Source organism: Antechinus flavipes, chromosome X, assembly GCF_016432865.1.
Source record: "Antechinus flavipes isolate AdamAnt ecotype Samford, QLD, Australia chromosome X, AdamAnt_v2, whole genome shotgun sequence".
Taxonomy (NCBI): domain Eukaryota; kingdom Metazoa; phylum Chordata; class Mammalia; order Dasyuromorphia; family Dasyuridae; genus Antechinus; species Antechinus flavipes.
In genome coordinates this window covers 53,791,677-53,852,987 of record NC_067404.1, presented here as the reverse complement: position 1 = coordinate 53,852,987, position 61,311 = coordinate 53,791,677, and the positions used below count along the sequence as shown (strand labels likewise).

The window sequence follows — 61,311 nt, the reverse complement described above, 5'->3', positions numbered from 1 at the left end:
CATGGAGCCCACCCCCTTTTTTACACAGGAGGAAACTGAGGCCCAGGGAGGGAAAGGAACTTGCCCAGGACCACACAGCTAGTATTCGAGAAGACTTGAGTCCAGGTTCCCCGGACTTCTATGTGCCACACGGACCCCGTCTTGGCTTTGCAAAGGTGAGACATGATAAACTGGTTTTGCCCAAGTCCTCTCCCCCTACTCTATTGTTCTTTCTTTGTTACAAGAGGGGACACGATAAGGAGGGGTGATGCTATGTCGCCCAAGTGAGTTGGGTTTAAGTGAGGAAGGGTTGAGCCAAGTCATCTGCCTCACTTTCCCCTCCAGGGCCATCTGAGTCCCAGGACCAGACATAGAGCAGGACAACTGGAGATGGCCCTCGTATCTTCTCTCTTTATCTCTAGAAAAATAGTTATTATTTCATCGGAGAAACTGAGGAATAGGGAGGAAAATCCTCCATAATTATACAAAACATGCACATATTCCTATTTATAAGTAGGATCTAGCCGGGAGACAACATAGCGTCCTGATGAAAGCTGGCTCTGGATTCTGACACGGGCTGCCTGATGACCCTGAATAAAACAAACAAAACTTTCAATCTTCTAGCAGACTCTCCAAGTCTATTGATTAAAGAGAAAGTCTTGATTTGCATAATTAAAGAGATTTCCCCTCCATTTGCAACTTTCTAGAACATTTAAATCAGAGATCCAGATGCCATCTTGTTATTTTTGCTGTTATTGAATTGTACCCCCATAGATGGCATCCATTTTGCAAGGATTGAGAAACTGAGGCATTAAACGGGGGTAGAGCACTTGCTCAAAAGCAGAAGATTAAGAAGTGAAGGGAACAGGAGCTGTACTCAGATCTTCTTGAACCAAATCCAGGAGGGAGGATAATGATGGTAATGCTGACAATATCAAGATTCCCCCCCCTTCATTCCCCCCTCCCCATAATTCCCGATCCTATTGGTTTAAGGGATCAAAATGCTTTCCTTAGAACCCTCTTGGGAGGTAAGCAATTGTTGCAAATATCGTACTTCCCATTACGCAGACGAGAAAACCGATGTTCATTTTATATGAATGTGAGTTATTGTTACTAATGCAATTAATTGCCTCCAGCAATTCTATCACTTGGACCAGAATCCAAAATGAAAGCAAAGCTAGAGCCTTCTTTGTCTCTATTTCAGTCTCTCTGTATCTCTCTCTGTGTGTCTCTGTTTCTCTCTGTCTCTCCAATGAAACCAAAGCTAGAGCCTTCTCTATCTGTCTCTGTCTCTCTCTGTGTGTATCTCTGTGTGTGTCTCTGTTTCTCTTTGTCTCTCCCTCCTCCTGTTTTTCTCATTCACTCCCTCCCTCTCTCTCCTTCCCTTTCCTTCCCTCCCTCCCTCCTTCTGTTTTTCTCCCTCCCTCCCTTTTTCTCTCTCCCTCCCTCCCTTCCTCCCTTCCTCCCTTCCTCCCTGTCTCTCTTTCTGTCTCCCTGTCTGTGTCTCTTTCTCTCTGCAGCTGAGATTTAGTGACATGCTTAATATCACATCCGTAGCTAAGTACCTCAGGCCTGATCTGAATTTGGATCCTCCTAATTTCAGGGGTAGGGTTCCATCCACTATACCCTGTACTTACCCCTGGCCTCTTCTTCTAAACTTACCTTCCATTTACTTTGCGTGTACCTTGTAAGTCTCTACATGTTTCATATGTCTCCTCCATCACACTGTGAGCTCCTAGAACAGAAAGCCTTTATTTTAATCTTCAACACTGCCTAGTACACAGTAGGTGCATAACAAATGCTTATTACTTAACCGATAAAATACTATGTCACTTCTCCAAGAAGGTCTTCATTCTAAATTTATCACAACGCCCAGCACTTAAATACTCCTTGGCCACCATGATAAATTGGCATGGATGTACAGCCCTCCTCTTAGCCTTATATTTAGGGAGCCTCAGAGTCAAGGCTCTTCCTAATCTGGACAATGAGGGTGAGCCTCAGAGACAGGTACTTCATTATCTGTCTAATGGGGATAAACGGCAGAGCTGCGTTCCTCCATATTTGACCAAAGGGGTGAGTAAAGCAAGGCTTTACTAATCTGGCCAATGAGAATGAGCCTCAGAGTTAGGGCCTTCCTTAACCTGCCAAAGGAAATGAGTGACAGAGTCAAGCTTTTCCTTATGTGACCTGTAGGGATGAGCAAAAAAGCCAAGTCCTTCCTTTTTTGAACAATAAGAAAGAGCATTTGAGGCAGGCCCTTCCTAATTTGGCCAATGGGAATAAATGTAAATCAGGTCCTTCCTAATCTGGCCAACCGGGATGAATGTTAAAGCCAGGTCCTTTCTAATGAGGTCAATATAAATGATTGACAGAGCTATTTTATCTGGTCAATAGAAGCATGTTGGGTTGAGGAACAGAATAAGGTATTTCCTTATATGACCGATGGGGGTCCTCATTAGAACCAGGTCCTTTCTTATCCATAAAATGGGGATGAGTGTCAGAGTCAGGACCTTCATTATATGGCCAATCAGGATGAGTTTTAGACCTAGGGATGTCCCCTAATCTGGCTAATGGGAATGAACGTCAAAACTAGGCCTTCACTAATTTGGCCAATGGGGATGAACATCAGAGCCAGGTCTTTGCTAATTGGCCCAATCAAGATGAAGGTCAGAGTCAGATCCTTATAAAGTGGCCAATGGAAATGAAGATCAGAACCAGGGTTGTTGGTTTTTTTTTTAACCTGGCCAGTGTGGATGAGCGATGGAGCTAGGTTTTTCCTAATCTGGCCAGTGGGAATGAACGTCAGTCAGGTCCTTCCTAATCTGGCCAATTGGGTTAAGCATCAAAATCAGGTGCTTCCTTATCTAGCCAATGGGCTTCTTCATTAGAACAGGTGTGTTCGGGAGGAAGCCGCCTACCCAAAATGACTACTCAGAGATCACTCATAAAAAGCAGAATTATTTATTAGAATCTCTAGAGGACCATACTGTTCTGTGAGCCGAAGTTCACAGCAGGAGAACCACTCCTTTGAGAGTGGTCATAGCTTTTAGACATTTAGACAAAGAACCCCCCAAATCCCACCCTCTATATGTTGCGATTGGTTACATAAGTCTCTATTGCCCTATTTGGTCAGTGGAATGCAGTGGATGAGGACGTATAGCTTCTTACTTGTAATACCTTCTTTCGACAATGGAATGTAGTCCAGGCCTTATCTAAAATCACATGACTCTGGCGAAGCCAAAAATGAGGCCTTATGGCTTCAACTAATTTAGCTAACGGTCTCTGATCAATATGTGCTTAATTTGTAAATTCTTCACTTTTTCCACGGCAGGTGGGTCCTTTATTATTTATCCAATAGGGATGAGTGTCAGAGTCTGATGCTTCCTTTTATGGCCAATACAGATGAGCTTTAGAGCTAGGACCTCCCTAATCTGACCAATGGGGATGAACGTCAAAACTAGGCCTTTACTAATTTGGCCAATGTGGATGAGCAATGGAACTAGTCTTTCCTAATATGACCAATGGGGATGAACTTCAGAGTCAGGTCCTTCCTAATCGGACCAAAGGAGTTGTGTGATAGAGTTTATATGGTCAAAAAAGTTCCTTGTTAAGAGCCAGATCCTTCATAATCTGATCAATGGGGAATGAACTTCATAGTCAGGTCTTTCCTAATCTGGCCAAAGGTGAGGTGCAATAGTTTATACAGATATACAATGTGCCGGGCACTTTGCTAAGGGCTGAGGATACAGAGAAAAAGAAAAAGAAAGAAATACTTCCTGTCCTAAGGAGCTTACGATACAGTGGCAGATATGGGATAGTTCCAGGCCAAAAAGCCGGAGAGGGGAAGAAGATAGCCAGCGTTAGGGCGTGATGGAGAAGTCCAGCAAAATCCAGTTAAGGGCCCCTGCTGGGAAATGAGAGCAATCTATCTCATTGTCATGGGGACTAAATTAAACTTTACAGCAATATGTAATTGTCAGCTTTTAACAAAATCAAAATCCACGTGGATTTTGCATTTAATTGGCTCCTGATGAAGTCCGGCAGCCCGATAGAAGCAGGTCCCTCCATCTCACTTTCCTCCTCTGTCTAATGAGGGGTCCCCCCTCCTCCTCCAGCTCCATCCTTCTCTGTTGACAATCAGCAGCTCCCTTGATGAATGATCCTTCAGGCCCATGGAGGCTGCTGTCAAAAAAATGAAAATGCCTTATAAATCACAGGCTCAGACATCTCCAGCTACTAGGAACCTTGGAAAGGATTTAGCTCAGCCCCTTCATTTTTCAGCTGAGCTAACTGAGGGCCAGGGAGATGAAGTTAGGCCCAAGGTCACCTAGAAGATAGGGTGGGTCAGAAAATCAGAGGCCTAGATTGAGTCCATATTGTTCATTTTGCAAAGGGGGAAACTGAGGTCGACAGAGGTAGCCCGGGGTTAAATTTGAATGCATGTTTTCCTGCCTCCAATTCCTGTGCTCTTCCCTATCTGTTATTGGAGAAGTAGAAGGGGCTGGCTTAAGACTGAAGACTTGTAAAAAGGGCATCATACCCTAAAGGCTCAACACCTAGCACTCAATCTTTCTGTTCTTGAGTGACCTCCAGAGAGCAAACACAGTCTGTTTCTAGGACTCTCCTAAGCTCTTGCACCCCTGACATAAAGAGGTAAGAGTCTGGTATTACAAGGGTGGCTAGATGGTGCAATGGGTTGCTCAAGAGGCAGGAGGATCTGATTTCAAATCCCTCTTAGCTATGTGATCCTGGGTAAGTCACTTACACCAAAAAAAAAAAACCTGGAAAGGTACCAGTGACATATTGAGACTTAAGAGGAGGCCTTTTTTGGTAGATATCCAACTGCTACTCTGCACCAAAAACTGCAGTGAAAGGCACTAGTTTACTAAACCACAAACTGACAACTTTTCAGACTCAGTGAAATCATTCAGATCATAATCAAACCCCCAGATTTTTTTTCATTATATAAAAAAAGGCAAGTTAGTGGAAGAAGACATTGCCTGAGTTTTTGTTCCCCAACATCAGATTGACTATTTTCAAAGAGCTGCGATTCCTTTATTATTCCTATTATTTTATAATAATAAAGGGATATACATTCCTTTATTACTATTCCTAATCCTTTATTATTATTAAATAAATACATTTTATTTATTTAAGGACACTTATTCCCGATCCTTCCCATACAAGAGTTTTCCAAACTCTGGGGTTCACTTGGGGGGGGGGAAGCAATAAAAAAAATTACTGGGCCTTCCTGAATACTCTTCGTGCATAAATGTATCACTTTTAAATATGAAAACAAAGTCCAAATCAAATAAAGTAAAGAAAGGCTGAGGTGCTGAATTTACTGCAAGGGTGTGGGATGAGCATAAAGTACAAGTAAAGGCTCTGGGCAGCCTGCAGGGCCCTGAAGGTGGCAGGGAGTCTGTCCCAGAGTTCCTCCCACTTCTTTTTGGGTCTCTCCCCATGATTCCCTCCCTAGACCCTTATAAGTCCTTCTCCAGGTCTCAGTCACAGAGGGAAAGTCCCTCTCCTCTGACACCTTTCTGGGGGGGCCCCTATGGTGGCCCTAGATTGTTACGTGGATCTGCTGCCCCCACAAATGCTTCAGAGTCCCAGTCTGGGCCACTTCAGTGCACTCGGGCACCTGCGGAGGCTCCCTCGGAGTTAAACCCATGGACTGCTGGTCTCTCTGCTACCAGACCCGCTCCAGGACTTCCTTCTCCACGTACAAATGACGTCTGAAAGATGCTCTGGCTGGGTCAGAGCGCAACATGGCCTGTGATGCCAGATGGTGACATATTTACTTAAGCCGGATACTTGAGGACCGGAGCAACAGTCCCACTCCTTTCCCCCACCTCTGGCTGTGGGTACCTGGCAAGTCCCTGAACAGAGGATTAGAGATTGGGGATGATGCCTACTGTGGGCCATCTTTCCCCCTCCTCTTGTGGAAGATAGAATGGTGGTTTGGAGTCAGAGGATCTGGGTTCAAATTCCGACCCATGTGACCTTAGGCCTAACCTCCTCCCCCTGGGCCTCAGTTAGCTCAGCTGAAAAATGAAGGGGCTGAGCTAAATCCTTTCCAAGGTTCCTAGTAGCTGGAGATGTCTGAGCCTGTGATTTATAAGGCATTTTCATTTTTTTGACAGCAGCCTCCATGGGCCTGAAGGATCATTCATCAAGGGAGCTGCTGATTGTCAACAGAGAAGGATGGAGCTGGAGGAGGAGGGGAAACCTCTCATTAGACAGAGGAGGAAAGTGAGATGGAGAGACCTGCTTCTATCGGGCTGCCGGACTTCATCAGGAGCCAATTAAATGCAAAATCCACGTGGATTTTCCTTCAAAAGCAAAGCTGACATTTTTATGTTGCCGTAAGGTTTACCGATGAATTTGTTTGGTCCCCAAACAATCCTGTGAGATAGGCTGTAGAGCGGACATTATTATACTGGTTTTCCCAGCCTCTTCCAGCTCTGGATCTCTTGATTTATGATCCTCTGTGTGATCTTGGACAAGTCCCTTTTACTTTCTATATATCCGTTTTTTTCCCATAAAAAATAAGAAGCTCAGATTAGATAGCTCTAAAATTCCTTCTGGTTCTAGAGCGTGGAGGCTACGTTCCTACGAAAGTGCTGAAAATGACCTCATTTTTATGCCCTCTAGGACTAAGTCGTTCAGAGGGATGCTACTTGGCAAACTAAATCACATCCATGTAGTTGAAGGGTTCCCAGCCCAATGTGGGGGGAGGGGGAAATCAGTGGGCAGATTTCAGGGAGTCTGAGAAATGAGATATATTTTGTTTTTCACCAACCCCTTACTGAAATGTAGCATTTTCTCCAATTACTGAACAATATTTAATGCTGAGATGACTTTCAACTGAAAGCAAAAATGGGGTCCCTGACACCTGAAAGCCCAAGCCCCAACCCCACGGCCTAGACAACCTCTCCACAAGTGAAACCCCAAAACCTAAAGGAAGCAGCAGCAAAATGGAAGATTGGCTTCCAGCTTCTCCTTGGAGAATCGGATGAAGGACTTAGAATCAATCGATTAATTGTCCTGCACTTATTATGCACTGACTGTCTGTCATAAGCCAGGTTGAGCTCTAAGAATACAAACATGAGACGATAAAGAGGAGGCAACATGAACAGGAACAGGCAACACAGATACAAAAATATATATATATATATATATGTGTGTGTGTGTGTGTGTGTGTGTGTATTTGCACATTTGCACACACACACAAATGCATGTTTGCATTTGCAAGAAAACAAAATAAATCCAAGGCAGGCAGGCAGACAAAACACTAAGCAGTTCAGGGGTAAGGAAAGATTTCTTTGTTTGTTTGTTGTTGTCCATCTTTCCCTCTTGTAGAGGACCAATGACATCAGAAGGTGATATCTTGACTTGCAAATGACTTGGATTTAAGTGAAGCAGGGCTGTGCAAAATCATCAGTCTCACTCTCTTCTCCAGTCATCTGAGTCCAATGGTAATGACACTGGCGATGGCCCAGACTGCAGTGGGAGACTTTGGCCTTTTTTAAGCCAAGATTTTTCCCTGGCTTCAGTTTGTCTGAGGCAACACCCACTCAGTGATTAAGGCCAGGTAAGAACTGAGGTAAAAGATGGCTTACTTTGCTTTCACAAAAGAATCATTTGGGAAGAGGAAGACCCTCAGGTTCTAGCCAGGCTAGCGCTTGAGCTGCATCTTGAAGGAAGAGAAGGATTATATATGGTAGAAATGAGGAGAGAGGGCATTCCAGGGATGAGGAACAGCCAGAACAAAAGCATGGAGATGGGAAATGGAAGAATAGGATGTGGGGTAGGGGGAAGGGAGGAGGAAATTTGGAGCACGAGACTTTCCAAGGATCAGTGTTGAAAAAGTATCCATGCGTATGTTTTGAAACTAAAAAGCTTTAATAAAGAAATAAATATTCTAAGGGTTGTATGAACAACAACAACAAAAAGAATAGTATGTGAGGAACAGAAAGAAAACCAGTTTGGCTAGAACAACTATAGGATCTGAGACCAACTAGTCTAACACCCTTATTTCACAGAAGAGGAAACTCAGGTCCCACGAGGGGAAGGGACTGGCCCAAGATCACACAGGTGGAAAGTAACAGAGCTGGGGACTGGAATCCATGTTCTCAGAATGGCAAGCCACTTTTTCCCCACAGGCTGCCAACTCCCAACTCGAGTGGTTTCCAGCTGTATTCAAACTAACAAGAAAACCCAGAGTCCCACAAAACAATTGCTGTTTTACTTTGCGGTACGCACAATGAACTTATCTTCAAGGCCACTAGGATGAAAAGAATGGCAACTCAAGAGCATTCATCATCGCCCAGAAAGAAGAAAGAGAGACACTGTATGGTGAAAGTGCAGAGGGGAACAAGACTAGAGGTAACAGTTTCAACGAACACATAGATTTCCTAAAAATAGTTTGAAAAAAATCAAGTTGTATGTAAATGAATTGCGTAGTTTCACATTGAATCCTTTTTTCCTATTTGGAAAGATTCTTGGGATGGTCATTAAATTCAAAATGGAAAAAAAAACAATTTTGAAAAATTCTATTAAGAACTTGACAGTTTTCTAACAAAGGGCTGTCACACACACATATGTCCCACAACACGCTTGAAAGAGTTTAACAAAATAATAAAAATAGAACAAAACAGATAATGTAAATATGTTTTGCTAAGTCAATACACGTCTTATGGGCATCCTTACATGTGGTTTAGTGGACCCTGTTTCTATGTGATTTTTGACACTGCTGGACTAAAGTCAACTCTCAATGAATGAATGAATAAACATTTCTTAAGTACATACTTAGTGGACCCTGTTTCTATATGATTTAGACTCTGCTGGAGTAAAGTCAAATCTCAATGAATGAATGAATGGATGGATAAACATTTCTTAAGTACATACTTAGTGGACCCTGTTTCTATGTGATTTTGACACTGTTGGACTAAAGTCAAACATCAATGAATGAATGAATGAATGAATAAACATTTCTTAAGTACATACTCCAGGCCAAGCAAGCACCATACACAGAGGTATATGTGACTTGATCTTTGGGGATTCCAGTGCCAAAATGATGGTGGGAGAAAAGTGAAAAAGACACCGGAAAAATCTTATATTGGAGTTAAGAAACAAAATTGACCAAAGGCTTGAAGATTACTCGGAGGGCTGATTCCTACATGACATAAATACGTATATTTTTCAGGAAGGGAGTAAAAGGTGCTGTGTTTGACTGAGTCTTAACCAACAGGAAATGAATGGTCAGTGACATCAGCATCATTTCAGAGAGGGCCAGCCCTGTGCAGTAAGATCGGGACATAGAAGCAAAGGTCAAAATGAAATCAGAATAAAGGCTGAAGATGAGACAAGGCTGGGTGTACTTAAGTTGATGCCCACCTGGCCTCTTCAAACGGCTTGTCGGCTTATCTCAGGGGAGATGAAATCTCTCTGAGAACGACTGACACGGGTATGGAAGGGACGGGGTTAGACAGTGGTTCATCCGAAAAAAGATCTGAGTGTTTGCGTGGATTAGATTTCATTAGCTTACTAGAAGTCAATAGCATAACATGGCAACCAAGAAAGCTAATGAGAATCGTAGGCTCCGTTAAGGGACACCTAGCTGCCAAGAATAAGAAGCTGATATTCCCACTGTACTCTGCTCTGGTTAGATCTCATTTGAAGTATTTTGTTCAGTTCTGAGTATCACATTTCACGAAGGACATCGATAAGTTGGGGAGAATCCAAAAGATGGCAACGGGTGGAGAAGGGTCTCGAATTCATGTCATCCGGGGATCAGTTAATGGACCCGAGGGGGATCTAGTCTGGAGGAAAGCGATGATGATTATCGTCATCAACTATCTGATAGGTTGTTACATGGAAGAGGGAGTAGATTTATTCTCTTTGGCCCCTAAAGGCCAAAGTAGGAGCAAGGAGCAAAAGGAACAAAAAGGCAAGTTGAGGCATGATAGCAGAGAAAACTTCCTAATGATTAGAGCTGTCCCAAAGTGGAAAGGGCTGCTCCAGGAGCTAGTGGTTGCCACCTCCCTGGAGGTTTTTAAGCAAAGGTTGGATGACTCTTTGTTAGGTACGTTATAAATAGAATTATTTTCCAAATATGGCTTAGACCGTTTCCAATAGACTTAGGATGGAGAGAGCCTTCTGCATCCAGAGAAAGGATTGTGGGGACTGTAGATCACAATATAGCATTTTCACCGTTTTTGGTTGTTTGCTTTTTTTTCCTCATTTTTTTTTCCTTTTTGATCTGATTTTTCTTGTGATAAATGTGAAAACATGTATAGAAGAATTGCATGTGTTTAATATCTACTGGATTACTTGCTGTCTAAGGGAGGGGGTGGGGGAGAATAGAGGGAGAAGAGAAAAACTTGAAACACAAAGTTTTGCGATGTTGAAAACTATCTTTGTATATAATTTGAAAATAAAAATCTATTTAAAAAAAACAAATATGGCTTAGACTGGATGGTCACTGAGATCTTTTGCAATTCTAAAATTCAGGCAATTCATGAAAATAAAAGAGGGGAATGGACATATTTATTTATATTTCTTTTTTGCTGAGGCAATTGGGGTTAAGTGACTTGCTCAGGGTCACACAGCCAGGAAGTGTTAAGGGTCTGAGGCCAGATGTGAACTGAGGTCCTCCTGACTTCAGGGCCGGTGCTCTATCCACTACACCAACCAGCTGCCCCTCGAGTGGACATATTTTTGAAGCTATTTCTCTGTAGCCAACCACATCTTGTTGGTTAAGCACAGAGAATTCCATTGTTTTTATTTGTTGACTGCAAAAAGTTATTTGGTTTAGCAACTAGAGCAAAATGCTATCTGAAAGACTCTCCTCCAACCAGCGGTCTCCCATATATTACCATCCTACGAGATTCCTTGATAAATACAACCACTGAGATAATTCTATTCTTTAGTGTAAATATCAAGGGAACCATCAAACAAGAAGTTGGAGGCTGGCCAAAACTGTTTACAATTGTCATGGAGGACATCCTGTGTAGAGTCCAAACAGAAGACGGATTTCCTACAGATGGCGAGACCCTCCAGATGTTCCCATTTGCAGATGGCAGTGTGGTGATTACATCAAGCCTCCTCAAGGGGGGTCCATGACAACTAGAAAGAGATCGACCTAAAATTTTACCCAAATCAAGACATCCGGTTGAACGTAGTTCACTGAGCGACTCCATCAGTATGCATAATCTGGGACCGGTACTGCAGATAGATGAGGAACCGGGACCAGAATGAACAGCAGGCCAGTGGACTAGATTCCACGTGAACCCTGCAGTGTCACCAGTGCTTCTCCTCACCACCAAGATCCATTTCTTTAATGCCAATATCCTCCCAATGGCCAATATCCTCCCTATGGCCAATATCCTCCCAATGGTCAATATCCTCCCAATGGCCAATGTCCTCCCAGTGGCCAATATCCTCCCAATGGTCAATATTCTCCCAGTGGCTGATATTCTCCCAACTCTTTTATATAGCTAGGAATTGTAATTGTGGAACAACATGACTTCAAAAGGATTAAAAGATCAAAATAGCCATTGCGATCCCCTCCATCTCTAGGACTACGATTTTCTGGAAAAAAAAAACGCAAGCAATTTTAGGTGGTGATATATTCATTTCATGACAATAGCTCATGTCTTTCTTGGGCTCTGTATAGTTACAAAGCTCTTGTCTCACAACAACCCTGTTAGTCAGGTGGTGGGAGTCTTATTGTCTCCTTTTACAGAAGAGCAATTGAAGCAATTGGGATTTGCCCAGGGTCACACAAAGTTAGTATCTGAGGCAAGATTTGAACTCAGGCTTTCCTGATTCCAAGAGGATTAAAGTGGTTAGAGATCCATTATACCACATTGTCTCCCTTGGGGAAAGGATAAAGAGAACCTAAGGGTTATAGTGTTCATCCCTGGAGGGATGGATACTAGGGCCATTTTTTCCTCCTTTGCTGTAGCCACAAAGGCTTCTGGGAGGAGACACGCTTTGGAGAGGTGACCCCTCAGCTTGAGCCAGTATGGCTTTCTTAGTAAGGCAGGACACATGGACATCTGGACCTACAGGTCTAGTAGATAATCTTCCTGGCAGGGAACCAAGAATTCTGCTCTTTACACCATTAACCTCATGCGAGACTGTCCGTAGAGAGCTCAGTTGTTTTCTGGGCTCTGCGGGGATCATTGCAGAAGCTGCCAAGTGGGCCCTCCACTCCCAGATTCCTGTGATTAGTAACTTAATCTGGACACTGTCCCTCCCCCGAGTGCCCTCATGGAGTCCGGGGCCCTGGGAGAATCCTGGATGGGGATGGACAGACCTCTCGGACCCTCCACAAAGCCAGCGCCGAGGGTCCCCGCCTTGTCTTTCTTTCCCTAACTTGTGGCCAAAGGCCTGGGTTTGTATAGATGGTTAAATGCCCTCCTTGAGGGCAGATGCGTTTTTATCTTTGCAGCCCCAGTGCCTGGCACAGGCTAGCGCATTTAATAAATGCCTTTTGATTGATTGATTGTGGGCTTTTTACAAATCGCTCCCTTTGAGTCATACTCCCACCCAGGGCTTCGGAACTTGGCTCGTTTTATCCATGACCAGGGTTTTCCCAGGGAGCCTTAGAACCCAACTCACATCTAGGTCTCTTCAGAAATGGTAGAATCAGCACACAGGATTGAAAGGGGCTTCGGAAGGCCATCTGGGCCATCCCCCTCACTTTATAAAGAAGGAAACTGAGACCTAGAGAGCTTAACTGACTTGTCCAAAATAAATACGTTTATAAAGGGCCCTCTACTCTCATGCAAGCATTCAAGCTAATGATGAGTCAGATACAGAGTGGGCTTTATTTTGCCTGACTACCCCTCCCCAAGAAAAAGATACTACAAAATGTTAATAATTGATATTTATGTAGTGCCTTACATACATGATCTTACTTGCTTCTCACAACCCCGTGAGGTATTACTTCAGGTATTATCGTGATTGATCAGCTAGAGGGCCCAAGGCCCAAGTTAGGGACTTGTCCACAGTTACACAGTTATTAAACATCAAAGGCAGGATTGAAACCCAGGTTTCCTGATCCAAGTCCATCACTCTATTTACTAGGCTACCTCTCAGAACAGCAAGAACCTGAACAAGCAAAACAATTCTCTCTCTCTCTAATGGGTGTACAGCTTCCTCAGAGACTGTGTGTGAGAGAGAAGAGACAGGGGGGGGCAAAGATAGACAAAAATAAAGAAAGAAAAAGACAGAAACAGAGAGACAGACAGAGAGAAATAGACAGAAAGATAGAGAGACAAAGACAGAGACAGGCAGAGACACAGAGAGAGACATATAAGACAGACAGAGACAGAGACAGAGACAGAGACAGAGAGGCAAAGATAGACAAAAATAGAGACAGGTAAAGACAGAAACAGACAGAAATAGAGAGACAAAGACAGTCAGAGACACAGAGAGAGACATATAAGACAGACAGAGAGACAGACAGAGAGACAGAGAGAGAGAGAGAGAGAGAGAGAGAGAGAGAGAGAGAGAGAGAGACTAAGAGAGCTGAGAGTGCGCTTGCAGGAAGGGCTGGGTAAGGGGAGCTGCCAGGTGGCTGCTGCTGCTGTTGCGGCCTCCCTTCCAAGTCACTGCCCCTTGTACAGGGCCCCCTGAATTAGGCTTCACTCCCAGCCCAGCAACCGAACCCCCGTTGGAGGTTCCCAGCCCCCACCCCAGCAGCTGTCCGTAGCTGTCATCCCCCCAGATTCAGTTTCCTCCTGGAAACCATGGATGTGCCCTGAATGGGTTAGCCAGCCCAGTCCAGTCCCAATGTGCTCTAGGGCTGCGTGGCCATGATCTTCCCGTGTGCAGACCAGGGCACCAGACAGGTGCTAGAGATTGTGGACCTAAAGAAGGCGGGCCTCTCATGGAGCCCAAGAATCTCGGAAATAAATCAGCAGCTCCCCTAAGCAGGCTGGCCAGGGATGGGCCAAAGCTAAAGCAATGGCTGCAACTTTGGGATGATTCCAACGATCATCTGTCCAGTTCATGAAGGTTACCTTCAAGGCAATTTTGCTTGGGAACCGGATAAAGGCAGGGCCAGCCAGACCTATCTGAGCCCACCCCCTTCCCCCAAACACTTGGTGCTGTGATCTGAAGGCCTCTGGACACTTGAAGGCCACTTTGTTTGTTTCCTCCTTTTAGGACCCTAGAATTATGGGTAGTACAGTGTAGTCATAGGTAGAGTACTAGCCTTGGAACCAGGGTGACTTATATTTGAATCCTGCTTCTGACACTATGTGATCCTCCCCTACATGAGCCTCATTTGCCTCCTCTGTAGAATGAGACAATGAATTCAATGACCTCTGAGGTTCCCCCTAGCCCTGGGTCTAAGATTCTATGAGTTACAGCTGGAAGATCTCTTAGATATCAAGGACAAGAAGAGGACATTGAAGTCAGAGAAAAGGAAAGTGACATGCCCGGAACAAGGGCGTTGCTGACCTAGGGTGAGGGTTTAGAGTTCTTTTCAGAATCCCATGACTAGGTGAGGAGGATCCAGGACTAGAAGTGGGTGTTTTTCCTTCCCACCCGCCAGGGTTTGTTCCATTACATCACACAAATATGGGACCTGGGAGGGAGTAACACATTAATTGTGTGGACTCGAGTCCCTGCCATGTGCCAGGGACCACATTAAGTGTTGGGGGGTTAACCAAGACAAAAGGGAGACAGTCCCTTCCTTCAAGGAGACGATGGGCTACGTGAACCCGTTAACACAATACAATACACAATACAAAGGATTCCCTGATCCCCCCATTGCCCATTATATATATACATATATATGTGTGTGTGTGTGTGTGTGTGTGTGTGTATGGCCATATATACATATATATGTATGTATACCTATATAAGTTTATATACATATATGTATAAATATGTGTATGTAGACATCTCTAAATTTATTCACACAGATCTATATGTATAAATTGGTATACATTCAAATATGTATATGTGTGTATGTGTATATGTACACACACACTTACACACACACCTATAAAACCGACAGACATCCGAATCTGAGGGAATGGGACTTTCTCGGACAAGCGTGTTGCGATGGAAGGAAAATGGGCAGACCGAGAGCAAGGAGCCCTGGCCGAGAGCATGAGGAGGCCCAACTGGCAAACTTGGGCAGCCAAAGGCCGGGACGGAGATGTTGAGCGTGCTGAGGGCGACGACGATCCTCGCTTCCTTCACTCAGTCAATAACCATTTCTGGTCAGGAGCAAGGTGCAATGCTAAGTAGCAAAGATACAAAAAAGGTGCCCTCAACAAGTTCCGAGGGCCCCTGTGCCTCTTTCAAGTTCACAATTAGAAATGCTCCTTTCCATTAAGCCATCATTGCCGTGAAGTTCCCGTTGAAAGAAGAATAACAGTAATACTAATTCAGGGCTGACTGGGTGATGTTATAATGCATAGAGTGCCGGGCGCAAAGTCTAGAAGATTCATCTTCCTAAGTTCAAAATTGACTTCGGACACTTCCTAGCCGTGTGACCTTGGGCAAGTTACTTAACCTTGTTTGCCTCAATTTCCTCATCTGTAAAATGCGACGGAGAAGGAAACGGACAAACCCTCTAAGATCTCTGCCAGGAGGACCCCAAATGGGGTCACGAAGAGTCGGTCACGACTGAAGATGACCGAACAAAAGCAATAATTCCTATTTTCATGGTCCTTCCCATGCATCGTGTCACTTGGCCCTCCCAACAGCTCTGGGAGGTAGGCAGGCTGGGCCGCGTGACCTCCATTTCACAGATGAGAAAATGGAGTCCGGATAATTGTTTTCTCTCCGGCTGTCCCCGTCCCCCAGAGTTAGTACGGAGATGGATGGCTCCGGCCCCGGCTGGAAGAGAGCGGCATCCAGATTGCGTTCTTGCGGTCTGCGGCCTCCCGGCTGGCCTCGGCTGCTCTGAGACAGCGAGTCCCAGGCCTTGCCCAGGATTACACCGGCACGGCGTACCGCCATAAATAATGTAAGATGATGCCCTCTCCTCCGAGCCTAATGCAATTGAGAATGCTGTGTATAGTGGACTACCACTTAATTGGAAAGATGTACTGGGCCATTGGGGATGCTACGGTACATTTAGTACATTCATCCTAAGTCCCTTCCAGAGTCCAGGAAACGCACTGCGAACACTGAGGCGAAGGCCGATTGAAGAGAAGCCTTTCCCCTGGGCTCCGAAGGAGGAGACGTCGGGTTTGTCATCCGGCCCCTGGCAAAGGGGTGAGGGGCTTGCACTGACTTATTAGAGCTGCACTGGAAGGGTTTGATGTAATCAGGGTGGGGGCTCCCTCTGCCAATACAGATCCATGTTTTATAGAGAAGGAAACTGAGGCTCAGAGAGATGAAACAGAAGCTTTAGAGCTGGAAGGGACCTCAGAGACCACTGAGTCCAACTTTCCCTCATTTTACAGATGAGGAAACTGAGGTGAAACAGAAGATTCTAAGAACCTAGCTCTAAAACTGGAAGGGGCCTAAAAGGTCACTGGGTCCAACTTCCCCTCATTTTACAGCGGAGGAAACTGAGGCTCAGAGAGGTGAAACAGAAGATCCTAAGATCCTAGCTCTAGAGATAGAAGGGATCTGAGAGGTCACTGAGTCCAACTTTTCCTCATTTTGCAGATGTGGAAACTGAGGCTCAGAGGGGAAAGTGACTTGGCCAAAGCCACCCAGCTGGCAAATAATAGAGCTGAGTCAGCTGGAGTCAGGGGGACCTAGTTCAAATCTGATCTCAGAAACTTGACACTTATAGCCGAGTGAGAGCAAGAGGAGACCCAGGTGGAAAGGCTCGGCCAAGTCACTTAACCCCAATCGCCTCATCAGAAAAAAATACTAGAGCTGGGAGTTGAACTCTGGTCTCAGCTTCCGATCCAGTTATCAGAACCATTGTCAGGGGGAATAGTAGAGGTAGGAATGGGTCAGTACCCTGGCTATGGGAGAACACAGAGTCAATATCAACCAATCAAACAACGAGCATTTATTAAATGCCTACTGTGTGCCAGCAGAGTTGACACAGCTGCCATAGCGGGGCAATATGTGGAGAGGGAAGGCCAGTGGGAGGAGTGATTAATGAGGAGGAAGAGGAGAAATTGCTGGCTTGCTAGGCTGGTAAGTATCAGATAATCTTGGGTGAGAATCAACTGTATACAGAGGGAACCTCTTCGATAGAAATGAATCTCCCAGTGCCCAAGGGCTAGGATGCCCCCCCAAGATGCTAAATCCTGGAAAGCTGGGACCCAGGAACCTTCATGCGTCTGGGGGCCCCAGTTCTACTTAGCATCCAGTGGGATTGGCTTTCGGTGATAGGTCTATAATGAATGATCAGCCCTTCTGGAGATCAGCCCCCTAAGCTGCAACCCAGAGACTCCTAGTGTGTAATCCTGCCCCATCACCCTGGGATCGATCGAGTGGGCAGGTAGAACACCACACCATCCAGAGCAAAAACATCCCAAACTGTGGGTTGTGACCCCCATGGGGTCATGTAACTGAATGTAGGGGTCACAAAACATTTAGCAACAGTAAAAGGTTTCTGAATGCTCTGCATCCTACAGTATCAAATATTCCACCGAGATTTAATTTCTTTCTTTCTTTTTTTGCTGAGGCAATTGGGGTTAAGTGACTTGCCCAGGGTCACACAACTAGGATATGTTAAGTGTCTGAGGATCAGATTTGAACTCAGGGCCTCCTGATTTCAGGGCCAGCGCTCTATCCACTGTGCCATCTAGCTGCTCCTTGATTCCAATGATCTTATTCATTCATTCATTCATTTGTTTGTTTATTTTTTGCTGAGGCAATTGGGGTTAAGTGACTTGCCCAGGGTCACACAGCCAGGAAGTGTTAAGGGTCTGAGACCACCCAGCTACCCCTCAAGATTTAATTCTTTCTGTAGAAATAAACAAGCACATCTACCTAATCAGTATGTCTATACTTACTCTGTCTTTAATAGATGATAAAGTTATATGTATTCCAAAGAGTTGTAAAATAGATTTCTTTACGATTTATTATCAGCAAATATTTGATTTGTACAGCCATTTTATAATATACCTATATGCTCAGAGTCACATAAAAATTGGTTGGATCGATTCACAGCTCCACTGACAATGTACCTGTCTTCCTACAACCCCTCCGACATTGATTATTCCCATCCTTTGTCGTTTTTGTCAATTTACTGAATGTGAAGTGAAATCTTAGTGTTTTGATTTCTGGTTCTTATAATTCCTCATGATGAATGATTTGCGATTCTTTTCAGAGCTCTTTGTTCATCTCCTTTGACTACTTATCTATTAGGGAAATAAATGTCTTGGTTTCTTATCTTTATGTTATTTCCCTGTTCCTAATTCCCTTTCATCAGAGCTATTTGATGTCTCCCCAGATTTCCCACTTCTTTCTCTTCTTACGCTCGCTTCATTGCTTTTGTTCATGCAAAAACTCAATCTAATTGAAATCATATTGCATTTTTAATGATCATCTCTGTACTGTTTGGGTGGAAATTCTCCCTGGAGCCGTCGTTATGAAAAGTATTTCCATTTTCCTCTTTTTATATTCAGCTCGTATCTCCATTTGGAACTTATTGTGGTATATGGGATTTTATCCTAGACTAAACCTATTCTTTGCCAAAAATATAGACACCACCTTGTGAATTGGTCCAGTCATTCTGGAAAGGAATCTGGAACCAGGCCCCAAAAGTTACTAATCTGTGTTTTTGACACAAAGATACCACTACTAGGCCCATATCCCAAAGATCCAATATGGAGGAAAAGGACCCATAAGTAGAAACATACTTAGAGCATCTTTTTTTGTGTGTGGTGGCAAAGAACTGGAAACTAAGGAAGTGCTCATCAATTAAAAAACGGCTGAACAAACTGTGGTTTCTAACTATCACCGAATGCTACAGCGTTGTTAGAAATGATAGTAGTTACAGTGAAACTTGCCCGAACTGATGTGGGATCAAGTTAGCAGAACCAGGAGAACAATTTACACGATAACAAAAACATTGTAAAAATAAGCAACTTGGAAAGTAAGACCTTGGATCGTTGAAATGAGTGACAAGGATTCCAGAGGGCGCATTTCCCGGCTAGACTCAGAGTGAAGAATGAGGTACACATTTTGGGGGACCCGGGGAATTAGCTTTGTTTGACTAAGAAAAACAAAAAATGGCTGACACTTGGCACTTAAAAATGTAAAAAGGGCCGTGTGCACTTTCTCTGACGAATCGTCCTCTGAGATGGAGGAAATGTATGTGTCCCCATTTCGCAGATGAAGAAACTGAGACCCATGTAACACGATCCGTATCAGCCACCAACCTGGCATCTGAGGGTTCGTGCAAGTCTTCTCGAATTTCTCTGTTATCGTCTCTAATAGCACCATTTTGTTCTCTTACATTTATAAGCCATAATTTGTTCAGCCACTCTTTAATTGATGGTAGGACATAGAGGTCTTCTGACCTCCAATCTCCAGCTTTTCCCTTTTTAGTCTACGTTGCTTCTCTACCAAGCCATCGTACTAATGCTTCCCTCCTGGGGACTGACCGGGCCCAGTTAGCCCACGAATGAACCAGTTTCTTGCCTGTGACTGCCCCTGGGCTGCTCACAGTTAAGGGAGGCCGGGGAGAATGCTTTTATCTTTTTCAAACTCAGTTTTACTTGTATCTGTCATTTTCCTATCACAGCCATTTCTGGAGGTATTCTTCCCCTAGTGAGCCTTCCCTCGTAACAACGACAACACGGCGTTAAGTAAAACCAGTCTACATCATAATTCCATCTGATTTTGAGTGTTATAGTCTACAGCCACGGTCCCCAGAGTCTCTTAAGAAATGAGGGATACACTACCTGCATCTGGGGGAGAGAATGGGGGAAAGGAGGGGAAAACTTGGAACAGAAGGTTTTGCAAGGGTCAATGCTGAAAAATTCCCCGTGCATATGTCTTGTAAATAAAAAGCTATAAAAAGAAAAGAAAAGAAAGGATGGACACACATTTCAGGAGGAGAGAATTCTGAGGGGGCGGTCAGAGGCAGAACTGAACCCCCTCTCTATACTATAGTGCCTCCGGAAAAGACTCAGCTAATAAAGCACCTAATGAAACAATTTTGAATTTCTAATGGGTTTAAATATACACGGCACAAATATAGGGCCCCTAGGTGGCGCTGCAGTGGATAGAGCTTCTGGCCTGGAATCAGGAAGGCTCTAGAGTTCAAATCTGGTCTCTGTGACCCTGAGCAAATCCCTTCACCCCATTTGCCTCCGTTTCCTCATCTGTGAAATGAACCGGAAAGGGAAACTTGAGCATCTTTGTCAAGAAAACCCCAAAAGGTGTCACCAAGAGTCGGACATGACTGAAAAATGGGGGAACAATAAAGTGGAAAGTCCCTCAGCTCTCTTGCTCCCCTCTAGCAAAAGTATCAGAGCCTCCTCACCCAGTTTTTGTTGGCCCCAAGCAAGGGGTTCACTCCCCTTCTTCTTTCCCTGGCTCTCTCGCCTCGGTGCCCCAAACAGGAGTGGAATCGTCCACATTTCTTCAGGGCGGGACACAGAAATAGCTCTAGGCTCCATTCTGGTTAGGACTAGATTAGAGAAGGCAGAAAGAAATTGTTTTAAAAGGCTGCAAGGCTTGGGGCTGCAAGTGGGAAATGGGGGGAGGCAGCGATTGAACAGGATGGAAATTGGCCCGGGAGGAATTCCAAGCACAGGAAATTTTTTTAAAAAGGATAATAGAGTTGAAGTTGGCAGGGAGTTCAGGGGTCATTGAGTCCAGCCCCCTGAATTTACAGATGAGGAAACTGAGGCTTGGCGAAGGGAAGCCACACATCTGGAAAATGTCACAGACAGCATCCAAACTGAAGCCTCCTGATGGCCAGCCCAGGCCTTGAGCCACTGTGCACTGCAGAAGGGGACCGTGGAGAATTGGGATCGACCAAAGGCACTGATGCCAGGCGCCTACTGGACAGGGAGAGGGCCACAGTCAACCTACCCGGCCCCTTCTCCGGAAAGAGTGAGGGCCTTCCCTGGGTGGGAATGAACTGGAGTTCATCTCAGGAAGGGCTTCCCTCTGCAAGGACACGGCAGTCTGGATGCCGGCCCACTGGCGAGAGGATCGAGCTTGCCACGGTTGCCGGGTAGAAGCACAGTGAGGTGCTCTGCTGCAGACCTCCTCTGATGCCCTTGGAGCCAAAGCCCTGCCAAGTCCGGCCAAGTTGGAAAGGCTTCAGGAGTGGGCTCAATCGTGGGCCTTCATGTGGGGCTCAGTCTGGCTCAGGTGCCTAATGATCCCATCCCAAGGTGGGCCGTGGGCCGCCGAGGAGCAAAGGGGCTGCCCGCTTTGTCAGCAAAGGGGGTACCCAGACTGCCCAACACCATCAAGTGGCGTTCATTGTCTACCGTGGGCCTGGGACTTGGGGGAGTGTCAGACCATCATAGTTCTGGAGGCTGGAGGACATAGCAAAGGCCATCAGGTCCAATGCCAGCATTTTACAGAGGAGGAAACTGAGGCCCAGGGAAGGGCGGTGATGTGTCCGAGATTACCCAGAGGATCCTGGATCTTGATCTGGAAGGAGCTTCAGAGGCCATTAGAGGGAAACAGAAGGGACTTGCATAGCTGGGGGGAGGGGCTGCTGAAAAGATGGCTGGGGGGGCAAAAGGAAGGCAGGTGGGGCCCCTGGAAATGGGGGCCAGCTGAAGCATTCACTAGATAGAACAGGAGAGTTTCATGGAAGCGGCTACCTGGGTAGGGGATAGTTCCTTGGTCTGAGGCCCTTGGGCCTCTCTCCATGTCAGCTTCTTCTTCTAGGATCAGAGATCAAAAGTAGTTTGTGTCTTATCCTAGCTTGGAGAGGTAGAAGGAACCTCGGAGGCCTTCGGAAACAAGCTTCTCATTTTTTACAGAAGAGGAAACTGAAACCTGGAGTAAAGTGACTGTTCAAGGTCACACATTTAAATAATCATTTTAGAAAGTCTGATTCATTTTTTTTGTTTTTTGGCTGAGGCAGTTGGGGTTAAATGACTTGCCCAGGGTCCCACAGTAAAGTCTGATTCAGGGAATAAGTCCATGGTCTTCCTCAGGTTACCAAGGGGGTCCAGGATATGCCCCCAAGCTTGAGAATCCCAGGCCCCACAGTGTCATCTTCCCAGTAAGCCAAGTTTGCAAACAGTGTCATTTTCACCCTCCCCACTCAACCAGTGTGTCACAATGTCCCATCGTTTCTAGCTTCACATCTTCCCCAATATGTCCCCTTCTTCTGCTGACACAGATGCCACGTGGGTGTGGGCCCTCATCCCTTCCCAACTGGACTACGGCCGCAGCCTCCACCTCATTCCCATTCCAATCCATATTCAACTCAGCTGTCAAGGTACTTTCCATATATTAAAGGTCTGACCATGTTACTCTCCTCCTAATAACCTTCACTGGCTTCCTATTACTTCCAGGTCCAAATTTAAAATCCTCTCTTTGGCTTTGAAAGCCCTCTATAACAGCAATCTGGAATTATGCCCAAAGGACCATCAAACTGTGCATACCCTTTGACCCAGCAGTGCTACTACTGGGCTTATACCCCAAAGAGATACTAAAGAAGGGAAAGGGATCGGTATGTGCCAAAATGTTTGTGGCAGCCCTGTTTGTAGTGGCCAGAAACTGGAAAATGAATGGATGCCCATCCATTGGAGAATGGCTGGGTAAATTGTGGTATATGAATGTTATGGAATATTATTGTTCTGTAAGAAATGACCAGCAGGATGAATACAGAGAGGACTGGCGAGACTGACAGGAACTGATGCTGAGGGAAATGAGCAGAACCAGGAGATCATTGTACACGGCAACAAGATCATACGATGATAAATTCTGACAGATGTGGCTCTCTTCAACAATGAGAGGATTCAAACCAGTTCCAACTATTCAGTGATGAAGAGAGCCATCTACACCTAGAGAGGACTGTGGGAACTGAGTGTGGACCATGACATGGCATTTCCACTCTGTTATTGTTTGCTTGCATTTTTGTTTTCCTTCTCAGGTTTTTTTCTTTGTTTCTAGATCCGACTTTTCTTGTACAACAAAACAACTGTATAAATATGTATCCATTTATTGCATTTAACATATACTTTAACATATTTACCATGTATGGGACTACCAGCCATCTGGGCGAGGGGTTGGAGGGAAGGAGGGGGGAAATTGGAACAGAAGTGTTTGCAAGGGTCAATGCTGAAAAATGACCCGTGCAGATATTCTGTCAATAAAAAGCTATAATAAAAAAGGAGAAAAAAAAGAATATGAACTTTTGGAGAACAGGGACTAGGTTTCCACCTTCCTTTGTGTACCCAGGGCTTAGCACAGCGCCCGGCACACCGCAAGGATTCAATAAATACTTGCTGACTGGCTTGGCTGGCGAGCCGCCTTTCTACCTTTCTCCTAACATTTCAAGAATCCCAACGGAGCACTCACACGCTCTCCTTGCCGCCCACCCCCTGGCTCTCTCCACACGAGAAGTCCATCTTTTTCAATCCCATATTCCTCCCATAACTTCCTTTTCTCCAGTTCTTCTTTGAAGTTCCTTATTTATCACGTGAAGCAGCCTGCTCTCGGGCACCCTGGGTCCTTCTGTCGTCCTCTGAGGAAGGCTAATTTTCAGTTCTTTGGAGATTGTCGTGTTCTATGTCTTAGAACTATATAACAACACTGGGAGCGTACTGATGTTCACGAGCTGGGTCTTCATTTCTAGAGGAAGTCCGGGGTCATTGAAGAAATATCGCTGGCCTGCTCTGCACTCCCGCAGCTCTAGGCCCAACTCTGGGGCCATTGGTGTGGGGCCCACTCTTTTAATCAGTGACTGATTATATAAGTCCATTATAGATACCCATATCTCTGTGTGTATATAGTGAATGTATGTGGATATCTATCTAGATATAGACATAAATATCTGTGCATGTATATGGTGAAGTGTGTTATGTATATATATAAATATATTCACAAACATATATCTCTGTATATAGTGAAAGTATATATAGACATATATACATGTCTCTGCGTATATAGTGAATGTGTGTGTATATCTATATATAGAGATAATAGAAATAAATATCTGCGTGTATAGTGAACATATATACATATCTGTATGTATATATAGTGAATGTGTGTATATATACATACATACATACATACATATATACACATTGATAGACAATATACAGACACAGATATAAATATGTACATATGTGTGTGTGTATATATATGTGTGTGTGTGTGTGTGTGTGTGTGTGTGTGTGTGTGTGTGTGTATATATATATATATATTTTTTTTTTTTTCACACATTCACCATAACAGCATCTGGCTGCTCAACATTACTATCCACCATCCTCTCACCAGCCACCTCACCAAGGCTCTGAGCTCTCCTTCTGGCTGGAGAAGCTGTCCTGCCCCTACTCCAATTCCTCCTCCATCCAGCCATCAAAGCCATTTTCCTAAAGTCCCCATCCCACTTACTTGCCAAACACCAGTGGCTCCCTACAGCCTGCAGGATCAGATCCAAAATTCCCACTGCTCATTCAAAGCCCTCCGTAAGTTGTGAAGTGATACAACCATCCTGTGGAACGATGGGAAACTATGCCCAAAGGATTTTAGAACTTCATATCCATTGACCCAGTGGTCTCACTACTAGGTCCGCACCCCAAAGACAATATAAAAGAGGGGGGAGAAGGAGTCACACGTGCAAAACTGCAGCAGCCCTGTCTGTGTGGTGCTTGGAACTGGAAACTGAGTGAATTGGTTGGGGAATGGCTGAATAAATTATATAAATGTAACGGAATATTATATAAATAATATAATATATTATATAAAATATATGAATATGATATAGATATAATGGAATATTACATAAATAATACAATATATTACATAAAATATATGAATATTATATAGATATAATGGAATATTATATAAATAACACAATATCTTATATAAAATAGATGAATATTATATAGATATAATGGAATATTACATAAATAACACAATATATTATATAAATATATGAATATTATATAGATATAATGGAATATTACATAAATAACACAATATATAAAATATATGAATATTACATAGATATAATGGAATATTATATAAATAATATATTACATAAAATATATAGTATAATATATGTAATATAAAATATATCAATATAATGGAATATTATCGTTCTACTAGAAATGAGGAGCAGGCTGATTTACGAAAAGGCTGAAAAACTTTACATGAACTGATGCTGAGGGAAGTGAGCAGAACCAGGAAAGCAGCAACACTGTGTGATGATCAACGACGACAGAGTGAGTCCTCAGCAATTCAGTGATCTGAGGCAGACCCAAGCCATTTTGAATGGAAAATGCCCTCCTCCCCGCTCCCCCCCCACCCCCCATCCAGAGACCTGTGGAGACTGAACGTGGATCCCCTGACACTATTTTCTTTCACCTTTTAAAAACCATTTCTCATGGTTTCCCCCTTTGGTTCAGCTTTTTCTCCCCCAACTTGACTCAGGGAAATATGTAAAAAATGAATGTACATGAATAAGCTAAAAATAATCATTATAATAAGATAATAAAATAAAAACAAAGCCCTCCATAACCTCACCCAGCCCCCTTCTACGTTTGCAATATTCTTCTATCTCACTCCCAGCCGTTGCGTCCAGCTCTGTGCTCTGGGCATTTTCTCTAGCTGTCTCCCAGGCCAGGAACCCTCTCCCTCCTCCACTTTTGCTGACTCTCCTGCTTTCCTTTAAGTCTCAATTAAAATGCCCTCCCTCTCTTAATCAGTTTCTATTCATCTGTGTATAACTCGTTTTGTCTATATGAATATATTTGCATATTGTCTCTCCCTTTAGACTGTAAGCTCCTCCAGGGCAGAGATTGTCTTTTGCCTCTTTTTGTATCTCTGACCGCACACGGAGCTCAGCACATAGTAGGTGCTTATTCACTGTTGAATGACTGGATTGCCCAGAACGGGAGATTCAGAGGGAAGAATGGGTTCAAAGGGAAGTTTCTGCCTCAGCGAACACAATCTCAGGACTCCAGCTGAATCTTTTCTGTTTAAGTGTCTTGGAGGAACCCGGTGTAGACAGGCAGGGGCAAAGAACAATGCATTCACAATGGGAAGACCTTTGTTGGAGTCTCAGCACAGTGAGACTTGGCCGTTCAGTGCCCCCTGTGAACAGGTAGTTTTCTTCTCTCTCAGATGGGGCTAAATATCCCCCAGCCACCTGCGTGGCGAACTGCCTGCTGGGTTATTTTGGGGAAAGTGCTTTGGAGCTTTGAAATCTATATGGAAATGAAGCTTTTATTATTCTCCTCGGCGACCACAGCCTGGGGCTGGAAAGGGAGCTGGAGACAAAGGGAGACAAGCCTTCGCCCAAGCTGGGCCTGGGGCTTGATTTCCTTGGGGACTGAGTCACTGAAGTGAGTAGGAGAATGGGATTTAGTTCACTTTCTCTGGACAGGCAAAGTCACTGAAACCTGAGACATTTTTAGCTAAGAGAGGACTGGAATCGGCAGGATTCTAGCTGACCGGGAGATAACATGGGGTTCCCGAGCTGCAATTCCTAGATTCCAAATGCTGGCTCTGACATGATGGTGGGCAGGGCCTCAGTTTCCCTCTGCTGTAAAAGGAGGGGGCTGGGCTAGCTAGCCTCTGATCTTGCTGAGCCTATGTAAGCTGAGGGAAATGAGGGGGTGGGGTCTCCGAGTTGCCTTCCAGCTCTAGAACCCCGATCCGGTGCCGTTCTCCTCGGGCAACCCGGACCGGGCCCGGAGCGGCCAAATCACGCCAAGCAGCCGGTCTGTTCCTCTCCCGCCCTGACGTGACCGGACTCCCAGTCTCCAAGGCCCTCGCGGCCACCTGGCAACAGGGTCACGTGCTGTGCTCACCACAGCCCTCCGGGTAAATGGGTCCCCAGCGGGCCCGCAGCAGCGGCCGATGTTCTTGGCCGTTTCCCCCGGTTTTTCTCTCGCCGGATCCCACACGGGCTTTGGGAGATATATATGTCTGGGAAACCGACACTGCAGAAGTCCCAGCTTGTTCCCTGCCTCGATGCTGAGGCGATAAATATAGACTCTGCAGCCGCTGCGGAGATTTGGCCAGGATTGGGGGGGAGGGGAGGAAGGGGTGACTGATGGGGACAGGCTGACCGGGAGGGAGCTGCCACCCCGGGGTCCCTTCTTAGTCTTTCAACACCTTGTGGTGGGACGGACGGGGAGGGGGCCCCCAAATCCCCGTTGGCAACGTTCCGCGGTTGGCGCAGGGGTGGGCGGGACATCAGGCCGGGGGCAGCGCTTGTTTGGGGGCCAGAGAGAATCTAGCCTGATAGATGATATCAGCCTTATGAGCAAAACAGGTTATTCCTGGCCACCCCCACCCCCCACCTCTCCCCCAGCTCTTCCCCTCCCCCTCTCACTCTCCAATTCTTCCTCAAGATATGCAAAATCTAAAGATCCCCATTGGATCCAGTGGATTCCAGGAGGCAGGGATTGGGGGGGGGGGTCCTCTCATTCCTGCGGCCTGGAATTGCCCTGCCTCTAAGTGATGAGCCAGCTTTTCCCCTGAGGGTTTTCCCCCAGCAGAGTCAGGGGGGCCAATCAGGTAGCAAGGGAAATGTCAGCTTATTTCTGGGGAGAGCTCTTGCCAAGAGGGCTCAGTGCCACGGGGTGTCCAGGATCCACAGCGGCCAGTGCCGCCAGTCACCTCCTAGCCTTCCGACGGCTCAGCCTCCTGGCCGCAACCCCTTTGTCCCACCAAGCCATGGAGAGGAACTCCAAGCCTGCAGGGGCTGAGGACACTTCTCTGAATCTGCCCACCAAGCCAGTGAGTCCCAGGGGGACGTGGGATCCATGTCACAGTTGAACCTGGGGGAAGTGGGATCTCGAGGGTTGGGGTGATGGAGATTCCATTTCATGATCAACAGTGATCAAGCTAATGTCTCTGGCCCTCTCCCAGCCCCCACTGATCACCTAGGGGCCTTGCTGCCAATCTTGGGGTTGGGCTGGGGGGGGGGGTAGGGCTGGTAATTAGTTCTTTCTTAGATGGGGAGAAGTTAGTCAGATCACCTGAATCCGGGGCTAAAGAAGAAAACAATGAGCAAACTCTACATTTGGCAGGAACTCACCCAAGGGGGGGGGGGCTTTCCCCACCTGCTGCTCTCTTTATTCCCAAACTAACAATTTATAAAGTGGGGGAGGGGGCCAACACGTATGTTCAGCTCCATGGGGAGTGCTCCCTCGTGACAATGGTCTATACTCATAATTTCACCCATTGCATTGGAGGGACTCAATTGATCCTGGCTCCCTTAATCAATATCCCTACCATACTCTCTCCTCCACCCCGGTTAAAATCCCAGAAAATGAAACTGGAGTGGGTTGGACACATTTATCCACATTCCCAGTTCTGGATAGTTCTCCAGAGATCTGGAGAGGTTCAAATGGCACTTCTGATATTTTGGCTTTGGATGCTTCTCCAGCTGAATCCCCGTTCAGATTGCAGGGGGGGGGGAAAGAGAAGGCAACAAAGGGGCCTCTTGGGTCAGCTTTGCTATTCTAGGAGCCCATGAGTCAACTGGCCTCGGCATGGTTAAATGCTACCAATCCTAGGTTGATGAATATTTTTTTTGGTCAGTTATTCAAATTGATTATCATATTTTCAAATGACAAAGTTAGGAAAGACAACGACTGTACCGGACGACAGCGTCGGCCATCCACCGAAATCTCGTCTGGCTAGAGTGTGGAGATGGGTCTGATAAAATGAAATCACTGGAGATAAATGTAAAGTTTTAAAATTTGGACTAAAAAAAAAATCAACTTCCCAAACATAAAATAGGGGAGGGGTGGCTGAAAAGCAGTTCATCTGAAAACAATCTGGGGGACCTTAGTGGATCGCAAACTCCATATGAACCAAAAGTACGATGTGACAGCCGGGGAAAACTAATCTTAGATTGATTGCATTAAGAGGCATAGTATCTGATACAGGGGAGGAGCTGGTCCTGTTGGACTTTGCCCCGGTCAGACTGGATCTGAAGAGTTGGATTTAGTTCTGGACATTGGAGCTTAAGAAGGACATCGATGAACTAGAGAAAAAATCACTTGGGCAACTTTTCTTTGATAAATCGGTTAAGGAATATTTAAGGGCCTACCCTCTGTCAGGTACTATGCTGCTAAGGACTCGGGAGACAAAAAGGCAAAAGACCGCCCAGTTCCTGCTCTTAAGAGAATTACTGTCTAATAGGATGAAAATAACTACGTACCAAGGTATATACGGGCTAAGCAGGAGATAATTGACAGAGAAGGCAGTGGAATTAAAAGGAGATGGGAAAGGCTTCCTCTAGAAGGGGGGACTTCAGCTGGAACTTGAAGGAAGCCAGGAGGGGGAGATGGGGTGGAAGAATGTTCTGGGCAAGAAGGACAGCCAGTAAAAATTCCCGGACCCAGGAAATGGAGCATCCTTTTCAATGTACTCGGGCCTGGGGATTAAAGGGAAATTGTGCACCAACATCTAAGCAGGGCAGTCCCTGGAACAGGGCAGAGAGACCCTAACTCCCTAATCTCCGTGTATAATCTGTGAAAGGCTTCCCTTCCAATGAGTTCATTCTTCCCACACCAACCCCTCCCCTCACCTCATGGTCACAAATTCTAGAGCACAGAACCGTGCAAAACATGGCAGTGAGCTCAGTTTACACGTCCAGCATGCTCAGAAAAGTCACGCTAAGAAATGAATCGTCTTTCACGGCACTGGAGAATTTGCTTTTTAAAGGAGCCCTGTGGAAGATGGTTCTATTGAACAAAATATTCTTCCATAAAGCATGTAAACACTCCCTCCTTCATCTTTAGCAGCCCATTGACAAGGATCTCTGGGCCTTCTCTATGCCGGGGATTAATTTAGCACTGGGGAAAATCATTATTTCGGTAAACTGGGTTTGCTTAAGTACGGGCCCGTCTAGATGTGCCATGGACTCTATCTTACAGATACTACAGGCAAGGGGTGGGACTACCCCGTGACGTTCACTTCAATACGATTGAAGACAGCGCATAGTGGATAGTACATAGAGGACCTCCATGAGCGTGGGGACACTGACCAGTAACGCGAAGGGCCGACCCTCCCTTAGTCAAGACAGTTTTGTAGGAAAACAGAAGGCAGGCACCAACTCTTCTCAAGTAAGCTATTCCATCAGTCAATAAATAAGCATTTATTAAGCACCCAAGTTCCAGGCCTTGTGCTAGGTGAAGAGCTTTAAATGGGGATCATTTGTTCGATAACTCCGACCTCTGCTCTGTCTGACCATTCATCACTCTCATGTATGCTGTTTTCCCCTACAGAAGGCAAGTTTTTTGAAGGTCAGAACTATCTTATTTCCTTCTACTTAAAACGCCAGGGCTTAGTTCATTATACTATATAATATATACTATAATGTACTTTATACATTATACATTATACTATATAATGTACATTATACATTATACTCGCCACATAATAAGTGCTTAACAAAGCCTTTTCATTCGCTCATTCACAACAATCCCACAATTCCCTAGCAGGCTCTTTCAAGTTGGGCAGAACCATGCAGAGCTGGGGCTGGCAGAGCCTGCAAGAGCCCAGAGTCCTCTTCGTTTCACGATGAGCCATTGGATCCCTACCATTCTGCACCCATGAGTGACACAGTTTACTCCACTGTCAGCAAGTACAGTCAGTTCCACAGAGATTTCTGAGTTTTTATGTAGCTTCTCTGATAAAGAGGAAACAGTCTGACCTTTCAAGTGAGGCTCCCCTCTACCTGCAAATTAGAAAGAGCCCAATGGGATTGATACCCACCTTAACATTTGAGTCACACTTTTCATTCGTAATTCTAATCCCCTGAGGAGGACAGTGTAGGTATCATAGTGCCATTTGGCAGATGAGGAAACTGAGGCCCCAAAAAAGAATTTGGCTGAAATCTTATGGCCAACAAGTTGCAGTCTGGCCTTGAGTCCGCCCGACCCTTAAGTCCATTCAGTACCCTCCCAGTGGGAATAGATCCATGAGAATCAATTTTTAGTTGGGATCTTTAAGGGAAACCTGTTCTGAGAGTCATCTGATTTTCCATGAGAGTGAGCGGCTCACAACTGGGAATAGGACTGCTCCCCTCCCCACCCCCAACCCCCAGCAAGCTTCCAACCTAAAGAGAAGATGGCTGTAGGATAAGAGTACAAGTGGCCTAACCAAGAAAAAAGTAGGGGAGAATGGAGGTGGTGGGAGTGGGCAAGGACCAGGCAAAAGGGACCCCTCCTGTAAATAAGGGGATGGTTAAGAGTCCCGCCCTCTGCAAGGATTAGGGCTGAGGGGTCTCTAAGGGCCTTGGATACCTTCCAACAATTCCAACAGCCTCACAGTGGAGGCTTCGGCCATCCAAGTGGCTGTCCTTGGATAGAGGAGGTGCTGAGTAAATGTTTTGGAAGGAAGGGAGGAAGGGAGGAAGGAAGAAGGGAGGAAGGAAATAACAGAGGAAAGGAGAGAAAGGCAAGGAGGAAAAAGAGAGAAAGGAGAAGAAGGAAGGAAGGAAAGAAGAGAAGGAGGGAGGGAGGAAGAGAGGGGGAGAGAGGGAGAAAAAGGAGATGGAGAAGGGGAGAAAAGGAAGGGAAGAAGAAGGGAAGGGAGGAAGAAAGGAAAAGAGGAAGGGAAGAAGTGAGAGAGGGAGGAAGGAGGAAAAGAGTAAAGGATAGAGGGAAGAAGCTGTTAGAGAAGAAAGGAGGGCAATGGGCTGGGAAGGGAGAAGCTGTATTTATGTGAACCTGTCAGAGCACATCTCAGCCAGTCCAGCATCACTGCAGTGGCCCCTCAGAGGCCTCTCTTGATTTCTGACTGCTCAGTCATTGCTCCAGATCCATGGATCCCTGTGCCCCCCCAGTCCCCAGAGTCAGACTTCAGAGCTGAGCTTGTCCCCTCCACCCACCCACCCCCTCCTGGCCCGAGGGCCCTCCTGAGCCAAGAGGCCTTGCTGCTGGCTCAGGGTTCCCTCTGTTTCTCCGGGCATTGCTGCAAGACCAGTGGCCTAGCAGCCGGGTGCAGCAATGCAGTTGCTGTTGAGACTCAGCCAGCAGGCAGAGAGAAGGGAACCCAATCTCGTCCGCTGCCGAAGCAAGGAGTCTTGGCGGCTCCCCGGGGAGCAGAGCGCGAGCCGCAAGGCTGAGGAGCCCGAGGAGGGGCTGATGCCGCCGGGGCTGGTGACTGGGTTATTAACATTAGCGTTATTATTTTCATTATTATCATCGCTGCTAGTGTCTCAGCGAGCGAGAGAACTCTGTTCCTTCAATCAAGGAGAATAATTGAGCTCTTCCATGTGCCAACCCCGTGGGAGAGCCAGAGCCACAGACAGGCACCGTCTGGGCCATTTCCACCCTCTCTTTGCTTGCAGTCTAGCTGGGAAGACAAGCCAGTTGCACACACTCTTGGTCCATGGAATAGTGCACATAGAGGTGGTCCCGAATGCTGTCTGGACCCACCCCGCAAAGCGGGAAGATGGGGCGGAAGAGTTTGGGACAAGGCTGAAGCATTCTGGGGAAGGCCGGGGCAGCTAGAAAGTTTAGGAAGAGAAAGATGCCGAGCTGGGCCTCAAAATTGGGGCCAGATTCGGACAAGAATGATAGGATAGGGCATTCCAGATTGGGGACCGGCTGAGCAAAGGCACAAAGTGTCTTGAAGGGATGCTGAATATCTAGCCTAGTTAGAGAGGGGGGTTGTTTTGACATAATAATGGGAGATAAAAATAGCCAAAGGGGAAGTTTAAGGTCAGCCAATTTGGAGCCTTGAATGTCAGGATCAGGAGATTTCACTTTATCCTTTGGGCTAGGTATTCCTAACTTCTGTAAGTTAATCCTTTAACTTTTGTGAGGGCCTCCTCATCTTTGGGGGACTCCTCGACCCCCTCATGTAATCAGATGAAGCCCGTGGAGTTCTTAGAATCACACTTTTTTTTTTTTTTTACTTGGCAGTCATTTTATTTTTTCCAATTACATGTAAAGATAGTTTTCAGCATTCCCTTTTGTAAGATTTTGTGTCTCAAATTTGTTTTCTTTTTTCTCTTTCTTCCCTCCCCCCTCTCCCAGACAGCAAGCGATTTGATCTAGGTTGTATGTGTACAATCATTTTAAACATATTTCCGTATTAGTCATGTGATGAAAGAAAAGTCAGAACAAAAGGGAAAAACCACGAGAAAGAAAAAGCAAAAAAGATAAAATATTATGCTTTGGTCACATTCGGTCTCCATAGTTCCTTCTCTGGATGCGGATAGCATTTTCCAACACAAATCTATTAAAATTGCTTTGACTCACCTCATTATCAAAAAGAGCCAAGTCCATCAACTAATCTGGCTGTTACTGTGTCCATTGTTCTCCCGGTTCTGCTCGCTTCACTCAGCATCGGTTCCTCTAAGTCTTTCCAGGCTTTTCTGAAATCATCCTGCTCATCATTTCTTCTAGAACAATAATATTCCATTACATTCATATATCATAACTTATTTGGTCATTTCCCAATGAATAGACAGAGTCAGATAGAACCTATTGGCTCTCAGTAGGTCTCCACTTGATTTTAGAATCACATTTTAAATATATAAAATATGGAGGATTAATGAAAAAGGAAACCAATCCTATCGGAATTTGTTGTTGTTCAGTAATGTCCTATTCTTTATGACATCGTCTGGGGTTTTCTCGGCAAAGATACTGGAGTCATTTGTCATTTCTTTCTCCGGCTCGTTTTACAGCTGAGGCGACTGAGGCAGACAGGGTGAAGTGACTTGCCCAGGGTCACACAGCTAGTAAGTGTCTGAGGTCGGATTTGAATTCTGGTCTTCCTGGCTCCAAGGCGTTGTTCTATCCATTGCAGCGCCGCCTAGCTGCTGTCAATTATAGCGGAATAAGACTCATACATTTAGAGTTGAAAGTATAAACAGACTATAATTTAGAGGTAGAAGGAAGTGTCAAGGTCATCTAGTCCCCACTCTTGAGCTAGAAGGACCCTTAGAGACCAGATAACTCTCTCATTTTCCAGCAGAGGAAACCAAGGGCCAAAGAATGGAGGTTACTTATCCAAGGTCACAAAGGGATAATGATTCTAGAGCGGGAAGATTCCGGAGGCCCTGGAATCCAAGCCTCTCCTTTTACAGATGGGACGACTGAAGCTAATGATATGCAATAATGTGTTAAGGTCACCAAGGCCAGATTTTCTGAGCAGGGAAGGGGTGCGGAGGGCGTGATGAAACCCATCTCTCCGGAAGATCGATTTTGCAGTTTAGCACGGGAAGGATTGGAGAGGAGAGAAACAGAGGCGGGGAGGACAGTCAGCACTTACTATGATACTACAGGCAAAAGGTAGCGTGGGCCCGGACCAGGCTGGTAGCTGTTAGTGGAGAGGGGGCACAGATACAGGAAATAACACAGAAGGCACAGGGCTTGGCAAGTGGTGGACGTGGGGGCGAGTTTCCATTTAATGCTCCATTAAAAAACACTTGGTGGTGAGAAGGGTTGAGCTGAAGTCTCAGCTAGAGCCTGGGTGGCCGGAGAGGCTAATGGGAGCAGGAGCTAATCAGAAAGAGGAAGGAGAGCCCGTTTAGAGGTAAGGAAGAGGGTCTGCTATAATATATAATATATATGTGCCGACATGGAGACCGTCCTAGTCATTGGGATTCTGGCCCTTTGGGGCAAGCCCAGGAACCAGCCTGGGTTTTTTCTTTATTGCTTCAGTCAGCAGGGTCGGCTCTTGCTTAATTGCCCTGGTAGGAATCCAGAACGGTGGTCTGGATAACTCCAAAGAGTGGATTATTCAAAAAACCATTTGAACTTGGCTTTGGGAAACCTACCCGGAGCCTGCTCATCTTTCCAGGGCTGGCTTGAGACCCTTCCCCTCCACAAAGTCTCCCTTGACTGTTCCAGTCCTGCTCTGAAATCTTGCAAAAGTCAGTAATTCGAAACTGAGCGATCTGACGTTTCTTGGCTAATGTATGTGAGCAGATCCCTTCACCTCTTTGGGGTTCGGTTTCCTCAGCTATAAAATAAATGGGCTAGACTACATGATTCCTTAGGTTCCTTCCAAGTCTATCTATAGTGATGATTTCAGGAAGCTGTGTGACATGGGGCATCTCCCCTCCCCTCCCTGGGCCTCAATTTCCCCCTGTATAAAATGAGGGAATTGAACTAGATCTAGGTCTCCGAGATCCTTTAGAGGTTCGAGATCTGGCATCCTAATTATTTCCTGACCATTTTCAGACTAGGGAGGTCTAGGAGAAGAACCATAGAATTCTAGCGGTAGAAGGAATCGAGGAGACAAATTCTCCCAAGAAGGTGGATGGTTGACACCCAGGGAAGCAAAGGGACTTTACCAAGTCCTCCAGAGCAGAGTAAAGGCACAACTGAGCCTCAAAGCCAGGCCTCCACCTCCTAGTTAGTGCAGCACATTGTGCTGTTTTTGATGGTAGGTACTATCTCTTGTGAGTTGATTGAAAAGCCTCAAGAAGACTTACTGCCTGCCATGTTTCCAATAGGAACATGATAGCAATTGGTTTGCTGTGAAATCCTTGCAGTTGTGTCTGACTCTCTGTGATCCCTTTTAAGGTTTTCTTGGCAGAGGTACTGGAGTATTTGTCTATTCCTTCTTCAGCTCATTTTATAGTTGAGGAAACTGAGGCAAACAGGGTAAAGTGACTTGTCCAGGGTCTCACAGCTACTAAGTGTCTAAGACAGATTTGAACTCAGATCTTCCTGATTCCAAGCTCAATACTTTATCCATTCTACCATGTCTTCCTAAGTTCAAATCCAGTCGCTCATTTACTAGCTGTGGGACTCTAGACAAGATACTTCACTCTCAAAATGAGCTGGAGAAGGAAATAGCAAACTACTCCAATATATCTACCAAGAAAACCCCAAATGGGGTCACCCACAGTCAGATACAACTGAAAAACAACTGAACAAAAAAAGACACCCAAAAGAGTGAATCTCTAACAGTGAAACTTCAGGCAGCAAAAAGGTGACCTAATCAAACTTAGCCCAGTGATAGCACTATTAGGCAGATTTCCCCAAAGAGATATAAAAGGATAAAAGGACTCGTATCTACAAAAATATTTTAAGCAGTTCTTTTTTGTGGCAAAACTGGAAATTAAAGGGGGCGCCCAAGTTGTGGAATTCACCGAGTCATATGTGAATATAATGGAAAACTACTGTTTTAGAAGAAACCCGGGAAGACTTGAATGAACCGATGCAGAGCGAAATAAACAGAACCACAAGAACAACTTATTCAATAATAATACCGGAAAGACAATCAGCTCCGAAAGACTTCAGAACGCTGTGATGATCACAAAGCGCAACCACAATTCCAGAAGGCCCACGGTGAAACATCTTGCCCATCTACTGATGGTGCAGTGATGGATACAGGGTGCACAGTTGTCAACGTGGCAGTTTGTTTTGCTTGATTATACATATTTGCGATAGGAATCTTGTTTTTCTTTTCTTTTTCCAACTGGAGGCATAAGTGGGAGGGAAAGAAAATAGATTTTGGGTCTTTGAAAACATTTTGTCTTTCAGGTGCTCCGACTCTGACAAAACCCCTACTATTTTGAGAGTCTTCCCCTCTCGAGGCCTGCATTGGGTTGGCCCATTCTTAAGTCTAATCCTTGAGACCCAAGGACTCAAGAGTTAAGTAGAACCGAGTCTAGCAGGAATAAATGTTGACACCAGTAGGCCTGGGAGTGGGGTAGAAATAGATGAGGTTGAAAACAGAGTTGGGCCCTCAATGAAAAGATTCCTGAATTTAAGTCAGAGGGGATAGTATGTGTGTTACCCCCTCTCCAAAAACCCAAAACAACCCAGAAAGAGAGAAATCCTGCCTCTGGTAACACAGGGTTGGATTATGGGAAAATGGAACCTTGAAACGCAGCCAACTCTTGAGTGGTTTTCCATTTATTTTTGGCCAGTGGGACGGGCTGTTGGAAAGTTTTTTTTTCTTTTTCCAAAAAAGGGGGTTGTGTTTTGTCTTGGTTCCAGGAGAATGAGAATGAAGGGAACCAGCTTCACTCAGAGGATCGGGACGAGGTGGAGGCCCAGGCCACTGCGCAGTGGAGTTTGGCAGCCAAAATGCAGCAAGTGAAAAATTACCTGTGGGACCCTGAGAAGAGGGAGTTTTTGGGCCGGTCAGGCCAGAGCTGGAGTAAGTGGGGATTGTCTGCTTTGCTTTATGTCTTTGCGCCCCTGCCGCTGGTTTGTGACCCCGGGATAGATGACTTGGAATGTTTCTCATAATAGAACTCGGGAGCCCCCCCGGAAATGGCCGTGAGGACAAGGTCACCCCACTGGCGCTCCTCCGAGGGAATGGTGGTGGAAATGGCAGGGCTGTAGGTCTGTCTGCTGGGGCTTGGAAGACTTTTGGTCATGAAGAAATTTGGGATAACCGGGGACTCTAGTCAGAGTCTTGGTAGCTAAAGTTGGAGGAGATCTGCAAGGTCATTTAGTTCAACTACTTCATTTAAAGGAGGAGGAAACAGACCCAGAGAGAAACAGGTTAATAGGATCTTGGCTCTGGAGCCTGGAAGGGGCTTCTGAGGTCATCTAGGCCAACCTTCTCACTTTATAGAGGAGGAAACTGAGGCCCAGGGAGGGAAGTGGCTTGTCCAAGGTCATACCTAGGATCCTAGGTCTAGAGCCTGAGGGACCTCGGAAGCCAGCTAGCCTGATGCTCTCATTTACCGAAGAGGAAACTGGGACCCAGGGAGGGGAGGGGACTTGCCAGAGGCCCCCAAAGTGGTAAGTGGCTGAGCCAGAATCTGTCCCTTTGACTCCCAATCCAGTGCTCTTTCCATTGCACCATACAATGGTTTATACAGCCGTTTATACAGCCTGAATCCAAACCCAGGTCATATAAAGAACTTGAAGGAATCTTCAAGGTCATTAAGCCCAACCCTCTCATTTTAAAGGGGGCGTCCGTAGGAAACCGAGGCTAAGGGCTGCTTAAGGTCACATAGGTAGAAAAGGGCAGAGATGGGGTAGGTCTTCTAGCATCAGATTATTTTGTTCTACCATACCTTCTACTATGTCTTAACCCCACCTGGACTTCTTTCTTGAAGAAAATCTGAATTCACAAAACTTTTCAATTGAATCCAATCCATTTCAAGCCCTTACTTCCCAGAAGGTGCTGTACTAGGCCACTGGAGAGACCGGCAAAAAGCAAAATGGTCACTACCTGCAAGCGATTTACACTCTTCTGGGGAATAGGAGGGAGAAGCAAGCACAGGTGAGGTGATACATGGAGGCCTGAAATAGTAATAACTGAAGAAAGGGCCAGGAAACAGGTATGGCTTTCAGTAGGAGGTGCCATCTGGGTCGAGTCTAAAATGACGGTCAAGTTCTAGAGCAGTGGAGTTCAGCGGGGATGAGTTCCAGATCAAGGGGATGTACATTCTGAGCTGAAAAAACACCACGTGTTGGCCAGAAGGTAGAGTATGTGAAGGGAAAAGAATCACATATGGAGGCTGGCAACCAGATGGCAGAGGGCCTTCCAGACCACGCTGAGTTTGTATTTTCTCCTGTAGGGAACTAAGGAGCCAGAGGGAAAGTTCTGCAACTGTGGTCTTCCCGAGTTGCTTCTGGTGGCTGCTTTAAGGCTGGATTAGGAAGGAGACTCAGTCTTCAGAAAAAACAAGATCCTCCACTGGGTTCCTTTAAAGCACCAGCTCCCCTAGGGCAGGAAAGTGTTTGTTTGCAGATGATTGACTTTCTGACAGGTGAACTGGGAATAGAAACAGAGAAAATGACAGCTAGCCAGGCAAGAAGCCCCTGGCAACTGAAGGGCCCTCAGAAGAGGAAGATAAATGAAGCATCCTGGGGAAAAACAGCCTCCGTTTTAAGACAACAGCAAGACAGCAATTAAGTTTGTGAGACAACGGGAGGGCGGGAATTAAGTTTATGAAAACCTGATTTGCACATTTCATGCAAAATATGACCCAACTTTAAATCAAACCACATGAAATAGCACTGGGTTTTGCAGCTAGAGATCTCCTTTCTGTAGAAGCTAGACAAGAGGACAAGAGCCCACGGCTTCCCGATGGGCAAAGCTGCGTATTCATCCTGGTGATCATTTAGCACGTTTGCCATAACTTCCGGGTAGTTTGAGCAAATATGAGTAAAGCTGACCCCTGGGAGAGAAAGGGCTGGGCTCCAGTCCTATCTCTATTCATACCGACTGTATGGCCATGGTCAAGTCATTTAACCTCTTAGTAGCCCCCAGGCAATTTTTTAAAGCTAGTTGGACAGTAGGTGCTGACCTGTGTAGGTGAAAATTTGGGAGTTCTCACGCCAATACATTAGCCAAAATTGTGCCTTCTCGTTTTATTTTAACGCAGACCCCTCACTGCTAAGATTTAGACGGGAGAAGGAGGGGAGGAATTAGCCAAAGAGGGTGGGTTGATTCTGGTGGCTTCAGTGGACAGCTCCTACCTTAGGATTCCACTCTGGGCCCCCACCGGGAAGTGTTGGTAAAAGCAGGTGAAGAGGTAGGAATAATGGTTCAACAATGGGTCTCCCATTCCTTTATGAGAATAGAATTATTCCCATTCCCTTAAGAGAATAATTATTCCCATTCCTTTAAGAGAACAGAATTATTCCCATTCCCTTAAGAGAATAATTATTCCCATTCCTTTAAGAGAACAGAATTATTCCCATTCCCTTAAGAGAACAGAATCAGTCCTATTTCTTCACCTGCCTGTAGAAAAGCATCCAGCAGCCTGGGGTTGTTTGTTTGCTCCCCACCACACCCAAGGGGAGATCTGAGGAGCATTTTCCCCAGAGGCGTGGGCCATTTAGCTCTGGGCCTTCTGGAATCCGGTAGATGAACTTGCCTCTGAGAGAGTGACTTTAGGACCTAAGTGGAGGCAGGCAGAGATAGGTACTATCCCATCCCAACTCTCAGAGGAGCTGATCTGGAAGCTCCCAGATATGGGAGAAGCAGCGGCAAAGCAATGGCGTTCTGGAGGCGGTGGGGCAGGGAGAAAGAGCAAGAGCTCTGGAGTTGGAGGCAGGACCCGAACCCAGCTCTCTGGGCCTCAGAGACTGGCTCGCCATGGCTTCTCCAGTCTCTTCCTATGACCTCATGCCATTGGTAACTTCCCCTAGAAGGTCAGAGGGGAGATCACCCTCGTAAGAAAGAGGAGCCAGGAGGTGAGCGGCTGATGTCAGCCAGGGTCCCGCGGAGGTTGCTGTCGGTGTGGACTCGGCCACGGGCTCCACAGGGACAGGAGGGATCGCAGATGTCCAGGAGTTGAGGCAGGGAATGGTAGACTAGTTATGACGGACAGGCTCACCTCCCATGGCCAAACACTTACCAAGGCCCGTGGCTTCTACTTATCTATCTCTCCAATCTGTCCCCTCCTCTTGGTTTTGTGTCCCTTTCCTTAGTTCAGAACCTTATGCCCACCCAACTCCAGCCTCCACTTTCTCTCCATCCTAGCCGCCCTTTCATATAATCTGATCGCCACTGTCCTGCTCAAAATTCCTCTGCGGCTCCCTGTTGCCTCTAGGGTCCCAACTCCTTTATCTGGCTTTCTGGTCTGACTCCAGCCTACTTCTCCAGCTGACAGCCAATCTAGACTCCTTGTAGTTCCCTATGGACACCTCACACTCCTACCTCTGTTCATGCTGTGAACAAAGGGCCTTCCTTTTGGCCCCTTGAATTCCTACTCATTTAAATCCCCCCTTTAAAGTCCAACTGAGATGTGTAGCCCGATCCCTTGCCACCTCCCCGGTAATGACCTTCCCCTTCCTCCTTGAACTTCATATGACACTCTGTGTCATCCTTATGCCTTGCCCTGTAATTATCTGTGTTTGTGTCGTTCAAAATGCACTTATTTAACAAACATTTATTAAGTGCTTACTGTATGCTAAGCATAGAAGATTGGAAGGCAAAAGCTTCTAGGAAGGAAGCTGAGCCTCAGAGATAAAGAGGGGAAGGCATGGGAGACAAAGGCCCAGAAAGCTGGATGACAGAGTACCCCGTACCAAGAATGATGAGGCCAGTCTGGCGGGATCACGAACGTGCCCGTGAAAGGAAGTGTTGTGCAGTGGGCCTGGGAAAGCAGGCTAGGGTGGATTGTGAAGGGTTAAAGCCAAACCAATGTGGAGGAGTTGGCAGTTGATCCTAGAGGCCACAGGTAGCCCCTGAAGCTTCTTGGGGAGGAGAGTGACATGATCGGACTACAATTTGATGGCTCTGTAGAGAATAGAATGGAGCGATGAGAGATGAGGCAGGGAGACCAGTTAGGAGGCTGCTAGGGTAGCCTGGCTGAGAGGGGAGGTGAGTCTGAGCTAGCATGGTGGCTGCGTAAGGGGATAGGACAGGGACGGAGTGGAGAGACGGTGTGGAGGAGAACTGGCCAGATCTGCTGGATGGGAGAGGCGTGGGGTGCAACTCTGGCTCATCAAAACTCCATCTCTGTGCATAGTAGGCACGTTAGAAATCTTTGGAAGCTGGGACTGAAGCTGAAGGGATGCTCGCACTGCGGCCGGAGTCAAGTCCATCGTTGAACGAGAAGACGTCCCCTTCCTACTCTGGGCCCGTCTGGAAATGTGGATCCTGTGCCACAGATTGGGCAGTGGGTACAGTGGAGGGGGGGCGTGATGTGGTGTGGAAATGCCTTTGCCAGCAGAAGGCAGGGGCAGGATAGGGGTCGGTGCTGGGCAGTGGCAGGAGAGGGGTCAGGGGATGGGCAGTGGGTAGGATAGGGGGCAGGGAACAGCAGGGAAATGAAAATACCTTTGCCAGGGGACGGGCAGTGGGTACGATGGGGGCTGCAGTGCGGCATGGAAATGCCGATGCCTTTGCCAGGGGATAGGGGACGGCACGGAAATGCGGATGCCTTTGCTAAGGGACAGGCTAGATTGAGGGCCAGGGGACAGGCAATGGGTATGATGGGGGGGGGGGGCAGTGCGGCATTCTGTCCCTGCCAAATGATGGTATTCATCTTGAGCCACCGTCTTCTGGGAAGACTGGCTGAGCCGAGGCCTCCCCTCACCCCAGGAGAGAAGGAGGCTGACCCAGAGGAATGATATAAACAGTGACTCACCCTGCTTAGCTTCATCCCAGCCTCTGAAGCCTTTCCCAGAAGGACTGCAGATAGGCAGAGGGAGGCTGGGCCAGGGGTGGGAACAGCCCTCTGGTGGGAGCGGGGAGCAGGAGGGACTCCGCTGCCCTCCCCCGACGTCTCAACCCCCCTTCCTGCTCCCCCCACGGCCACCCCTCAGGTGGATCTTCTACCACCTCATCCCTCCTGCCATCCTCTCTGGATTAGTCATCCTGGCTTCCTGACTCTCTGTCCTGAGAGCTGACTAAGGGGTGTGGTGGGAGACCCCCAAGTTAGCATTTCCCCAGTAAGGCAAACAAAGGCCAGGACACCTTCAAAGAATTCAATGATTAAAACAATAAAGAGCTCAGCTACTATCAGCCATAAGCACTGGAGCCCGAAATGGTTTGTCATCTTAACTCTAGTGGAGAGGTTCTTGGCTACGGGGCAAAGAAATAAGAAATTTGGATAGGGGGCTGGGAAAAGCCCATGGGAACCATGGCCACTGCGCAGCCCGGAACAGAAAGGGAGGGTGCCATGATACAGTGGGAAGATGACCTGGTTTCCGATACAGCTTCTGACACTTATTACCCATGTGACCTTGCATGAGCTATTTTGTTACTGATGGACTGAATGACTGACTTCCCCTCCCTGGGCCTCAGTTTCCCTCTCTGTAAAATAAAGAGGTCGGATTAGATGGCTTCCGAGGCTCCTTTCAGCTTGGCATCTAGGATCATCATCTCTGATCCTTCGGGAAGGTAAAGGAGCAGGGAAAGCCGGCCTCCCCTAGCGCGCTCCTGTACTGAGGCTTGGCTCTGGTTTTCAATGGTTTGGGAGGAGGATCTTTGGGATGGGAGGAGGGAAAAAAAGAACCCAGCCTTGCCCCAGGTTCAGCAATCTCACTCCTCCACAAGGCCGGAGGGAGCCTCCTGAGGGCTTAGGAGCAACAAGTATTTATTGAGAGCCTACTATGTGTCAGAATATAGAAACAATCCCTACTTCAGAGATCCTCTGAGAGTGAAAGAACAGGAGTTCTCCAGAAACAGCAGAGCTTCCCATCATTGCTTCCCCCCGGAGCACAGGCTTTTTCCATAGAGTCCCTCAGCAGTTGACTGTCCCCCGCTCTTTTCTAGGGGCAGACCCTATCACAGGGCAGGGCAGCCAAGTCCAGGAGCCAGCCGGCTCTCCTTCTATCAGGACTCACCTGAATACAATCCCGATACAAGCGTGTCTTTTATTTTTGTTTCGGGCTCCCTTTCCTACTCCAGCTCACTTGGTGACTTCATCGGCTCCCATGGGTTCAATTATCATCTCTCTACAAATGACTCCCAGCATAATTTATGCAGCTTAGTCCGTCTCCCGAGCCCCAGGCCCCCATCACCAGCTGCCTATAGCAGTTCCGACTGGATAGCCGGTAGAGATCTCTAATTCAACATGTCCAAAACAGAACTCGTTCTCTTTCCCCCCAAGCCCTCCCCTTTTCCAAAGCTGCCACCATGTTTCCAGGCACTCGAGCTCAAAACTCTGGACCATTCCTAGCTCTTCCCAGGCCCTCGGGCCATGTGTCCAACCCCTTGCTAGGTCTTGTTGATCGGGCCTCCGCCACATCTGGAATATCTGTCTTTCCCTTCACTCCCAGAGCCACCGCCTGAGTTCAAGCCTTCATCTCCTCTTGCCTGGACTCTTGCAATAGGGTCCCAGCTCTGATCCCATGAGGCCACCATTCTCTTTCCTCTCCGGTCCATCCCATACACAGATGTTCAAGTGATACGCTCAGGTCTGTCCAGGGCACCGGCCTACTCAAAAAGCTTTGTCTTCCTAGTCCCGCCAAGATTAAACGCAAACTTCTCTGGCATTTAACGTTTTCCACAGAGCACAACGTAGTCTTTTCACCTTTTTTGTTGTTGTTTCCTTGTTTTTTTCCTTTCTCATTTTTTCCTTTTTGATCTGATTTTTCTTGTACAGCACGATAACTGTGGAAATAGGTATAGAAAACTAGAAAAATGTTCAACATATTGGATTACTTGCTGTCTAGGGGAGGGGTGGGGGAAGGGAGGGAGAAAAATTTGGAACACAAGGTTTTGCAAAGGGGAATGTGGAAAATTATCTTTGCGTGGATTTTGAAAATAAAAAGCTATTATCAAAGAAAGAAAAAACAGAAGGAAAGAAGGAAGGAAGAAAGAGAAAGGAAGGAAGAAAGAAAGAAAGAAAGAAGAAAGGAAGGAAGGAAGGAGGGAGGGAGGGAAGAATGAAGGAAAGGAGAAAGGAGGGAGGAAAGAATGAAAGAAAGGAAAAAGGGAGGGAGTAAAGGAGGGAAGGAAGGAAGAAAGAGAAAGGAAGGAAGGAAGGAAGGAGGAAGGAAGAAAGAAAGAAGAAAGAAAGAAAAGAAAAGAAAAGAAAGAAAGAAGAAAGAAAGAAGAAGAAAGGAAGGAAGGAAGGAAGAAAGAGAAAGGAAGGAAGGAAGGAAGAGAGGGAGGGAGGGAAGAATGAAGGAAAGGAGAAAGGGAGGGAGGAAAGGAGCGAAGGAAGGAGAAAAAGAAAAGAAAGAAAGAAAGAAAGAAAGGAAGGAAGGAAGAGAGGGAGGGAGGGAAGAACGAAGGAAAGGAGAAAGGGAGGGAGGAAAGGAGGGAAGGAAGGAGAAAAAGAAAAGAAAGACAGACAGAAAGGAAGGAAGGAAGAAAGAAAGAAAGGAAGGAAGAGAGGGAGGGAGGGAAGAATGAAGGAAAGAAGAAAGGGAGGGAGGAAAGGAGGGAAGGAAGGAGAAAAAGAAAAGAAAGAAAGACAGAAAGGAAGGAAGGAAGGAAGGAAGGAAGGAGGAAGGAAGGAAGGAAGGAAGGAAGGAAGGAAGAGAGGGAGGGAAGAATGAAGGAAAGGAGAAAGGGAGGGAGGAAAGGAGGGAAGGAAGGAGAAAAAAAAAAAAAGAAAGGAAGGAAGGAAGGAAGGAAGAGAGAGAGGGAGAGAGACAAGGAGGGAGTGAGGGAAGAAGAAAGGAAATAAAAAGCTATTATTTAAAAAAAAGAAAAGAAAAAAAAATTTTAAGTTCACCACAGCTGACAAGAAGCACCTGTCAGGAATACCTGGGTTCAAATCCCACCCCGGATACTCAAGGTTGTATGACATTGAACAAGTCACTTAAATCATCCTGGGCCTCACTTATCTGGGAAATGATGGGGCCAATGTTCCTTCTCGCTCTAAATCTTGATTCCCACGGTCCTACCTTCACAGCTTGTTTGCTCAGTTTCCCTTCATGCAGACTCCAGGCCAGCCACACTGGCTTCTTTGCTGTGTCTGGCTGTCCTCATGCCTCTTCTAGGCTGTCCCTCCTCACCCCCCAGAATCCCTTCAGAATCCAGCTCAAACAGTCCCTTCCCCGGGAAGCCCACCCTGATCCATCCCTGTGCCCAGCCTGAGCTTGTCCTGTTTCCCCTTGAAATCAGGGCCTGCTTCATTTGTATCCCTAGCACTGAGCACAGAGCTTGGCATGGAACAGGCACTTCAGAAAAGTGTTTTGATTGAGTCATTGACTGATTGCAGAGGGAAAGGACAAAGGTGACCTTCAGGAAGGGCCCTGTTCCCGAATGAGCACAGATTCCAAATGAATGAGATCTGCCAGAAGGAGGTTTGGGCAGCTGCTGGTGGGGAGGCGGAATGGGGAGGGGTCCGTGGGCCCCCTCATCCCATGGTCCTCAGTGAGCAGGGAAGGAGGCTCTTTTGATTTCGGGGCCGCGGGGCTCAGGGGATGGAGATCTGGGGGAGGCCCTGACCTGCTTTTCTTGTGGCTTCTACCATAGGTCTGATTTTGGTCTTCTACCTTATCTTCTATGCCTTCCTGGCCGGGATGTTCGCTCTGTGCATGTACACCATGCTGCTGACCATCAGCCCTTACATCCCAACCTACAGGGATCGAGTGAGCCCCCCCGGTAAGCGAGTCCCCAAGACCGATGCCAAGGCCGTCCCGCGCCACTGTCTCAGGGCTGTCTGCGCCGCTTGGCCGGCCTCGCTACCGGCTCTTCCCGGCAATGACTTAAGGATGCAATTATTAAGAGGGAATGTAAAATGGAACTTGGCAAATGGTGGTCCATTTCATTTTGATTGCTGGGTGCGGGGGAGGAAATGTTTTCATGGGAATAAAGATTCATCTGCAAAGGGGACAGGACCAAGCTTGGGTGAATCTAACCAAGGTTCCTTTCCCTGCTTGCCAGGAGTTATGATCAGGCCCTACACATACAGCTTTGTCTTCAACTTCAATGCATCTGAACGGAGCACGTGGGTCTCTTATGTGGACAGTTTGCATCACTTCCTTCAGGGTAAGTCGGTCCTCCAGAATGGGAAGATGGGAAAATTAAGGTAGTTCTGAAAGTGGGAGCTCCTAGAGGAGATGCCCGGGCAGATAGAGGGTTACCCTCTGAGGTCCCTTCCAGCTTATACCAAGTCTAGTTAGAAGAGGCAGCAAGGCAGCATTAATCATTTTTTTTCCCTGAGGCAATTGGGGTTAAGTGACTTGCCCAGGTCACACAGCCAGGAAGTGTTAAGTGTCTGAGGTCACATTTGAACTCAGGGCCTCCTGACTTCAAGGCTGGTGCTCTATCCGCTGTGTCACCTAGCTGCCTGGGCAGCATTAATAATCATAAATATTTAGGATTTCATTTGAGTTTTGCAACAATCCAATGAAACTGGTTATATTCTCAAGTATTCTAACACCCCAATGGGCCTACTGATATTCCCTGTGGTACTTTATCTCATGACCCACCCCTGCCTGACCTTACGGTGTACCTCTTATCCATGTTTTCCCCAAAGTTCCTTATCTGGAAAATTAGAATTTTGGATTAGATGGCTTTTAAGATCCTCTCTAGCTCTAGGCCTAGACCTGACCCCATGTGTGACCTCAGCCTAGTCCTCAGTTTCTTTATCTGGAAAATGAGGCCGTTGGACTGGATGACCTCTAAGGTCCCTGCCAACTCTCTGCCCGTGTGCCTCTCCTTCACCTTCTGTGTGATACAAATTTGCAATTTTGGGGGGCCTATTGTGTCACGTTTCACAGACATACAACACCCAATAGGAAACTGGGCTGAAAAGCTGGGCTTTGGTTTCTGGCATTATTAGCCCATTTTAAAAATTAAGAAACCGAGACCTGGAAGGCAAAGTGAAATACCCATGGTTACATAGCTAGTAAGTATCAGTGGCAGGATTTGAATCCAGGATTCTCCTGAGCAGTGTTATGTTTTCTTTTGTTTTGTTTTACTGACACATTTTTTGGGGGAAAAAAAAGAGAGATCACTTCTCAGGGCTAGAGATTTTCCATGAAGAGAGCCAGTGTCTACTTCCCGTGGCACAGAACTGCTGGAGCCCCCAGTTTCAGCATTTTGCCCCTAAAAGCACCAGCTTAGGATCATTGATTCCATCTCTCTGGCTTCTAGAGGAGCGACCATCAGTATTTCAGTTGAGCAAACAATGCAGTGGTACTACCGAGTCATCAATTTTCTTAATAGAGGAAGCTGGGTGGCTCAATAGAGAGATCACTGAGCCTGCAGTCAGAAAGATCTGGGTCCAAATCCTGCCTCAGACACTACTAGCTGTGTGACCGTGGGCACGTTACTTAAACTCTGTCTCAGTTTCCTCATCTGTAAAATAGAGAGAGTAATAGCATTCAACTCTCACAGTTGTGAGGGTCAAATGGAATATTACTTGTCAAAAGTTTAGTACCATGTTTGGCACACAGTAGGTGCTTAATTAAATGCTGATTTCCTTCCTTCCTAATGGGAAGGTCAGAGAACTATAGATCTTCAAAGCTGGAAAAGCCCTGAGTACCACCCAGAAACCAAGATCTTTTCACCCCACTTCCCTATGGGGTCCCCAAGAAATTCAAGAAGAAATGAAACAGTGCTCCCCAAGAAATGAAATAAGAGATGAAACAGTGCTCCCTAAGAAATTAAATAAGAGATGAAACAGTGGTCTCTAAGAAATTAAAAACTTAGACCACACAAAGGGTGAAGGAGAGCTGGCAGGGACCTCCAACTCTCTCAAAGAGGGACCTTGGGGACGTTCCAATGACAGAAGATGCTGGGCTGCTCCAGGGGCAATACCTATTTTTCATCCTTGTCATCATCACTGTTATTCAATTTCAGCCACCAGATAATAAGCCCGAGAGCTGAAATCAAAGAGGGAAAGCCAGTCAAATGAGTTTAACTGTCTTAAGATGGCTGGGAAGAGGCACTGCGGTAGAAAAAGCACAGCGCCGGACCGAGCCAGGTCCGAGACTCGGCTTTGCGTGACCTTTGCATACCCAAGGTCATAGGTTGTACTTGGACAAGTTTCTGAGCCCAAGCTTCTTTATGAGTTTGATTTTCTATCTATATGATGAGGAACTCAGAGTAGAAGCAGCAAAGAACAATGGAAATACGTTGGCTAGGTTGACAGAGGCCTTGGTAATTCTTGATAATTATTACTTGTGCAAGTCACTCCACTCCTTTCCTCAGCTGTAAAATGACTAAAAAGTCCACAAAAAGTAGACTAAATGGCCTCTGAGGTCCCTTCCACCTTGAGATGTGTGTCACATATCATGATTTAAGTACTGCATGTTGAGTCAAAAAGACTCAAGTCTTTCAAGGTTCAATAACCGTGGACAAGACACTTCTCTCTGCCTCAGTTTCCTCAGGTGTAAAAGGAGTTCTTCTAGCTTGAGATTCACGACCCTATGTTCCTAAGTTACTAACCTCCCTGGAGCCTCAGTTTCCTCCTCTATAAAATAAGAGGATTGGACTAGATTGTCTTTGAGGCCCTTCCCAGCTCTAGAGTTTAGGTCCTATAACTTGATACTCTTTCCAACTCTAATATTTTATGAATTTCTTTCCTTTTTTTAAAAAAAATTTCTTTGTAAGCAGGAGGACAACTGTTTAGGAGAGGGGATTGCTAAAAGGAGCAGGTCTCAGAAACAGAAATATCTTGTAAGCAGAGGATCAGTTTCATTCCCATGAGGCCCTGGGGTTTTGCAATAAGGGTCAGACCCATGTCACAGTATTTTTAGTGGAAATACCTCAAGAGGAACAATAAGTATGTGACTTCAGCTTCTATTTCAAAAATTATTTATGTGAACACGGTTGTTTTTTCTAAAAAAGACGGAGGGAAAAAGCACCCTCGAACTGAATGGATCTTTGTTGTGTTTTTTAAGTGCAGCTAAAAACAGAAGCCAATTTCCTTCTAAAGGGGCCCTGTTAATCTTAAATCCAACAAGTAAATGACCTCAGTCCGGAGGTAGGGCAGCCAGTTGTTAGCTTCAGTTCTGATCTAGTAGAAGCATGCATCCTGACCAGAAGCGGGAAGGGACTGGCACTAACTTGGACGTTCAGCATCCGAGTGACGTTCAACATCTGGAGCAGTGATGCTGAAAAAGGGACCAGAGGGGCTAAGGATGTTCAGATATAGAGCCGAGGGGTATCTCCCATCCCGGGGAAGCGGATAATGGGCTCTGTTTTTCAGCCCCTACTCTGGATGTTGCAGATCCAGCCACCCTCCAGACCAAGAGAAAGGAAATCTTAAGAGTCTCAGTCTGCTTATATTTAAAATGGAGGAGGAGGATCCTAGTAACACTAGCTGCCTTGCAAACATGTTATGAAGATGAACCGAATAGAGCTAAAAATACTAGGGCACGTTGTAAAATGTTGATAGGAGAGAGAAAGCCGCTTCGAACTGGGGATGACTGAAGTTCAAGTCCCATCTCAGACACATACTGGGAAAGTCCCTTAACTCCCAGTAGCCTAGGAATATCTCTAAGATAATAACTCACAGAGATGCCAGTCTGCCCTGGTAAAGGGCGTTTCCTCATTGGAAGCTCCTCACAGCGATGAAATCAGGGCTGGTCTCGTCCTGTAATTGTTATTATCACCTTGACATAGTAGATAGGCGACCTCAAAATGAAGCCCTGAATTCATCACAGATCCTGGTTGTGTCTCTCTGGGCAGACCATTTAACCTCCCAGTACCCCAAGCAGCTCTCTCCTACTGTAAATCGAAGAGAAGCTGGCTATCTACATTGGCGCAGGCGGTTTCTTCACCTGGGAGAATCCAGACTCCCAGCCATAAAATCACAAATCCAGTTCAGACAAACTCCTACATATCGGTTACGGGTGGGGGTGGCAATGGGTTACCTCTTTATTCCCTATTGATATCAGAATTCTATTTATTATAGTCTCTATTATATTATCTAATTATATTTCTGTATCATATATAAATACGTAATCTACAATTATATATAACATACATATTATACATTGAATGCCAGTATTATTGTACTGTCATCTCATCTGCCTAGTCATGATTAATTTCTGTTTTCAAAAACCATCGATTGAACATCTGCCGTGTGATCCACCCCCTGGAAGCAGGATTACGCCAACTCTGTGGACCGGGGGAGTGTTGAAGACGGCCGGGGCCAGAGGCTCCCAGGTCCCGAGGTGGAAGGGGATGTGGAGGTCAGCTAGACGGGGACTCACAGCATCTCAGATGCGATTTGACCCCACGACGTGCCGGTCCAGAACTAAGGCTCTTTGCACCACATGGCACTACCTGTTGATTGATTGACTGATTGGGGGCGGTGATGGGAGTCAGGAGAGGGAGTCGGTGGAGGGCGTTGAATGCATGACTGATGCTCATGTAGTCCAAGATGGAAGGCTGCTTGAAAGGAGCCTGGAGGGAGGCCTTCCCATGGTGCCAGCCTCAATTTATCTTCCCTCTGACTACAGCGTACAATGACAGCATTCAAGATGAAAAAAATGTGAACTGCACTCCCGGGCAGTATTTCATCCAGGAGGGAGCAGAGGACAAAGAGAAGAAAGCTTGTCAGTTCAAACGCTCGTTTCTGGGGAACTGCTCGGGCCTCGATGATCCGACGTTTGGCTATTCCACCGGGCAGCCTTGTGTCCTTTTGAAGATGAACCGGGTAAGGTCCGCTTACGGTGTGGTTCTTGCTGCTCCCAGAGGAGCCCATTCCAGAGTCATCAGTGAAAGAAAGGGAATCATCAAAGAAATGAGCATGATTATGATTAATTATAATAAATGACAGCTTCAGTAAAGTAGCAGGATACAAAACGAAGGGCATTTCTACATATTATAAAAACCAGAAAAAAATGAGAAATTCTACTCAAAATACGTTAAATATCTTGAGTTAACCTATTAAGACATTGGCAAGATTTCTACAGGGAGGCCTCAAAAGTCTTAGGGCTATGTTGAACATATATTGCATGATTATCCATTGGGGGTGGGGGAGTTGGGGGGAGTGAGGGAAAAAAATTGGAGCGTAAGGTTTTGCAAGGGTGAATGTTGAAAATTATCCATACATATGTCTTGAAAATAAAAAGCATTACTAAAAATATAATGCTGGGGAAAAAAAAGTCTTAGTTCTGTTTTAAGCTATTAGAACTCTAAGACTTTTGAGATGCCCTGTATAAAACTATAAAACATCCTTTATACAAATAAAGACAAATAACTGAGGCGGAAGTGTTCGTGATTGGAACATGCTAATTAATAGAAGAAAATGATGAAATTACCCAAAGTAATTTGCAGATTTATCATTCTGCCAATAAAGCCACTGAGGGGATGATTTAAAGAACTAGCCAGGGGAATGACATTAATTTGGAGGAATAAGAGGCTAGAATTTCAAATGAAAATGAAAAAAAAGTAGGATTTATAAAGAAAGTACTAGTTCAAAAATAGAAAAAAAAATAGATCAATGGAACATACGCCATTGAAAATGGTAATACTGGGTTTGATAAATCCAAGAACATAAATTTCTCTTTACTTGAGAAGAAATGATGGGAAAACTAGAAAGCACTTTGGTAGCAATTGGGTTTGTTGATTTTTATACTTTTATTTTTATTTACTTGTTAATCTGAACTTGACAATAATAGACAAAAATGAGCATTTCCATAAACAGAATAGAAAGAGAAAGTAAACCATAAAATCGTGAATCCCTATTACATACAGCTTACATTTGTTTTAAAAAGAATATAATAAATTCAACATATAAGTTTTAAAGCTATCCTGCTTGCCTCTTTTCTCTCTCTCTCTCTCTCTTTCTCAGAGACCCCTCAAACTTCCTTATATTTTCTTCTGTGCTTTTTCTCTTTAAATACTACAACGACTCCTTTTTCTTTCTTGTTTAGTTAAAAATTCTCCCCAATCTCCTCCAAATTAAAAAAAAAACTCATTAGTAACAAACAGGTATAGTCAAAACAAATCCTCCCATTGACCATATTTGAAAAGAGCTTCAAATTTTTCTGTCACTCATTGGGTAACATGTTTCATCATTGATCCTTAGAAGTGAGGGGTTTCTTCAGTCATTTTTCAGTCATGTCAGACTCTTCATGACCCTTTTTGGTGGGGTTTCTTGGCAAAGATTCTGGATTGGTTTGTCATCTCCTTCTCCAGCTCATTTTACAGATGAAGAAACTGAGGTAAGCAGAGTTAAGTGACTTGCACAGGGTCATACAGAGTCATACATGTGTTGGTCATCAGCAATTAAGTTTAGACTGACATCTTACATCATATACTGCAATAAGCTTCAAATATATATACAACTAAGAACTCTGGGAAATGAGTGTGGATCACAACATAACATTTCCACTCCTTCTGTTTTAGTCCGCTTGCATTTTTGTTTTCCTTCCCAGGTTATTTTTACCTTCTTTCTAAATCCAATTTTTCTTGTGCAGCACGACAACTGTATAAATATGTTGCATTTAACATATACTTTAGCATATTTAACATGTATTGGTCTACCTGCCATCTAGGGGAGGGGAAAAGTTGGAACTGAAGATTTTGCAAGGGTCAATGCTGAAAAATTATCCATGCATATGTCTTGTAAATAAAAAGCTATAATAAAAAAAAACCAAATAAATATAGAACTATGAAAGATTACCCTAAACAAAATTGGATGAGAATGAAAGGGCTGCTTTCCATAATTATGTCTAGGGGGAAATTTCTTAACCAGATAAGGGATAGAGATGACCATAAAATACAAATTAGAAAACGTTGATTACATAGCCCCCCAAAAAGCTTTTGCATGAACAAATCAGTGTAAATAGAATAATAAAAGAAATGGGAGGGAAACGTCACCAAATATCATTGATAAAAATATATCTGAGCTACATAGCTATATAAAAAATAACAGACCAAAAGTAAGTCCCTAATAAAAGTTTTTAAAGGCTATAAATGAATAATTCTCAAGAGAACTACAAATTATCAACAACCACGTGAAAACAGGCTCCTAATTGTTAATGACAGGAGAAATATAAATCAAGATGACACTGAAAGTTCATCTCATACCTTGCAAATTGGCAAAAAAAAAAAGGGAACAATCTATGTTGGAAGAACTATGGGGAGGCAAACATGCTAATAAACTGTTGTGGAGCTGAGATTTGCTCAAACTCTTCTGGATAACAACAAAATAAGGGATTCAGATGTCTAGACCCCTTGACCCAGCAATCCCCCTACACCGAGTATACTCCCCAGGGAGGTCAAAGATATAAAGAAAGACAACATATGTACATAAAAATATTTATAGCAGCACTTCCTTTTTATATATTGTAGATATTCTCTATTTTATTTTTAAAATCATCATAATTATTATGCTGATGACTTTATCCTTTTTTAAAATTCAATAGCATTTTCTTTTTCTGATTACATGTAAAGATAGTTTTCAACATTCATTTTTGTAAGATCTTGAGTTCCCGATTTTTTTTCTCCCTCCTTCTCCCCTTCCCAAGCCAGCAAGCAACCTATAGCAGTACTTTTTATGGCAACAGAGATCTGGAAGCAAAGGAGGTGGCCGGCCATTGAGGAAAGAGCTGAAGGAATTGCTGTATCTGAATGTAGTGGAATATTATTTTTCAGTAAAAATATTTGTTTAAATTGATGCAGAGTAGAATAGGTAGAAACAGAGAACGATTTACAAAATGACTTCAATCGATACGGATGAAAAGGTCACTCAAAGGAATCTCCAGACATCAGAGAGATATAATGGAAGATTCCCGGAATGAAATGTTATAATGCATCGTCAGACACAATTACTCACTGGAGCAGTTTTGTTTACTTGAGGGAGTGTTCGATTCCAGGGGATGGGGAAAGGGAGGCAGTGAATTTCCAAAAATGACTATAATGTAAAAAAAAAAAAAAAAGGAAGACACCAATAAAGCTTTAAAAGGACAGGTGCGGGCTTTATAAATCACTGCCAATGCTGTCCTTTAAAAAAAAAATCCAAGTTTTGTGGCTGCTCAAAGTGGTCTTTGTTCATGAAGTAGCATCATTGTTCCTATTTCACAGATGAGAACCCTGAGCCCCAGAGAGATGAAGTAACTTGTCTAGTAACAAGGCTAGAAAGTGACAGAATACTTTAGTCTCCAGTCTACGAAGCTTCCTATTCTACCCGAGCTGCTGGATGATAAGAATGTACCAGGACAGATGGGGGGCAATGTGAAAGTTAACTTCTCTTTTAACACTCCCCCCATAGTTCTTTAACCCCAAATATTCCTGCTTTAGATCGGCTTCATGTATGATCACTATGGAGAGGAGAACAAGGAGCAGGAAAACAGGCAGAGAGTTCAGAGCAATTTCCACTCCTAGAAACATCACCATGGTGACACTGATAGAGCCACTTAAGCTAAAGGAGAAAATAATTTTCCCCAAGTACCCTCCTTCCCTCTCTTTTTGTTTCCCTTCCTCCCTGCCTTTCTTCCTTCCCTTTTCATCTCTTTCTTTCTTTCTCTTCTTCTTCCTCTCTCCCTACCTCCTTCCTTCCTTTCCTTTTCTTTCTTTTCCTTCTCCCTTCCTTTCTTTTTCTTTTTCTTGTTTTTCTCTCTCTTTCTCTTTTTATTTTCTGTTTTCTTCTCTCCTTTTCTGCCTTCCTTTCTTCCTTCTTCCCTTCCTTCTTCTTCCCTCTCTCCTTCCTTCCCTCCCTCCCTCCCTCTTTCCTTTCCCTCCCTCTTTCCTTTCCCTCCCTCTTTCCCTCCTTCCTTCCTCCTTTGTGAGATGCTCCCTACCTCTTTCCTTCCTTCCTTTCTTCCTTCCTTTCTTCCCTCCCTCCTTCCTTCCTTCCTTTCTTCCCTCCCTCCCTCCTTCCTTCCTTCCTTCCTTCCTTCTTTCCTTCCTTCCTTCCTTCCTTCCTTCCTTCTTTACTTCCTCCTTCATTCGGATATACTTTGGATGGAGGCTCTCTCCTCTGTTCTTAGCATATTTTACGTATATTATACTTAATTATGTTCCTGTCTTGAGGCAAAAATTCCTTGAGGACAGGGACTACAGTTTATTTAATCTTTACATCTATCCCAACACCAAGGGTCCTATATACAGCAGGGGCTCAATAAATGCCTGTGGAATTGAAGTCCATTAAATTAAAGCTGGTTGTTGTTGTTTTTCCTTTAAATAGATTGTAGGCTTTCATCCTGGCAATGGAGAACCTGTGAAGGTCAACTGCCATGTTCAGGTAATGTTTGTTTGATTCAACTTTGGTCCCAGAAAGCTTTGTGGGAAAGGTCATCCCCATATATCACTGCAGGCCTTAGTCACGGGGTGTCCCCATTAGCAGTCTCTAGACTCACCTGGCCCCAGAACACTTTAGGGCTTAAAATATAGCAAGAAACTCACAAATGCGGGCTGGGGGTGGGGGTGGGAAATGCCGCTGAGACAAAGGAAGACGTGGGTCACTTAGGAACAAAATGAAGGAAATTAAATCTGTTTTAGAACGATTAGTTATTGGCCACATTAAACATTTGGAATATACCATTGTGTTTCACAGTTAATATTTCAGAAAGAGAGGCAGCAACATGGTATGGTGGATAGACAGCTGGCTTTGCAGTCAGGAGGACCTGGGTTCAAATCCTGACATAGATACTCACTGGCTGGAGGATCCCAGTCATGCCCCTTAACCTTCTCAGTGCCCCAGGCAGCTGAGATTGAACAGCTACTGACTAGGGATCCATCTGCATTGGTAGAATGAGTTCTCTTGCCAGGAACTCACTCTACTGGGGTTCTCCAACTTTTTGCACCCTTCAAAAGTCTTGAGGACCTCTCCTCAGAGCTTTGTTTATATGTGTTCTAGTTGTTGATATTTATGGTATTCAAAATTCAAATGTCTTAGTATGATTATAAAAATGGTTTTGATCTTGTAAACCTTGTAAGTCTCAGAGACCCTCAGAGGTCCCTGGACCGCCGTCAGAGGCCCACTCCACGCTACCGTATTGTTGAAAAGGGTTCCCATTCGGCAAGGAATTGTAAATGAAAGGGATGCCCAGTAAGGGGAGAATGACTGAAGAGATTTTGGTAAATCATTGTGGTGGGATACCGGAGCGCCGTAAGAAATGATGAAAGGGGCGGTTTCAGAGAATCCTGAGAAGATTTATACGGACTGAGACAAAGTGAAGTGAGCAGAACTGGGAGAACCATCAAAATATAATAACGGCATTATTATTGTCATGACAAACAACTTTGAAAGACTCAAGGACTCAGAGCAAAACAACAACCCAATACGGTTCCGAAAGATTTAGGATCTAAAATGTTATCCCCTTCCAAAAAGAGAACTGCTGGACTCAGAGGACAGATCAAAGCATATTTTCCCTTTCTTTATTTTTCTTGTTTTTTATGGGGGGGGGGAGAACATGGCTGATATAGACATGTTTTGCATGAATTCATACGTATCACGAGTATCATATTTCTTACCTTTTCAATGAGGAAAAAAAGGATGAGGATTTGGTAGTAAAAATAAAAATTTGAAGGAAAAAAAGGCAGCTCATAGAACAAAAGAAATTGAGAATACTGGTTCAATGGATAGGGCAATAGACTTGGAACCAAGAACACCTGGGTTTAAATCCTTTCTAGGGAACTAACTTCCTGTGTGATCACAGGAAAATGACTGGCCTCCATTTCCTCATCTGAGATCCCTTCTAGCTCTAGTAGATCTAGGATCCTCTGGGAGAACTTGGGCAAATAGATTCCCCTTTCCATAACTCAGTTTCCTCAGCTATAAAATGAAGGTATTGGACTAGCTAGCCCTCTGAGGTCCCGTCCAACTTTAGAGCCGGGAGCCTCTCATCCACCATTTGTAAGCCAGGGCCCTTTCTGTTTTCCCCTCTCCAGAAAGGCAACAAGAGTGATCTGAAATCCATGGACTTCTATCCAGAGACTGGCACGTTCGACCTGAGTTACTACCCTTACTATGGCAAGCTCACTCACGTAAGTACCAGTACCAACACTTGTCCTTGAGAGGCTAACTGCCCAAAGAGACAGGTTCTTATCACTGATGTCTCTGGGAAAAATAGAAGGGTCCCATAACCCAGTACCGCCACTGAGAGCCTTTTTCCTTATTTCTCTTCCCCCACCCCATCTTTTTTAGTTTTTAAAAATATGATCAATGGGGGCAGCTAGGTAGAACAGTAGATGGTGCCAGCCATGAAGTCAGGAGGACCTGAATTCAAATCCTCAGACCCTTAATACTTCCTAGCTGTGTGACCTGGACAAGTCATTTAACCCCAATTGCCTTTGCAGAAAACCAAACAAAATACGATTAATAGAAGATTTTGTTTTGCTTAACTATATTTTGTAACAAGGGTTTTGTTTTTTCTTTTTTTCTTACTTGAGGGGAGGGTAGAGATCAGAGAGTAAAAAAAGAGGATCTTTATTGTCCAAGAAGGGGCATGGAGGACGAGGGAGACCTGAGTATGTTTGTTGGCGAAAGCAGAAGATACAGACTGAAGATCGGAACCAGGGTTCTTAGTAACACAGTAAGATTGGGTAGTGCCCTCTCGGGAAGAAAAAATGAGGAACTGAAAGAATCTCGTAGGGACCTGTTTTGATAGGCGGGAAACTAATCAAGTCAAGAAGCATCTACTCAATGCTTACCATGTGCCAGCCATGTATAGAAAGAAAAAAATCTTGTAGTCCATGGGGGAGAAAGCATGTACGTGGATAAATGTGTACAGGCTTAAATACATGCCCAACGCATGGCAAGGAAAGGCAGCCAGGTAGTTAAAGGCGCTTTAGGGGAGGAGGACAATAAGGTTGGGGACAGGAGAGGAGAAGGAGTTTGATAGAGGTAGTGTTTGAACCTTCTGGTTGTAGAGGTATTGGTAGCGAGGACAGGCTGGGATAAACATTATATAAATCAATCGAGATTTATTTATTTAGGGCCTACTAGGTGCTCAGGCAAGAGCAGCTAGATGGAGCACCGGGCCGGGAATCTTCCCGAGTTCAAATCCAGCCTCAGACACGTACTAACTGTGTGACTGGGCAAGTCATTTAACCTGATCTGCCTCAGTTTCCTCATCTGTAAAGTGAATCGGAGAAGGAGATGGCAAACCACTCCGGTATCTCTGCCGAGAAAATCTCAGATGCTGAACAACAACCGAATGCCACGTGCCAAGCGCCATGCTCCACAGGAGGACAGTAGGCAGCTGAGGGCAGGGAGAGGACCATGGAGGAGCAGAATGAGGTTCCTGGGTCTGGAGAGAGATCCAGGACTGGGAGGTTCTGTCAGGCTCAGTCATACCAAGGCCCAGTTTGAGAGACTGTGATGCTATGCTTTTATCCCTTGGGTTTCAGTTAGAAGAAAGACATGACAGAAAAGGTCAGGGCAGGGGATGGAACAGGAAAGAACGGGACTCTTGTCCCTGGCACCGATCACACACCGCAGAGGAGACCTTCCTTACTGGAACTTGGGCTCCCCCGGGACAATCACACTGTGCACTGGGGATACAACAAAGCACCCCTTACCCAGGGTATCTCGAAAACTCCCAGTTACATGTGGGTTAAACCCCAGACTCTTCTTGATCCTCTCCCTTCTCGTTAGAAATCTTTCTATAAAATGCCCGAGCCCCTTTTCTGGTAGCAAAGAACTGGAAATCGAGGGGATGCCCATTAATCGGGGTGCATCTGCCCAAACTGCGGTATGTGATTGTGGAGGGCTACTAATGTAGCATAATAAACTCCCAGAATGCTCTCAGAAAAACTTGAAATGATTTACAAGAACCGGTGCAAAGTGAAGCGAGCAGAACCAGGAGAATGTCGTATGGGCAACAGCCCCAGAGGAAGAACCGCTGATGTCTGAATGTATGGTTGAAGCATAAAACAAAATGAAATGCCTGAATCCGCGGGAAGGGTCTAGGAATCAAGAAGACCTGGATTCAAATCCTGCTTCTAAAGAGCTGTGCCCAGTCCCCACAGCAGACCCATGCCCTGTCCCTATGTCGAAGCTAACTCACTGACCCTCCCTGGGCCTCAGTTTACTCATCTGTAAAGTAAGAGCACTATACTGGATGGCTTCAGAAGTACCTTGTAGAACTACAGCTAACATGCTGTGGTCTGATCGTGTCTTTGGGCCAGATGCTTTATCACAGCTTCCTCCCCTAGTAAGTAGATATACCCTCCGAGGTCTCTTCTAGCTCTAAAACTGATTCTATGTGTGATTTTGGACAGATCCCTTAACCACTCTGAGTCTCAGTTTCCCCCTTTGGAAAGTGAGGGGGGCTGTACCAGAGGCCTCTCAGATCTCTTTCAGCTCTAGATCTAGAGTGCCCACACTTTAGGCAAGTTCCTCCCTTGCCCAGACCTCAGTTTCCTCCTGTATAAAATAAAGGGGCTGGACTAGATGGCCTTTGAGGGCCCTTCCCATTTTGCATCTAGGATGGATACTACGGTATCATTTCCCCGCCTCAGTAAGTAGAGCCTTCAGATTGTTGTCTACTGCTCCCTTAGGCCTTTCTGCCCATCCTTCGGGCCCTCGCCGATCCCCACCGGGACGGGTGCCGGGGACTGGGCCGAGCACGCCCTTAGCCCGCTGCTCCCCCTTCCTTCGAATTCCCTCTTAAACTCTCCTCCCGCCTGCAGGTCAACTACACGTCCCCGCTGGTGGCCGTGCACTTCACAGAAGTGAAGAAGAACCGGGCCGTGGGTGTAGAATGCCAGCTGAAGGGCAGAAACATCCAGAACAACGTCACCAACGACCGGTTCGTGGGCCGGGTGGTCTTCACGCTGAATATCGGCGGGTAGCTGCTCGGCCTCGGCTTCCCTCCCCCCGCTGCCGTCCTCCCACACGTCACCCATAGCCACCCACTCTCTGAGGACACGGTCACGTATCCTTTAGGACAACAAGTGCTATCCATCGCCTTAGGTTTGGAAAGGTCGCCCTGGTGCCCCCTGGATGGACTTCCATTTCCCTTCTTCCACTTAATAAAGCAAGAACCACTTGTGCTGATAAGTGATCACATTGTAGCATCATTACCACCATGTGTCAGACCAGGGGCACCTTGAAGAAAGCTTTCTCTCTTAACTCTGAAACCGTGAGGAAGTGCCCGGGGGAGCGGGAAGAGGAGGATCTGTAATCCGAGGCCGGGGGGTTGAGTCCGTCTCTATCATTCAGAGCCCCGTGGAGGGCCGAGGGAGGGGGGTTCACTAGAGCTGCTAGAAAAGAGGCAGTGCGCTATGGTGACCAGGGGCCCGAGCTTGGAAGCTCTGGAGTCGAATCCCACCTCAAACGCTCCTATCAGCTGGGTGACCCTGAGCAAGTCCTTTTCCCTGCCTGTACCTCTGTTTCCTTCTCTGTAAAATGAAGGGGTTGAACTAGAGGGCTTCTGAGGAATTTTCCAGCTCTAGAGCTTTTAACCTCTTTGTGCCTCAGTTTCCTCCTCTGTAACATGAAGGGGTTGCTTCCCTCCCCCCGCTGCTATCTGAAATCCCTTCTGGCTCTCGAATCTAAGGTTCCCATGATCTCTGGGGGCCGTTTCAGCTCCGCTAAGTTCCGGGGCCCTTCGTTCTGGGAGGAGAGGCTTGGGACATGAGGTTAAACCGGGAAGTTGGCGACAACTAGCGCTCGTGGGGTTTGGACCTTCAAGCTCCTTGGTCCATTGAGCGTCTCCATGAGGCGGACACGAAGGTCTCGGCTGTGGCACAAAGCTCGCTGGGTAATCGGGGGCTGCTCCTGATGGCTGACCAGCCAGCAGACCGATTTCTGCTTCTTCCCACAGCCATTCAGAACTTTTCCCATTTGGCTCCCAGCATCCTTGACTTAGAGACTGCTAGGGGTACGGAACTCAGGGTGCCGATGGAAAGAGGACCTTCTAGCTGGACAGAAGGGCCATCCGGAAACTATTTGGGGCCGGGAGCTGAGCTCTCCACAGGGACTTCTATAGGAAGGGCTTCCCTCCGCCAACAGGCCCAAGGGTGTTGTAAGACCACCAGACCATCCCCCTTCCTATGGGA

The 61,311-nt window shown here is 45.7% G+C and overlaps 1 protein-coding gene across 2 annotated transcripts; it reads left to right on the top strand.

The window, feature by feature from the left end:
* The first annotated feature begins 27,606 nt into the window (after positions 1–27,606).
* Positions 27,607–60,310, top strand: ATP1B4 (ATPase Na+/K+ transporting family member beta 4). 2 transcript variants are annotated; one of them, XM_051968139.1, is made up of 8 exons: positions 27,607–27,831; positions 37,017–37,179; positions 45,871–45,999; positions 46,282–46,386; positions 50,814–51,010; positions 55,490–55,546; positions 57,196–57,291; positions 59,941–60,310. In XM_051968139.1, exons 1-8 carry the CDS (start codon positions 27,622–27,624, stop codon positions 60,100–60,102), a joined length of 1,119 nt encoding a protein of 372 aa, XP_051824099.1. In that variant the 5' UTR covers positions 27,607–27,621; the 3' UTR covers positions 60,103–60,310. The 2 variants fall into 2 exon arrangements, with proteins under 2 accessions (XP_051824099.1, XP_051824100.1); XM_051968140.1 differs by lacking the exon at positions 27,607–27,831 and adding an exon at positions 30,004–30,170.
* The last annotated feature ends 1,001 nt before the right edge of the window (positions 60,311–61,311 follow it).

Excerpts from the sequence above, each read along its gene's own strand:
- ATP1B4 (XM_051968139.1), top strand. The coding sequence starts at position 27,622 with ATGTCAGCTTATTTCTGGGGAGAGCTCTTGCCAAGAGGGCTCAGTGCC. Across the intron at positions 51,011-55,489 it reads TCCTTTTGAAGATGAACCGG|ATTGTAGGCTTTCATCCTGG; the intron begins GTAAGGTCCGCT and ends TCCTTTAAATAG. Across the intron at positions 55,547-57,195 it reads AGGTCAACTGCCATGTTCAG|AAAGGCAACAAGAGTGATCT; the intron begins GTAATGTTTGTT and ends TCCCCTCTCCAG.